This window comes from Diabrotica undecimpunctata, chromosome 2 (genome assembly GCF_040954645.1).
Source record: "Diabrotica undecimpunctata isolate CICGRU chromosome 2, icDiaUnde3, whole genome shotgun sequence".
In the NCBI taxonomy this organism is placed as follows: Eukaryota; Metazoa; Arthropoda; class Insecta; order Coleoptera; family Chrysomelidae; genus Diabrotica; species Diabrotica undecimpunctata.
The window spans coordinates 95156080-95228168 of NC_092804.1; the positions used below are offsets into that span (position 1 = coordinate 95156080).

Genomic DNA, 72089 nt, shown 5'->3' on the forward strand with positions numbered 1-72089 from the left:
ATATTAAAATGAATGTATTTTTCTAAGTGGGCATATGTAACTGTTTATATTTATACATTTGTTAAATATTTGTTTGTTTGTATATATATTTTTTAAGTCTCACGCACAAGGGGTGCTACTTTTATGGTAGCTATACTTCAGTGATTTTTCATGTTTATTTACTATTCAGTATGCTTATTTCTTGTAAATCTATATTATAATGTAAGCTTCCTAAATAAATTATTATTGTTAGTATTAATTACAATAAATTTCTATTATCATATATACATTTATGCTACCGGACAGAAAGAGAGAGAGGGAAGAAAGCTCCCATGGTTATTTGAGGTATTATTTTATAATAGTACGTTACTTGTCTTATTCGAAGAATTGAGCTCTGAATTTTTAGTTTGGTAGCAAATTAACAATCTTTAATAAATACTATTTTTATATGTTCCAATATTATTGTCTGCGGTAAATCTTTATATATATATATATATATATATATATATATATATATATATATATATATATATATATAGAAAAGAAATTTAATCTTTGCAGATTAGTTAAATAGTAAACTCTTAAATATTGGGGAAATCTGCAAGAAATACTCTAATGTGTATCAATTGTTTCGCCGAACGTTTTCGCCAAAGAGAATTAATTTGGCTTCTTCAGGGCTGAAAGAGAATAAATTATAATTAGCTACCATATATTATCTATTAAAACATTATTGATCTTACCGTAACTTAGAATTGTAGAGTTAGAATATTAAAAAACTTTGCTAGTAACATAGTGGTGTTTTTTGTTACTATGTGCAAAAAAAGTTTTTTATAAGGATTGAAATGTATGGTAGCTTCGAACTTGACACGTAAAGGCTTACCCAAGGTTAATCGAAAAACCCAATGCAACTACATTTAAAAGGAGGTAATTCTTTGAAATGTCGGCAATAACTAAATTTTTGATTTTTAGATAGTTAAAAGTGAGGTTCTGTTTAAGCCAGAACGCAAGCGCTGACAACTTCATTATTAATTCGTACAAAGAATATAGACGCTTATATATAAGCGTCTATATTCTTTGATTCGTATGAATCTTTATGTCGTTAAGGTTCATTGGTAAAAAACGAATGAATTTAAATCCCAGTAAAGGGAAATATTATTTTGATTTTCTTTATTTAATTATATTATATTGTTCATGTATTATTAAGTCTTATTGAGACGTATCTAAGAAAAGCAAGGGAATGTTATATATTTTTTGTTAATGAAAATTAATTATAAAGGTATGTTAGTTGTTAATGGATATATCAGTCAAGTTAGTAATCTGTGATATAGTATTGTTCTTGGTATCTGATTTAAGTAACAGGTGGTATATATCGCTTAGATTCTTGATGTCACTCTTAACATTAATGGAGAAATCGTTAAGGAAAATATAAGACATTTCAATGAACTCTCTTTTAGATTTATTGTTCTCACGGTGGAGAATTGTGGTGTTAGTATAGTCCATGAGATGACCAGTGGAATGGACATGTTTGGCTAATGCACAACGGTCAGGGTGAAGTCGAGAATCACTTTTGTGTAGTGTAATACGTGATTTCAATAATTGAGATGTTTGACTGATGTAGGAATTGTTGCAAGAGAGACATGGAATGTTGTAGACAATATTACTAAGCCTATCTATGGGAGTCTTATCTTTTATCTTAGAATAAAGATTATTAATTGTTAGGGCTGATCTACAAGCTACATTAAGTTTAATGTTGTTATTATTATTGCCAAAGCTATTTTCAACACTTTTCAGAATCCTTGTTAACCCCGGAGTGATATCTCTGAAATATGGTAATGAAAAATATTTGTTTATAGGAGTATCCGAGACTGGGTTCCCACTTAAGACATCAGGATCAGCATTGTTAGTCGCGAAGGAAGGTGAAATATCTTCGTCATGGATAGTATTAAACAAAATCTTATTAACTAATGGTGTTGGATAAGCGTTTGAAATAAAAAGTTTCTGTAGGATTTGTAGGTTTTTTGTATGAAATGAAGGATCTGATAGTTTTGTTACTCTATTTTTCATCTGTTTGATTAAGTTGACTTTGGTAGAATTATTATGGTATGAGTTGTAGTTAAGGTATCTACCAGAATGGGTCGGTTTTTGATACCAATCTATTTTGATGTTGTTGGTTTCCCTGATCATCCTTATGTCGAGAAAGGGGACGGACCAATTACCATCTTCCCTCTCTATAGTGAACTGGATGTAGGGGTCATAACCATTAAAAGTGTCTAATAGTTCATCTACCTTGTCATTGGGTATAGCCAAAATGATATCATCAACATATTTTTTAATAAATGGAATATTAAAGGATAGTAAAGGAATGACTGAGTCTAATACATAATCCATAACGTAAGTTGCAATGATAGGAGAAATCTTAGCTCCCATAGGGGTACCGAAAGTTTGTTGATAGAATTTATCATTAAATGAGAAGTAAGTGTTGTTAAAGAGAAATTCGACGATGCTGATGAATCTGTCGTAGGACATGGAACAACAACCTCTAATACGGTCCCAGTTGATCTCTATTGATGTCAAACATATTCCTAGATGAACATTGCTGAATAAGGATACAACGTCAAGGCTAACGAGGACATAATTTGATGGAAGTATGTAGCCATTATATTTATTTACCATCTCAAAAGAATCTTTAATGTAATATTGACTTTCATAATTATATGCATTAGTAAGTATGTCTGTAACAAAAGCTGAGATATTTTCAGTGGGTGTTCCAATGGAAGCTACTATGGGACGAACCAATAGTGTTGGTTTGTGGATTTTTGGCAAAGCATAAAACTTTGCAATGTTCCCATTATATGTTGTTAGTTTTTTCTTTGTGTTACGGTCAATCTCATTGGAAGAGGCTAAGGATGCGATTAATGTATTGCATTTCCTTTGCAGAGAAGAAGTGGGATTGGATGTAAGTGAAACATAAGATCTATCATTATCTATAAGAGAAGAACACAGTTGTAAGTAGTGAGTTCTTTCTAAGATGACTGTAACATTACCTTTGTCTGCTTTTGTCCCTAAGAGCTCAGGATTGTATTTAAGAAATTTTTTAGTTTTAGTATATAAGTTATGAAAAAAAGTATTAGATGATTTAGAAGTATTCAAAATGTGATTAGTGATAATGTTGGTGCTTCTTGATCGGATTAAGTTTTGTTCTAATTCAGATGGCAATGAAGAAATTATGTATTCTAAGTCTGCTAAAAGTGTTTTTACTTGAAAATCTTTTCCTAACTTTGGTTCGATGCTAAATTTATTTCCTAATGCCAAGAAACCTAGAATATCATCAGGAATAGTTGTGGTAGATAAATTTTTAATCCATTTTGGATCAGTTTTAAGAACAGATTTACAACAGGACTGATATAGTGAGTTAATTTTTTTGATATTGTCTGATTTAATTGAATAAAATATTTTATTATATCTAATAGATTGAATATGTGAAAATTGCACCCAATCATATTCCGAGGTTGATCTAAGGATTTCGGTTTTTTGTTCAGTGAGTGATTTTTCTAACTGTTTGAGAACTCTATGATTGGTTGCAATCTCAACATTTAAAAGTTTGCTATCTAACCTGATAATTTGTTGACATCCCTGCAATTGCCAGAAACCATTTCTGTGAATATAGTTTTGGACAGAGGAGGTGGCATGAACAATGTGTTTTGGTGTTATACCTTTAGAACGACATGACAATAAAAAAAGTCTCCGATTCCTTTCTTTTGCTAGTCTTACATTAGTTTTTTGGTAATCCTTGAGCAACCTCAACGCCTCAGCACCATAATTAACCCGTATGTTGTTATAGAACCCCATGTTCCTCTAAAAAGAAAAGAAATTTAATCTTTGCAGATTAGTTAAATAGTAAACTCTTAAATATTGGGGAAATCTGCAAGAAATACTCTAATGTGTATCAATTGTTTCGCCGAACGTTTTCGCCAAAGAGAATTAATTTGGCTTCTTCAGGGCTGAAAGAGAATAAATTATAATTAGCTACCATATATTATCTATTAAAACATTATTGATCTTACCGTAACTTAGAATTGTAGAGTTAGAATATTAAAAAACTTTGCTAGTAACATAGTGGTGTTTTTTGTTACTATGTGCAAAAAAAGTTTTTTATAAGGATTGAAATGTATGGTAGCTTCGAACTTGACACGTAAAGGCTTACCCAAGGTTAATCGAAAAACCCAATGCAACTACATTTAAAAGGAGGTAATTCTTTGAAATGTCGGCAATAACTATATTTTTGATTTTTAGATAGTTAAAAGTGAGGTTCTGTTTAAGCCAGAACGCAAGCGCTGACAACTTCATTATTAATTCGTATGAATCTATATGTCGTTAAGGTTCATTGGTAAAAAACGAATGAATTTAAATCCCAGTAAAGGGAAATATTATTTTGATTTTCTTTATTTAATTATATTATATTGTTCATGTATTATTAAGTCTTATTGAGACGTATCTAAGAAAAGCAAGGGAATGTTATATATTTTTTGTTAATGAAAATTAATTATAAAGGTATGTTAGTTGTTAATGGATATATCAGTCAAGTTAGTAATCTGTGATATAGTATTGTTCTTGGTATCTGATTTAAGTAACAGGTGGTATATATCGCTTAGATTCTTGATGTCACTCTTAACATTAATGGAGAAATCGTTAAGGAAAATATAAGACATTTCAATGAACTCTCTTTTAGATTTATTGTTCTCACGGTGGAGAATTGTGGTGTTAGTATAGTCCATGAGATGACCAGTGGAATGGACATGTTTGGCTAATGCACAACGGTCAGGGTGAAGTCGAGAATCAGTTTTGTGTAGTGTAATACGTGATTTCAATACTTGAGATGTTTGACCGATGTAGGAATTGTTGCAAGAGAGACATGGAATGTTGTAGACAATATTACTAAGCCTATCTATGGGAGTCTTATCTTTTATCTTAGAATAAAGATTATTAATTGTTAGGGCTGATCTACAAGCTACATTAAGTTTAATGTTGTTATTATTATTGCCAAAGCTATTTTCAACACTTTTCAGAATCCTTGTTAACCCCGGAGTGATATCTCTGAAATATGGTAATGAAAAATATTTGTTTATAGGAGTATCCGAGACTGGGTTCCCACTTAAGACATCAGGATCAGCATTGTTAGTCGCGAAGGAAGGTGAAATATCTTCGTCATGGATAGTATTAAACAAAATCTTATTAACTAATGGTGTTGGATAAGCGTTTGAAATAAAAAGTTTCTGTAGGATTTGTAGGTTTTTTGTATGAAATGAAGGATCTGATAGTTTTGTTACTCTATTTTTCATCTGTTTGATTAAGTTGACTTTGGTAGAATTATTATGGTATGAGTTGTAGTTAAGGTATCTACCAGAATGGGTCGGTTTTTGATACCAATCTATTTTGATGTTGTTGGTTTCCCTGATCATCCTTATGTCGAGAAGGGGGACGGACCAATTACCATCTTCCCTCTCTATAGTGAACTGGATGTAGGGGTCATAACCATTAAAAGTGTCTAATAGTTCATCTACCTTGTCATTGGGTATAGCCAAAATGATATCATCAACATATTTTTTAATAAATGGAATATTAAAGGATAGTAAAGGAATGACTGAGTCTAATACATAATCCATAACGTAAGTTGCAATGATAGGAGAAATCTTAGCTCCCATAGGGGTACCGAAAGTTTGTTGATAGAATTTATCATTAAATGAGAAGTAAGTGTTGTTAAAGAGAAATTCGACGATGCTGATGAATCTGTCGTAGGACATGGAACAACAACCTCTAATACGGTCCCAGTTGATCTCTATTGATGTCAAACATATTCCTAGATGAACATTGCTGAATAAGGATACAACGTCAAGGCTAATGAGGACATAATTTGATGGAAGTATGTAGCCATTATCTTTATTTACCATCTCAAAAGAATCTTTAATGTAATATTGACTTTCATAATTATATGCATTAGTAAGTATGTCTGTAACAAAAGCTGAGATATTTTCAGTGGGTGTTCCAATGGAAGCTACTATGGGACGAACCGATAGTGTTGGTTTGTGGATTTTTGGCAATGCATAAAACTTTGCAATGTTCCCATTATATGTTGCTGTATTGCATTTCCTTTGCAGAGAAGAAGTGGGATTGGATGTAAGTGAAACATAAGATCTATCATTATCTATAAGAGAAGAACACAGTTGTAAGTAGTGAGTTCTTTCTAAGATGACTGTAACATTACCTTTGTCTGCTTTTGTCACTAAGAGCTCAGGATTGTATTTAAGAAATTTTTTAGTTTTAGTATATAAGTTATGAAAAAAAGTATTAGATGATTTAGAAGTATTCAAAATGTGATTAGTGATAATGTTGGTGGTTCTTGATCGGATTAAGTTTTGTTCTAATTCAGATGGCAATGAAGAAATTATGTATTCTAAGTCTGCTAAAAGTGTTTTTACTTGAAAATCTTTTCCTAACTTTGGTTCGATGCTAAATTTCTTGGCATTAGGAAATAAATTTAGCACAGCAAAAGAACATGTGATAATCATACATGTATATAAAAAAGTTATTATAAAAACTTAAGTAAAAAACATTAAGGTTTATTTTATTGTGTAAAGAAGTAGAAAGATCATGAGAATGCACTTCCAACAAATTATTTATAATCAATTAGATTTTAATTTTGACTTTAGGTAACATTATTAAATTATTTAAGATTAATATAGTATAAAGATAAAAATGAAGTTACCAGTCTTAAGCTTACTGAATCTCGCAGGTAAATGAATTTACAGGTTAAACACCCACTCAAACAACGTGAAAAGATATGGCCTTGAGGTCAAAATGACAGAACAGCCAGGCAAAATACCAACCTCTTATATAATAGAGCCGTACATTCATAGAATGTGATAAATTTGGTTGACAACTTGTCGTTAAAAAGCCAAAAAATGAAAGGAAAAGGTGGTTAAGATCACCAGTTTCCCCCCAGTGATTGATTTGTTAACAAAGAACAAAGCATGCGAGGTCAATCCAAAATATCATATATTATAATATTTATGATGTCACTGGTTAGCCAGCCAACAGGTGAAGATTAATTTAACTTCCACAGTCCAAGGTTCATAGCATTTGGAACTGTAATGAAAAAGATTCTATGAATCAATTTCAGTTTAATTTTACCAAACAAGTTAATCAAAATTGTCAATCAAATAAAAGTGATATTGACCAAATAGTTAATAAAATCTAAGTTGATGAATCTAAGTTAATAAGGAAAGAATAATTTATTTTATTTTTATTTTTATTTGAATTTATTAAATATGAAAATGTGATAAAAACACCTTAAAGGACAGTTTAAAGTAAACAACATATTAAGTCTAATTCTGCAAAATTAATGCATGATAAATTTGGCTCATGTTACTAATGTCGGTTCTCTTATTAAGGGTATTTGGATGTTTTAATATTGAACACATTTCTAAAAACTGTCTTTTAACGAGATTGCGTTCAGTGCCAAGAATTTTAACTTCATTAAAGTTCACTTCATGCTTAGAGTTAATAGCATGCTGGGCAAGAGCACAAGTAAGATAAGTTAATATCACTGCGGTGTGTCGTAAGACGCCCTCTCAGTGATCTCCCTGTCTGACCGATGTAACATGAGTCACACTCAGCACAAGGTATATGATATATTACATTAACTTGTTCCAGAAGGGACAGAGGTGTTTTGGGACTCCAACTACCCATTACTCATCGTTACCTTATTTTCCTTAAGTTACTGAGAAACTCGTTAAACTGTACAAACATAATAACGTACCGGTTAAAATTGCAATTAAGAATGCTAAGACTGTCAGGAATTTGTTTTCTAAAACTAAAACTTATACTATAACTTTTACATGCTATAAATACTATAACTTTTTTATATACATGTATGATTATCACATGTTCTTTTGCTGTGTTAATTTTTTAATTTGTAAACTATACCTAGTTTCAATTAATTGTTTTTTACAACTTTAACTCTAAATGTCCAGTTTCGTAAGCTTTTTCATATTTTTAACATCATTGACTGCTACATGTCTTTGTAAGGTAACACACATTTTTTAATTTTTAACTTCTCTATGGATGTTTGGTTTCATATTGTTCTTTTTAGATGAACTGATGATGCTTTCTGAGCAGAAAGCGAAACGTCTTCAATAAATAGTTGAAGTAGCCACCTTCTTTGTCTTTTATTTCTCCACTTTGACCGAAAAACCGACCACTCTTCGAGTGTACCTTAGTTTATTTTGGATTGACGGTCGTACGTATATATATATATATATATATATATATATATATATATATATATATATATATATATATATATATATAATATATATATATACATACATATATATATATATATATATATATATATATATATATATATATATATATATATATAAATATATACATATATATATACACATATGTATATATATATATATATATATATATATATATATATATATATATATATATATATATTATATTATTATATATTATATTATTTTTTGACTATTTTTTTATATATAAACATTAATTTTCACGTTGGGTTAAAAAGTATTACCATTTTCATACATTTCAGCATATTTAATTTATGTTTAATACTTAGATATTTTTACATATTTTTTTATGATAGTACGTTTATATGGATTTAAATGGTCTGTTTTTTTTTTAACTTAACCAGTTTTTGTGGATAGCGTACTTCAATTACTTTCTTAATTTTTTAAAATTATTTCTTTAAAATGCTACCTAAACATCTAAAGACAGATGAATTATCATATGAAATTCTTATTAGAGTTGTCTCTGTTCCAAATACAATAGAGGAAAAACTAAAGATTCTTAGTTGACTTCTTTCTCATGAAGCCGGTAGGTAACCATAGTTTTTCAGATATTTCAGTAAATTTATCTTTCGATGTTGATTACCAGCAGGCTTTAGCTTCCTATTCTGATCTGTTAGGTCTTATACTTGATTATTCAGGGACAAAATCTGATAGCAGACTCAAAGCTTTTAGTTCTCGTTTAACTCATGTGTCTGGTAGAATTTTCCGTCTATAGCCAACTTCTGTAGATGAAGAGAAGTTGAAAAAAGCTATCCGTGTTGATTTGTTAAAATTAGAGGCTACTTTGTCTGGTATTGTAGACCAACCTAATATTGTAGACCACCCTGTTGCTTCTACTCCTGATAGAGTAAACCTTAATTATTCTCAATCTTCAACATCACCTGTTAAGTCTCTTTCTGTTTAGAAATGGGGTTTTAAAAAATTTTCTTGTAAAGAACCTCTAATTCCATTTCTGGAACAAATGCTGCTTTTACTTATTGTCATAATATTTCACAAAAAAATCTTTCAATTCATGGTCTGAATTAGTTGCTTCCTTAAAGGACATTTATTTACCATATAACTATGAAAGAAATTTGTGGAAACAAATACGTTCCACAAAACAGTCTTTTAGACAACCGGTCTCTGCATATATTTCTTATATGAAGTCTTTGATGCTCTAGTCTTCAAAATCAATTCCTGAATGTGAAAAAGTGGATGGAATAGTTAGGCTCTTGCTTTCCAGGATGTGGAATCAGTTGCAGACCTTACAAAGCATTGTAAGAAATTTGAATCTGCTCTTACTGTGTCGTCTCGCAGCAAATTTTCTGTTAAGTCTCTTTCTTCGTCTGCTACATGTTAGAACTGCAACATGAAATGCCATACTTTTCAAGTGTGCAATAAACCCAAGAAAAAATTTTGTCATGGTTGTGGATTTAAGAATATCACCACACATCAATGTAGGAGATGTTCAAAAACAAAGGCAAGAACATCCCAGGTAAAACTTTTCGGAAACGTTCAAACAACCAAAGTCAGTGAGTGTTTCTAAGCAACTTATACCTAAAACTGCTTCTCCTTTTATATCTAATGATAATTTATGCACTTTTTCTTCAGTACAATCTGAAACTTTACCTTCTTCTACTACTTCTGTTTTTTCTAGTGATCCTTTAAATTCTAAGGTACATTTCAATTCTGGTCCATTACTAGATGTTCATACTAATGATAAGAGACCATATATTTCTATTTCTGTAGGTAATGAGACAATCTCTGCACTTCTTGATAGTGGCAGTAATATTAGTATCATTGGTACTCCTTCTTTATTTTTACTTAAAAAGCTCAATTTAGCGCTTAATTATGATGTTTCGGTTTAACTCACTACTGCTGATGGAAACATTCAGAGTACTTTATGACTGTTACTGTTACTTTATTGAGTAAAACTCAATCACTTAAAATTGTAATAGTTCCTTCTATTTCACACAAAAAGATATTAGGTATGGGTTTTATTCAGTTGTTTCAACTTTCTTTGGATTTCTCAATTTTTTCATTTTGTAACGATGTTCTAATCGTTTAACAGTTCGAACCGTGGGAGTGTCAATATTTGCGCATATACTTCTACAACGAGACGACGAAATGGGATTCAGAGCGGCTATTTAAGGCGTGTGAGTAGCGGAATTAGACAGTCTTGTAGCTAGCGCTCTAGGCTCCCTGACTCGCCGGTGTAGTGAACCTGCGAGCCAACCCGGACAGAGAGATTTCCGTATTGAGGATCGTACTCTGTCCTTAACCAAGCGGAACCCATCCGTATTGTGTATTGAACATTGCCGTGAGTCTGCACAGCCGAATATTTTATTTGCGAGTGCGTTCGGAGCTCCCGCTGAATTGAAGCGGAAGCGAGCATAAGTCTGCGTAGGATCGATTTCACCTATTTCATTTCTTTATTAGTAATAATTAATTTCTTTTCTTTTATAGACGTTCGCCGGGGAGTTCATTCATCGCGGGACCCAGACGGAGACGTAGAATTCACTTCATTTTTATTTGTTGTATATACGGCGTAGAATTCATTTTATTTTATTTATTGCATATATGCTAAATTAATAGATTTATTTTTATTTCAACCTGTGTTTTACTGAGTCTGTCGCCCCAAAAGAGCTACCCATCGCAATTTAAGGCTACATTTATCTACTTGTGTAGTAAATAGTATTATCAGTTCTGAAAATCTTTCTGACATTCAGCAATCACAACTCAACTCTATTATTAAGTCGTTTAAAGAAATAGGTCCTACAGATTCCATTGGTAGAACTCCTCTATATACACATCATATAGATACTGCCAATGCTAAACCTATTAAACAGAGACAGTATCCATTATCTCCTGCTATGCAGAAGGTTTTAAATACTGGAGTGGATGAAATGCTTAAACTTAAAGTTATAGAACCCTTAACTACCAGTACACTGTGGTCTTCTCCTTTATGGCTTGTGCCAAAGAAAAATGGTTCACACCGAGTTTGTTTCGACGGTAAGAAACTTAATTCTGTTACAGTTCCTGATAGTTATCCTATGTCTTTAATTGATACAGTTATTTCTAAAGTAAGAGATGCTAAGTTCATATCTTCTATTGATCTTAAACAGGCTTTTTATCAAATTCTTTTAGATGAAGAATCTAAATTAAAAACTGTTTTTCTGTGCAAAATAGAGGTTTATTCTATTTTAATGTTTTACCTTTCGGTCTTAATAATAGTGCTCAAGCTATGTGTCATGGACTCAGTTATAGGTCCTTGATTAGAACGTTATGTTTTCTAAAAGAGGTCTAAAAGAACCTTATGTTTTCTATTATCTTGATGATATCATTGTAACCCCAGATTTTGATACTCATATCAAAACTCTGAAAATGCTATTAAGGTATTTGAAAGGTGCAAATCTCACTGTTAATTTTGAGAAATGCCAGTTTTGCAGATCTTCACTGCAATTCCTTGGATTTGTAGTGGGTGATCAAGGGTTAAGAACTGATCCTGGTAAAGTCCAGTCTATTTTGGAATACCCTGTACCCACAAATACAACCCAGATACGTCGTTTGATTGGTTTAATTGATTATTACCGTAGGTTCTTAAACAATTTTGCTACTATTTGCAGTCCCATTTCTAACTTGTTCAAAGGCAGAAAGAAAGGTCAACCTATTACGTGGACTCCTGAAGCTGATAAAGCTTTTCATAAAATTAAACACGTTATTACAACAGCTCCAGTTCTTGCAAGTCCTGATTTTTTAAAGCATTTCTATCTCGCTTGTGATACAAGTGACTCTGGTGTGGGTGGTGTTTTATTTTAAAAAGATGATGGATTAGAACATCCTATTGCTTAGAGCTCAGCAAAAGTATACAACTACTGAGAAACAATTGTTAGCAATTTTGTTATCAATTATATAGCATTATATAGCATGAATAATCCTTCTCCTAGAATTGCCAAATGGATAATGAAACTGTCTTGTCACAAATTTACTGTTGTTGGTCGCAGTGGTTCTTTAAATGTAGTAGCTGACTCTCTTTCAAGAATTCCTGAAGCATCTCAAGTTTCTCTCTTAAAGATCTATCTAATTTAAAAACAGATGCTTGGTATAGAAATATGATAGCAAAAGTTACAGATATTGGAGAAAATGGAGAATTTGTATTAGCGATTTTTTTATTAAAAAAATTTCTACGCTACTGGATTTAGAGTGGCTTCAAATAGCTATGACAAAAATTTCATTAAAATATATTTATTAATAACGAAGTTATGACAACTTAAAATTTTAAAACTCACTAAGCTACGAGTCAAAAAAGAACACCCTGTATCAACAGATAACCATAAAACTAATTATTTTTCAAATAATTTTAATAATAAACCACTACTAGACAAAAAAATGTTTAAAATAGCATAAAAATTTAATGCAAGTAACGCACTTACATTATTATTAACTTTACATGCTACAACTTAAATCTCAGTTGCCATGACAACGATATTACTGTTTGACATTATTTGTGTCATACAAATTTCAGTGCTAGCATAAATTTATCCATAATATCTGCAACAATATTTACTTCAAATTCTTTTAATAGATAATATTTTGTGTCATGGCTGCAAGATTAAGTTTGAGAGAAAAAATTGAAATTACCTATACGTCTTTTGGGAGATAACGATAGAAGTGCCAGGGAAGTTTGTACAATATTTAATGACAGACATGTGGATCGTCCTAATATTAGTTGCCGTACGGTAAACAAAATAAATAGAATATTTAATGAATATGGTGCAGTATCAAAACTAATTTTAAAAAATAACCCGTTACAAAGAAGAAGAGGAAATGATCAAATCATTTTAGATCATTTCAGAAATAACCCTAATGCCAGTTTAAGGAATGCCAGTTTATATTGCAAGCAAGCAAGCAATGTAATTAAACCCAGCCTGTGAGAAATGTTCACCCCTAAGAATTACGTTCGGGTGTAACAATTCATTCGAGCGAGGTGTATTAACTCGAGTAAAAACAGGAGTCACTCCACCGCGCTCGAATGCTCCAGACCATCCCTTTCCCCCCTATAGCACTCTGATGCGCGATAGGGGCACAACTATCAGCCAAATGCTCTTCATGTGGAGATCCTGGGTAATAGAACCCCAACATGGTTTCCTAACCGAATTCAAAACTCAGGACAGCGCATTGTCGCTATATTCCTGTTATCTTAATGTGGCTTATCCGCGAACTAAAATTGCTTACTTGGGCCTCAAGTCTCCGCTCTGAGCTAGGCTCAGTTCGGCGACTTGGTGCTCAAGGGGTTGGGCCCTACATGCCCGAGTTTTTAGTGGTTTTTGTTAATATTTTTTTGTGGCTTGCGCCGGTTTTTGTTAGTAGTTTTTTGATTTTTTTGGTGGCCGAAGCCGTTTTTTGTTGTTTTTTGGATTTTTTTTGTAGGATGCTTGAAACATAAAATCAGAATTAGTGCATATTTATATAATAAATTATCTACATAAAATTTACTGGGTCCACGCTGTACGTTGCGATTGTCCACAAGGGTTATGAGCTACGAACTATCTTCATTGTGCGTTGTTGTTGTTTTTTGAAGTGTTTTCTCTCTGGTGTGATTGTTGATTTTCTCTCTAGTATTATGATTTTATTCTACTATTTGTTGTTTGGGTCTTTTGTGCTTCCATCTGTGAAAAGCGTCGTACCTCAATATCTCTCGCAATATGTGGTTGGGGTGGTTCTCTATCTCCGCGAACTTTGTCCTAGCTTTTTCTTTCATTGTGTCGGTCACTCTGATTTGTTGTAGTTCTCTAAAGAGGAATCTTTCTGCTACGTATCTCGGTACGTTGACTGCTTCTCTTAGGCTGTTGTTATGTGCCGCTTGTATTTTCTTTTTTGATGTATTGCATATGTGTCCCCATGCGAGAGATGCATATGTTAGTATAGGAAGAATTATACAATTTATTAATCTTATTTTTGTTTTCAATCTAAGTTTGCTTTTTTTTTCTGCTATGCCTCTTATTGATGCTCTTGCCATGTTGGCTTTTTGTACTGTAGCTTCTACATGTTTGCTAAATGTTAAGCCTTTGTCCATGATTACTCCGAGGTATTTTGCTTCACTTTTCCACTCGATAGGATTGTCTTGCACAGTTACCTGTTCTTCTGGTTGTTGGTGCCTCTTTTTGAAAAGTACAGCCTGTGTCTTTTCGGAGTTTATAGCGATTTTCCATTTTAAACTCCATTCTTCTATGTCATCTAGCGCTGTTTGTAAGTTGTTTACCGCTATGTCTACATTTCTGTGTTTGGCCGCTATCGCTGTGTCGTCGGCATAGAGGCTTAGTAGGGTACCTGGTGTTCTAGGTATGTCTGCTGTGTATATCGTATACAGTAGAGGTGACAGTACCGCTCCCTGTGGCACTCCAGCCTCCGGGTTCCCGAGTTCGGATAGGACTTGTCCTATCCGGACTCTGAAACTACGATTGCTTAAGTACGAAGAGATTAGTCTTGTCATTGCTCCGCTGTAGCCGTATCGTCTCATTTTGTAGATAAGTCCTTTATGCCAGACTCTGTCGAAAGCTTTGCTTACATCTAGGAAGACAGCTCCTGTGAATTGTTTGTCATTAAATCCAGCTGCTATGTACTCTGTTAATCTGAGTACTTGTAGCTCACTGGAGTGTTCTGATCTAAAACCGAATTGGGCTTCGGGTATTATATCTAATCTGTCTGTTTCAGCTTGGAGTCGGACGAGTATTATTCTCTCTACAATCTTGCTGATTGCAGGTAGTAAGCTTATTGGCCTGTAGTTTTGCGGGAATGTGCTGTTTTTCCGGGCTTTGGTAACATTATGACATGAGCCTCTTTCCATCTGTTTGGGAATTTCTTGAATCTTAGCATCGCGTTGATAATATTTGTTAGATATACTATGGCTCTCGCTGGTAAGTATTTTAGAGCCCTGTTCGTTATTTGATCAGGACCAGGTGCTTTTTTCGGCGAGCTATTTTTAATTAGCTCGTTTATCTCCTCCGGTGATGTAGGAGGGATGATTTCGTTCGGGTTTTCGGGTCTTCCTCTTTGTCTTTCGACTTCTTCTATGAAGTCGATGTCCTCATCTGGGTGGTAATTTAATGTACACTCTCTTTCGAGAGTACTCCTCATTACTTCTGCTTTTTCCTCTGTGGTGTAGACTATTCCGTTTTCTCCATGTAATGGAGGGATTTGCTTTCTGTCGTTTCTCAGTATTCTCTGGAGCCTCCAAATATTTTGCATATTTGGTCCTTGCTCCTCCATGTCTCTTATGTGGTTTTCTCAGCTTTCACTACGGTGTTGTTGTAGTGCTGTTTTGACCTCTCTGTTTAGCCTATTTGCTCTATTTTTGTCTGCCTGGTTCCTTGTCCTTCTCGCTGTCTGCTTTGCTCTGTTCTTTTCCCTTATTAAGTCTTTTATCGCTTGTGGTATATCTTTAAATCTTCCCGTGTGCATTTCTACTTCCTCTTCTGTAGTGCTGTTTCTGAGTGCTTGTTGGATGATGTTTTCCAACTCTAGGACTCTGTCTTCTATTTCTCGTGGGTTGTCTATCACTGGAACTATGTTAATTCCAGTGCTCACGAGTCTTTTAAAGTTTGTCCACTTTGTTTTCTTTTTAACTCTTTTGATTGTACTTTCTTCTTCCCACGTTCCTAGTTCTAATAGGATGGGGTTGTGGTCCGTTGTGCCTTCGTTTAATGTTTGTATTTCTGTTTGTAGTCCTAGGTTTCTTGCTACTACTATGTCTATGTGTGTAGGAAGTCCGTTTCCTGGGTAATGCGTTGGGTCTGTGGGGCCCATTGCCATAACGTCGTCATTATTTTCTATGTATGTGTTTAGTAGTCTTCCGTTTCTGTTCGTAGCTCTGTCGTTCCAGTTTGGGGATCTTGCGTTTAGGTCTCCTATTATGATTGAGGGTTCGTTGTTTAGGAACATATTTAAGTCGTCTTCAATCAGTAGGTCTTGTGGTCTTACGTAGGCGGAGGTAATTCTGACTTCTCCTTGCCTCATTTGTACTCTTATTGTTGTTGCTTGCATAGTATTTAGTTGTGGTGTTAGAATTCTGATGTGACCTATGCCTTTTTTCACTAATATTGCTGTGCCACCTGATCTTGTGTTGTCGTTCCTGTACATGTCGTAGCCTGGAAACTTGATGTTGATGTTGTTCGTGAGCTTTGTTTCCTGTATTGCCACGACGTTCATTTCATATCTATTGACCAGTTCGTCCAGTATATTCTGGTTGGTCTTTATGCCTCCTGGGTTCCAGGAGCCTACCTCAAGTATCCCCTGTTTGCTTGCACTAGTTCAGTGCTAGCTTTATATCTGCAATCGCCTCGTGGACAATTCTAGTGACCAGTTCCTTAACTGAGTTCACTAGGCCGTCTTGCTGTTGTTTCGAGATCAAGATGGTGTTCTCGGTATTTTGCGCTTTTGCTGCCTGTGCGTAGGAAGGTCTGCTTGATGTTTGTTGCGGCCTTTTTTGCGGGGCTTGTTGTCTATGTGGTTGTTTTCTTCCCCAGGTTGGGCATCTGGGGCATCCTCTGAAGTTTGCCGGGTGTTGACCCTGGCAGTTGGCACATTTTGCCTTCTGTTCTCGGGGCATTTGGCAGTTTCTTGTGGAGTGATTTTCTCCGCATCGTACGCATCGAGGTGTCTTAAAACACGCTCTCTGCGCGTGGTGGTACCCCTGGCAGTTTAAACACTGCGTGGGCCCAGTTGCTTTTCTGAGGTCTTCGATGTGAACCTTCATATGCATCAGATTAGTAATGCGCCTGGCTTTTTCCACGTCTTCCTTCTCCAGTGTCAGCACAAACATTGGTAGATTTCTTTTATCACTCTTTCTGGAAATCATATTCTTTATTGATTCACATTCGATATCATACTCTTCTTTGAGAGTATTGAACATTTCTGTAACGTCTGTGTTTGGAGGTAGTCCTCTTAAAACCATTCTTGGTTTTATGTCTTCCTCTAGTGGGAAGGCAATCCACTCTATAGGTGTTTTTTGACCATACTCCTCTATGATTTTTACCATAGACCTATAATCTTCTGGATTTTTCGCTTGTATTAACGTTTCTCGTCCACTTCTCGATAGTCTATTCGACGTTATCACCTTCTTTTTCTGAGCAATGTCTAGTATTGCTCCTGTCTGGCTGACGCTCTGTAATTTAATTACAGGCGGCTTTGGTTTCCACGTTGGTTTATCTTGTTTCGTGGTTTGTTCTCCGTCGGTTTCCATTGCTTGTGCTTGGCATGGAGTCGGAGGGCGTGGTGTAGCGCGCGCATCTCTTTCCTGATGACTCTCTAGTTCTGTTGCACTAGGGGTCGCTAGTGGAGGGAAGTCTTCCTTCACGGCCTTCTTCTTGCTGTTTTTGGGTTCTTCTGCTTGTTTTCCCTTTTTTGTATTTTCTATGGTTGTTTTTGTCTTTGGGATTGTTCCCGTGGACTTTTCTGCGGTTGCTTTTGTCTTTGGGATTGTTCCCGTAGACTTTTCCGGTTTTGACGCCTTTTTGGCTTGGGTTTCCCAGGTATCTTCTTTGCTGCTCTCTTTTGAGACCGTTTCTGTTGTCTTCTTGGTTTTTTTATTTTCTTTTCCATTGCTAAGTTCTTGGAACTTTGAGTCTATGTGGCCAATTATTGTTTTTTGCGAGGTTACTATCGTATCCTGCAGTTCTTCAATTTTCTGTTTTAGTGCTGCTATTTCGGCGTCCTTTTCTTTCAATATCATCTTCATCTTTGCCAGTGGGGACTTTTCGTCCTCACTCCTCCTCTGTCTCATCCTTTTTGTAGTGGCTCGTTTTTCGAGTGGTACGTCGTCGTCAGTGGAGTACATTTCTTTTTCGCGGTTTCCCTCCGCGCGGTCTTTTGTTCGTTTTTTCTTGGTCTTGGGGCGTTTGAAGTCCCCTTCGTGTATGTCCTCGGTGGAGAGATCTTCAAAAATCTCGTAATTTGTGTCCTGGTCTTCTAGGAGGGCATCATAGATATTATAGTTGAGTTTATACCTCGAACCCCAATGGTTATATACTCGAGTTTATAACCATTGGGGCTTGGAGTGGCCTTTCGGCAGGGTGGGGATCGTGACCGATCCATAATCGCGTCGGGTGGAAGTCCTAATCTTTGGAGGAAAGCTTTTTTTTTTGACCGTCTGACCCGTTGTCAGCACAGCTTCTGGGTGCCACCCAGTACCTTTACTCGGAAGTTCACGCTCTAGGCAGAACTAGAGTGGGATCCGCTTGAATTTCTTACCTCCCTGACCTTGGGGCCGTGTCAGTGTCATCCCAATCGTAGTACAGGAAGTATCCCGACGGGCTAAGCCCGTTTACTTTTTCACTTGCTTATGCCTTGATTTTGGCCTCCGTGAAGATTCGATTAATACAAATCTCCCCGGTTCAGCTTTGTCTCGGCATAGGCTTTTGCCTCTAGTGGCCTCGGCCGCGGCTAACGCAAGTCTCCGCTCTGCCGTGCTTACATTCACGGCACAGACTGATAAGTCCGGCTTCGACTCAACGCTGCAGCTCCTCGGCGGTCTTCAGGTGTCGCTTTTACTCCACGTCCGTACTGTTCAGCGGCTGACGCTGAACTGGCCAGTTTATATTTGAATGTGCCTCGAGATTTAATAGGAATATAAATTTTCTAAAAAACGTGTTGTTTACCGACGAAGCCACTTCCACTACAAAAGGAGTAGTATCATCACAGAATTGTCGCTATTGGACAGTAGATAATCCCCCTTGGGTAATAAACAATAAAAGCCAGTATTCTCAAAAAATCAATGTCTGGTGTGGTATACTGAACGAGCGAGTTATTGCTCCTTTCTTTTTTGAAGAAAACTTGAACTCACAGAACTTTTTAGAAAGGAAAAGACAGTTAAGATTTGATTTCACGTACAGGGCGCTTGCTCATCCGCTTATACGTATTTCGGCCTAATAGGCCTCATCAGAGCGGCTTTCGCAATCGCTCTGAACGTGAAATAAATCTTTTCTGTTTTAGGAAGCAACTCTAACATGCCTTCGTATAGACGCAATGTAGCGACATCTGATAATAAAATCGTAAACTAATTTTCGAAACCAAATTCAGAATTTCGCTTTAATCTGTGCCTTCTAAGAATTGCAAGGCAAAACAGACGTTGATAAAGATGTTATGAGAGACATGGGGAATCTAAAAATTGCATTCCACAGCATATCTCCTCAACTAAGCAAGATTCTTAGCGAATTGGTTTCTAGTACTCGTACAGAGTATATTGAAATAAAAAGGAAAATACAGCTAAGATTTGATTTCACGTAAAGGGCGCTTGCGCATCCGCTTATACGTATTTCGGTCTAATAGGCCTCATCAGAGCGGCTTTCGCAATCGCTCTAAACGTGAAATAAATCTTTTCTGTCTTAGGAAGCAACTCTAACATGGCTTCGTATAGACGCAATGTAGCGACATCTGATAATAAAATCGTAAACTAATTTTCGAAACCAAATTCAGAATTTCGCTTTAATCTGTGCCTTTTAAGAATTGCAAGCCAAAACAGACGTTGATAAAGATGTTATGAGAGACATGGGGAATCCAAAAATTGCATTCCACAACATATCTCCTCAACTAAGCAAAATTCTTAGCGAATTGGTTTCTAGTACTCGTACAGAGTATATCGAAATAAAAAGGAAAAGACAGTTAAGATTTGATGTCACGTACAGGGCGCTTGAGCATCCGCTTATACGTATTTCGGCCTAATAGGCCTCATCAGAGCGGCTTTCGCAATCGCTCTGAACGTGAAATAAATCTTTTCTGTCTTAGGAAGCAACTCTAACATGGCTTCGTATAGACGCAATGTAGCGACATCTGATAATAAAATCGTAAACTAATTTTCGAAACCAAAAAAAAAAACTTTTTAGAATTTTTAAACACCGACTTGTGGGATGCTATTCGTGAGCTCCCAATTAATGAACGATTAAATTTGTATATCCAGTTAGATGGGTGTCCTGTTCATTACGCCAGAACCGTGAAGCAATGGCTAAATGAAAATTTTCCGAACCGTTGGAGAGGCCGGGGTAGTCCGTTGATAGATTGGCCACCCAGATCTCCAGATCTCACAATTTTAGACTTCTTTCTCTGGGGAGTTATCAAACAAAAAGTTTACCAAACCCGTGCAAGAGACGAAAACGAACTTCGTGCAAGAATTCGACAGGCATGTGCAGAAATTACTCCCCAACAACTAAGAAATGTAATTAGAAATATTCATAAACGCTACGACAAATGTATCCAATTAGATGGTGGATTGGTAAAGGCAACTAGATTTAAACTTAAATTATGTTTCCTTGTTTCTGTTAATATAGAGTGTTTTTTTAACGTTAATACAGAGTGTTTTTTTCTTAGTGAGTCATAGCTATTTGAAGCCACTCTAAATCCAGTGGCGTAGAAATTGTTTTAATACAAATTCTCCATTTTCGATGAAGAAAAAGTATCGTAGAATGCCCTGAAAATTTAACTAAATATTTCATATTTTGTCCCGCAATATACATGACATTACATGACATTAAAAAAAAATTTGGTTAAAATCGGTTAACAACTTAAAATTTTATAGAGGTGTTTCCAATCTAAATAAGTCACACATATTTGACGGATTATAACGGATATTTGATATATATACACATATTTGTATATATATCAAATAGCCGTTATTCTGGAGTCCCTCGGCGACGTGTGTTGATCTTCCTCGAACAGAAGGAAGCGCCAGACAGGTTTCTAGCGGGTCGAGAATCTACGAGAAAATTCTTGTTAGAATAATAACATGTTAAATATGAGTCATGTTTATCGTAACATTGCCCCCTCCCTTAAAAGATGGTTTCTCCTGGAACCTTGTCGGGACTGGAACTGGAATGGTATGCTGGTATCGGCAACTGGACCCTCTTTTACAACTTCCAGTTGTATAAAAATGACAAGGGACGGTTTTCTCTCCGCACCAGTAACTATGCGGATTGCAACAGACTAACACCTGGACTTAATCTCTAATTGGCGGCACTCTAACTTTGACATGGCTAAATTTTGCACGACGGACTCTAGTACGTGCTCTTTCAATTAAAGTATAGCTTCCCATACATCTTGGTAGGTAGGTTGGTCACGGACAGTGTCTTTTGTTACCAGGTAGAAAAGGTAACGTGATGCATCTTGGAGTTCCAAGGCTTTCCCGGGAGCTGGCACTTGGCATTGAAGTTCTGCAACTCGACCGAACTTCCTTCGAAAGACGGATGCCAACACTGGTGCCTTTTTAATACTGGCCGGGACGGTAAGGGCCAGTGAGTAGTCATCGGGAAGCGCGAGTAGATTTCGCTTTTCTTCAGTGGTAACACCATGTCTTGCTTTACCGGTACCTCCATAGGCACCCATGAATTCTTCAAACATGAGGTCAGACACATCTTGGACTTGGTTTACTTCCACTTCTTCATCTACGTCGTGGTCACCTTCGAAAGACGCCAGCCGGTTATGGTGTACTATCATCGGCTTTCCCCTCGGAATCTTGCTTATTCGGTAGATGACATGGTTGATCTTCTCCATAATCAGGTATGGACCTTCCCAAAACTGCTGCAACTTGGGAGAACAACCTTTTCGCTTCTTTGGAGCCAGACTTTGTCGTTCTTCTTAAAGCACCCCTTTTCGGCTTGCGTATCGTACCGTTTCTTCATTCGGTCGCTAGCGATCTAAAGATGGGAACGGACCAACTCGTGTACATCGTCCATTCTTCTTCGTAATTCGATCACATAATCTTCACCTGCTACATCGTCTTCAGGTCGGCACCCAAACTCTAGATCACAAGGTAGTCGCATCTCACGTCCGAATAGGACTCTGGCTGGTGTCTGGCCTGTTGATTCGTTAACAGCAGATCTGTAGGCCATTGTGAAGAACGGAAGATATTGGTCCCAGTCTCGCCGATGATCGGACACCATCTTTGCCACATACTTGCCAACTGTCCTATTTATCCGTTCTACCATACAATCCGATTGCGGATGATATGCTGTAGTTCTTGTTTTCTTCATGCCTAGTCTATCACATATTCCTTGGAACAGATCGCTTTCGAAGTTCCTTTCTTGGTCACTATGAATCTTCAAAGGTACTCCAAATCGGCTGATATATTCTTGGATCAACTTATCTGCAATGGTGCCGGCCTTCTGGTCTGGAAGTGCGTAAATCTGGACCCACTTAGTGAAGTAATCAATTACTACCAACATGTACTTGCCTCCATTTTCACTTTCTGGAAATGGATCAGCAATGTCCAAATTCTTTCAAACCGGCATCCAACATTATATTGTCTCATAGGAGCTCTCCTTTTTCGGTAAGGCCCGTTACTCGTAGCACAAATAGTACATTTCCTACACCAGTCTTTTACATCGTCGGAACTGTTCATCCAATAAAACCGTTCCCGAATTCGCTGAAGGGTCCTCTTTACACCAAAATGGCCTCCTGATGGACTGTCGTATAACTGACGAAGTACTTCGGCTATTCTGCTCTTTGGGATTACCAACTGTTTTCTCTTCTCTGAACCGTCACCATTTTTCAGTACATGTTTGAGCAAGCTATCTTCCATGATAAATGAGTCCCACTGGGTCCAATACGTCTTAACTACTGAGCATAGGTTTGATATTTGTTGCCAAGGTGGTCGACGGTTTTCCTCTTTCCATTTTCGAATTTTCTGTAAAACTGGATCTTTCTCTTGTTCTTCCCGTATCTTAGTAGTCCAGTTGTCGTTGATCATCGTTGTTCTTAGCACTGCTGCTTCCTCGGATTCCGTTTTGTTGCAGTGGGAACACTCTGCTGGGCATGGCCTTCTGGAAAGAGATCCGGATAGGGCTAACACATGCCTGGTGCTCATTTATGCTTGAAATCGTATGCTTGGAGTCGTTCGATCCATCTGGCTATCCGACCCTCTGGATTCTTAAACTGCATCAACCACTTAAGGGCGGCATGGTCGGTTCGGATTAAAAACATCCTTCCATAGAGGTATTGATAGAAGTGCTCTACTGATTTCACTACTGCTAGAAGTTCTCTCCTCGTGACGCAATAATTCCGCTCAGGTTTTGAAAGAACTTTACTAAAATATCCAAAGACTCTTTCTTGTCCTGTGCGCTTCAAAACGTAGTGAATGATATTTTTATTTATTTTGATGTAGTAAAGACTTTGTATATTATATTATTATATAAATTTTGTGGTGAAAACATTCAGTTTACTGTGTTAATATCACCTAATTTATTTATCGTACGCAACTTCCTCTCGACTACCTATAGCTACTTTATAAAGAAGACTAATTATTTGGTTGCCATAATGTATTGTGCAGTGGTGGGTTGTTTAAACAATTATAATAAAAAAAGTAAAACTTTTTCGAAGTGTCGTTTCTTTGTGTTTCCTAGATACAAACAAATACGGAAAGTATGGGTCTTCAAGTGTTTTCAGCGAAACAAATTTAATGTAGAAACCGCGAGAATATGATCAAAACATTTTTTAGCTGACTATTGTTTAAAAGAAAAACTATTGAGATTGCCTTACAAACAATGGCATGTTACTACTAATAGTATAATTAATTATGAAATTGTCACTGAAGAGATCTTTTCCTCGCTAAACCTTTCTAGTGGTGATACACAAATTAACCCTGAAAATTTAATTGACAGTCATCAAGATTTTATTAATTCGAATATAAAAGACCTAGCATGGGATGAATTGGAAAATTTAACCGGTTTCATTGCATTTAAGTTACAAAAAAAAGAAATACTTGGATATATTTTGGACGCTAACGATAAATCGTTTACTTGGGTAAACCACGTTTCTGTGGGTGGTTTACTCAAACCAACACTGGAATTTGTAACTAAATGTAGTGAACTGGAACATATTTTTCGTAGTTATAATGGCGACACATTAAAAATAACAAAAAATTATTTAAAAAACTTAATAGAAGCTGCAAAATATGTAAATGTTAGCGAAGATGTAAAATTACTTTTTTTAGATGTAAAATGTATTTTAAAATACGAATTCTAAATAAAAATATTAAAGATAATTACAATATCCGCAAGAGAAAAATCACAAAGATTGTAAAATAAATGTCTAAAATATATTCATAAATATCATATTCATGATAGTCTCAAGTATGACCCGCTTTTCCTTTATGGTTCAAATTCTTTACATTTTATCGGCCTTTTATATTTAATTTATGTTTTGTAGCAATATTTATTTTGTTTGTAATACACACAATCAAATCGTAGATCATATATTTCTTTAATTAATTTTACAAATTACTTATTAATTTTCAAACTACAGTTTCACAGAAAGTAACTAGTTATGACTTCTTAGTGCAAGATATGGCATCGAGGTATACTTACCGTTAACAGTTTAAGTTTCGAAGTTGTTCATTACAATAATGGAACAACGTTGCCATATGATGCATCGTTAAAATAAGATACACACAAGTCCCCTGGGTTTGTCTCGCTATGACGTCATGCGCAAAATCGATTAAAATTAGAACGGTAAGTGAGCATATCTTGTTTGTTATAGTATCATGCCCTAAAATTGGTGCTGTGATTAAATGCTTTTTCAAGATCTGAAAGGCATTTTGGCAGTCTGTATCCCAGTGGTAATCTCTTGCTTCCTCTGTAAGTCGCGTTAATGGCTTAGCGATATCTGCAAACTTCTTACTAAACTTCCGGTAGTAAGTACATAGTCCAAGAAAACTTCTCACTTGATGTTTGTCAGTTGGTTCTGGCCATTCCTTAATGGAATCGATTTTTCCCTTATCCACGGCCACTCCTTCTTTACTGACGATATTACCCTGGTAATTGACTTTACCTTGAAAAGCTGGCACTTCTTGGGGTTTAACATCAATTGGGTAGCTTTAGTCGATTAAAAACGTTTTCTAAATTCTTCAGTTGGTCTTCAAATGTCTCCCCCAAGACGATTATGTCATCTAGATAAACCAAGCATGTTTTCCAAGATAATCCTATCAACACATTTTCCACAAGACTCTCAAATGTCGCAGGACCATTACAGAGTCCAAATGGCATAACGTTGAATTGCCACAATCCAGATCCTGTGGTAAAGGCTGTCTTCTCTTTATCTACTGGGTCCATTTCTACCTGCCAGTATCCAGACTTCAAATAAAATACGAATTCTAAATAAAAATATTAAAGATAATTACAATATTCGCAAGAGAAAAATCACAAAGATTGTAAAATAAATGTCTAAATGATTGGGTTGCAGTCAGAAAATTGGCCGGGATGTTAATGAAACACTCTTTTGACTTTTTGTCTAGCTTTCCGAATGGTTTTATCCTTTTTTTAAGACAATGTAATAAGAAAAATATGTAAATATTTATAAAGTATCACAATTCTTTAGTGCAACTTACTAGTCGTTGAGATTATTTATAAAAGCATTGACACTCAACATTAATAACACACATATAAAATATAAAATAATGGACAAAATACATTCTAAAATTTTTAAAATTTAGGTACAGATAGTAAAACTTAGTTTATGGCATCTTTTACTAGTGTGTTTTAACTCTGACACATAGAGAACATAAAGAAAAAACCCTATGATTAAAAAGTAATTAGGTGTACTTAATATTTTATTTCTTTTTAAGAAATACTAGAGGCCCATCTTAGGTGATTTTAATTTTTAAACCTGTCTTAATGGTTTGCAACATGTTATGCATATAAGTGTAATTTATGTTTAGGTAGATATTAATTTTATTTTGGATGTTTTTCCAGTAAGTAACAATAAATGTTGCTCAGTTTTTTATTGTTATGTCAGACTTTTTATTGATGCACGATGTACCTACTAGATTTTATGGAACACATTTCCAAGAAAACACGTTTTGAATGGTTCTTTTCCTTTGCCAAAATACAGGAATCCTCGAAATTAAATTCATGTTTCAACGTTAATGCATGTTCTGTCAATGCACATGCATTTATTTTTTTGGTTTTTATATCACTACGATGTTCGCCCTTGACTACTTGGATGGTACGGTGCAACTAATGCTTGTCTAATAAGGTTTTTCTTTAAAAAATCTTGGAACTCAGTTGACGTAAAACAAGTTCCGTTATCTAATACGACGACATCTGGGATGCCATGAGTGGCAAATAAACCTCGTAATACATCTATAGTACAATACAGCAATCGTGATACTTGAAACGATTTTAACCTCCAACCACTTCGAGTACGAGTGTATGATAATCAGAAACATTTTTCCTTTAAATTAACCGGCAAAATCGAGGTGTATTCTTGTCCATGGAGCTCTGGCTCACTCCCACGGATGGATTGGGGCCTTTTTTGCCATGTTTCTAGACTCCTGGCACTCGCTGAATGTATTTACTAGGTGTTCGATTTGTTTGTCGAGATTTGGCCACCAAACATATGAGCGTGCCAGTGACTTTATTTTTACCATTCTGGGGTGTGCTGAGTGTAGCAAATTCAGTATTGTTTTCCTCCTTCCATGTGGAACTATTACCCTTGTTCCTTATAACAGTCAGTCTTGATAACAGCTAATTTCGTTTTTACTTAGTAGATAAGGAGTATATTCGTCTGAAAATTTTATTTTCTCATCAGGCCAACCTTTCCAAGCCCACTGCAAAGCTTTAGATAACACTGGGTCTTTCTTAGTCTCATTGGCAATGTCTTTGGCACAGATTAGTTTTTCTGCGATGTTTTCAAGCATCAAAACGTCATCTGAGTTTGGTGGTTCTAGCGCATGTACCTTTTGTGGCAATCTGCTAAGAGCATCTGCATTCTGAATTTTCGAATCTGGTACGTAACATGATAGCAGATAAGCAGATAACATAAGAGCCCATCTAAGCATTCTGGGTGACAGTATCTCTGGAACACCTTTTGTCGTATTAAAAATACCCAACAATGGTTTATGGTCCGTTCTTATGCCTATTTTTCTGCCATATACATATTCATGGAATTTTTTAATGCCCGATATTATGGCCAGTGCTTCTTTGTCGATTTGGGAGAAATTTCGTTCAATAGATGATAGAGTACGGCTATGGTACGCCACTGGATATTCACAATCCTGATCATCACGTTGATTAAACATACAACCTGCCACGTAAGGGCTGGCATCACACGTCAGAAATAAATATTTTTTTTCACTGTAATGTCCTAACACAGGTTCTTTCGCTAAAATTTCCACTAACAAATCGAAAGCTTTTAGTTCTATGAAACGCCACTGCTAGGGAACATCCTTTCGGAGCAGTGCATGTAACGGATTCACAATTGTTGCCTTGTCCTTTAGAAAAACATGATAAAAATTTAAGAGTCCAAGAAAAGCTTGCAACTCGGTTTTATTGGTTGAGGCAGGCGCATCAGTTATGGCCGCGATTTTGTCTTTAATGGGGCGTAAACCTCTTTACTAATTTGAAAACAAAGAAACTCTATAGTTTTTGTTCGAAAAACGCACTTTTCTTTGCGCAAATGCAGTTCGTCTTCATGGAAACGCGATAATACCGCGCACACTTTTGAATCCAAGTCTATTTCTGAGCTACCGACTATTAAAATGTCATCGTAGTACACCAGAAATACCCTTTAATCTAGTGTCTATGAATTTTTGAAAAATTTGTGGAGCCACTGATATACCGAACTGTAAACGATTACATTTAAAAGCCCCTTTATGCGTAATTATTGTTTGTGCTTCAGCAGCTTTGCGGTTGACACTGAACTGCAGATAAGCTTGCGCCATGTCCAGTTTTGCAAAAACTTTACCGCCCGCAAGTGTGGATGTACCGATGGCACTGAATAAGGTTCCGGATTTAACGATAAATTCAATGTAAATTTGTAGTCACCACAAATCCTAACCTCCCCGTTTTCTTTGCAAACAGTCACAATTGGGGTGCACCATTTTGGGTGCGTAATCGGCTTTAAAACCCCTTGCGCAATAATCCTGTCCAGTTCAACTTCGATTTTGTCTTTTAGCGCGAATGAAACTTTACGAGCTTCACGCATAACCGGCTTTACATTTTTGTCCAACAAAAAACTTACTGGGGGACCCGGGTAAGATCCCAAATCTGCATTATATACATCTGGGTATTCTGCTGAATAATTAATCATTGATAAAATTTGACTTACCGCAGCTATGGTTAAACCTAAAGTATCAAACCAGTTTCTGCCGAGTAGACTGGCGCGATTGCCTTCCGTGACTATGAGAGGAAGTGTCGCTGATCTTTGACCTCTCTTTACCTCCACTTGACACTTACCCAATGTGGGTATCACTGTGTTTTGATAGTCCCGTAAAATAACACTGGATTTATCTATTTTAGGTCGATTTTTACTAAAGATTTCATGGTAGGTTGATTTGCTAATTCTGTTTAATCACTGAATAACTCGCGCCCGAGTCAACCTTCATTTTAACTTTTTGGTCATTGAGTAGCACATCTACTAAATATTTACCGGTAATGCTATCAGACGTCACGTTATTTAACGAAAATTTATAGTCACTACTTTGATAAAAAACACTCTGAGTGTTCCCCGAAACCGGAACGGTATTGGACGTAGATTCCACGGTAGTCTGATGTACTTTGCGTTGGTTCTTATTTTTAGCAAAACAAGCTACATATTTCAATGTGTCCAACTTTCCTGCAATATGTACAGGTTGATTTAATGTGTTCACAAGTTTCAGGAGAATGTTCCCTTTCGCTCCGAAAACATTTCTTCCTTTCGCGATTAGCTAATTGTTGTTTGAACTGGCCCAGTTGATTTTTACGAAAACTTGCCGCGTTTATATCTGCGCTCGACTCACTTTCTCGTAGCACCGCCAAACTTTCCACGGCCACCTCGTGTGCAAGGCACATGTCTTGCGCGTCCTTAAGTTTTAACTTATCTGTGGCTAAACTCCATTCGCTTAGCTCGGGCATATTTTGACAGATTCATTGTCGGTGTCCTCCGGAGGCGTGTCAGCCGGGAGCTGACAGTCGTGCCGGATGCATCAAGGAATTTGGATATCGGTCAAAATACTTGGGAATTCCAAGTTTGGCCAAATCCAAATTTCTAATTGATTCGATGCAGGGAAATTCCACTTTTGCTACGTAAAACAAAGGATTTGTTTTACATAAAAGCAGGTAGATTTTCTCTCATCGATCAGTCGAGCTTGCCTCTTCTACTGTAGACCTAGTCGGTGCTATTATTGTTCCAACTAAGTTATTGTTTTATTTCTGGTTTCCTGTATACCTTTTTATTTTAGCATTATTGTATATTCAGACCTTTTCAGGTTAGAATATTACATTGATCTATATTTGTTCATGTACTGATTGTTTGATATTTTATTTGATTATTTTGGTTGTTTATTTTTCTTGTATTTTGTGTCTAAGTTGTTCTTCCGTAAGTTAAGAACACTTAGAAATATTTATCTTGCTTTTTCTATTTTATATTTTGATTTTTACTTTGTCTAAGTAGTTCTTTCCGGTAAGTCAAAGAACTCTTAGAAATATTTCTCTGAATATTTGACTTGTTATTTTAATTGTGCGTCTAGGCCGTTCTTTTCCGGTAAGTCAAAAGAATACTTAGAAATATTTTCATAATCATTGTTGCATTATTATTTCGGATATTTTATCTAAGATATTTTCTTCCTTAAGTTAAGAAAATACTTAATACATTTGTCTCTGTCATTTTCTATTTTATGCTAAGTTGTTTCTTCCGTAAGTCAAGAAACACTTAGCAATATTTCCACATCTTTTCTGTATTTGATTTTTCGTATTTATAAGTCGTTTCTTCCGTAAGTCAAGAAACACTTACAAATATTTGTGCATTTATTTTACTATATTTGATTCTCTTGTTTATTTTCTGTTCTAAGTTGTTTCTTCCGTAAGTCAAGAAATACTTAGACATATTTCTATAATCTGTTTCATTTTTGCATTTCTCGTGTTATATTTTGAGTATTTTATTTTTTTACTCTAAGTCGTTTCTTCCGTAAGTCAAGAAACACTTAGAAATATTTCCATATTTTACTCTCACATTTACATATTTCATTTATCTATATTTCTGTCCTAAGTTGTTTCTTCCGTAAGTCAAGAAACACTTAGAAACATTTTTCTTTGCATTATATTTTTATACCATTTAATTTACTTGTTTACTAAGTTATTCCTTCCGTAAGGCAAGGAATACTTAGATCATTTTTACCTATCTGTTTTCCATTTTTGCTCTGTTACTTTGTAACTGTTCCTTGGAACCGTTACCTATAACAGATATTTGTCACTGGAACTGTTATTTATAACAGCGGAGGTATTAACCTTTCTACCAGCGACAAACCAAAAATGGTGAATACCCGATCCAATTCCGGGGATAGGAAGAAGCCCGAAGAGCCGGCGATGGGTCCTACAGGCCCAAATGCCCCCTCTCGGCAACATCGGAAACCTACAACACAACAATTCCTACTTCTCAGTATTAATAGCTCAAGTATCCTACTATTGCAGACTTCTTTCTTTAAAAAAAGAAGAATTATTCTAAATAGTGGAAGTGTATACTAAACCCATCAAATTTTGGGTAGTATATATTTAAAAAATATATTTTAGTTGTTATAATTTAACATAACTATTTATTATATGGTGCAGATAAATAAATATTGATTGTCGGTAATTCGCAAAGTTCTATTTTATTTACTATTTAGTTTGTTTACTATTAATATTGGCTATGAGTACGTGTGCTTGGTTGTATAGTAATTTCCAGCCACTTTGAGTCTGTCAAAAAGTAACTAACTTCGCAAAAAAATAATTACTAAATTCACTAGACAGTTCGGACTGGGAATAGCGAACCGAGTATAGCAACTTTTGCTGTAGCGATTCGTCGGTAATACCACAAAGGAGTCGGTCACGTAGCATTATGTCAAGGCTAGTTCCGAAATCACAGGGTTCTGCAAATTTTCGTAATTCTTTTAGATACATAGATATTGTTTTACTAGTCTGTTGATTTCGACGATAGAACTTAAACCTGCACACAATTTCTGACGTTTTTGGAGAAAACTGCTTTTTTAACTCAAATATGATTTGGTCATAAGTTTTATCAGACACTTTGGACGGCGCGACCAAAGATCTAATAATCTCGTATGTATTTGGACCGCACAAACTTAAAAATGTAGCTTTTTTCTTATCAGGGTCCGTAATTTGCCGTGAAGAAAAAATCCATACGCTCAACGTATGATTCCCAACCTTTGGAGTCACCCACGTTAAACTGTTTGATGTTTCCGAATGCCGCCATCTTACACACAATTTGTTTTATTTATCACCGGGACGAATAATGCAGTTAAACTGTGTAAGATATTCATGTTTAAGAATAAGAAGAATTGCGTTTTGTTATTTTTGTATTTCTGTGTTTAGTTCATAACCTATGATTTCATTCACGACATAAGCTTTAGTTTGGTAGGCTGTGTTTTCATTCCTTTCCATCTAATTTTGTGTTAGTGTGTGTAAGCGTCTATATTCTTTGGTGTGTGTTTCTAAAAGGTGAGTTAAGCTTGATAACAGCTAAACAAGCTTTATTTTGTTGGTTTGCATAGTTTGTTTATTGGCTTAATTTTTTTGTTTTTCTCTGATTGCATGCTTATCTCTTCTGGTTGATTGTTTAAAGTAGTATGAGCGTCACAGGGGGGGCGGCCCCCCCAACACAGGGCTAGAATGCCAAGATCAGATGGATAATGGTGATAATTTTATTAATAATGCGACCAGTAATACCAATAACCTTAAAAAAGAGCCAGTTTTTTATTCACAAAACGATAATGGGCCTTTTTTGGTATATGTGGAATCCACTGAAAAAGTGGGTTTCAATATTGGTAAATTTAACAATATTAAAATTGCTAGAGATATTTGCATTCAAAACCTAACTGATATTAAAAAAATTAATAACAAAGGCTTAAATAGAATCTCAGTAGAATTTGTTAACTTTCAAGCTGCAAATAATTTTGTAAAAAATAAAACTCTTCTTAATAAAGGCTATAAAATATTTATACCATTCAATTTTGTAACTTGTAAGGGATTAGTTAGGCAAATTGATGTCGAATTAGGAGAGAAAGAACTGTTAGAGTGCTGTAAAACAGACAGCTCAGTAGAAATTCTTCAAGTTAAGAGACTTAATCGTAAAATAGTTAAAAATAATGAAACTACATATGAACCCACTGGATCGGTTCTCTTTACATTTAAAGGAGTTTGTCTCCCTAAATCCATAAATGTATATAGATTGGAAAGACCTGTTTCTGTATATATTTCACCAGTAACTCAGTGTTTTAGATGTTTAAGGTATGGCCATACACGTACAAATTGTAAAGGCAAGGACAGGTGCTTTACCTGTGCTGAAGAAAAAAAATCGGACGGGGAGGTTCACTCTTCTTGTGAAATTAAATGTTTTTATTGTAAAAACCCCCATAAATCAACCGATAAAACCTGTCCCGAGTATACCAGACAAAAAAATATCAAAGAGCTCATGTCTTTTGAAAATATAACCTTCTATGATGCTAGCGAAATAGTTAAAAAAAATTATTTGACACGTGATGAATTTGTATATCGCCCCTCCGAATTCCCTATCATTAAAAACTTTAATAGAACTGAAAAAACTCATGATAATAACGATAACCTCATTCAACCTTCACAAAGACGTACACATCATGTAAGAACCGACCCTATAAAAAGATCTTTTCAACAAGTTGTGGCTGAAAACAATAAAAAAAAAAGAATAATTCACAAAGGCTACGATAAAAAGGCTCATAATGAAAATTTACTATTTCCCAACTCAAGATCACAAAATGAAAACAACTCACCAAATTTCTCAAAAAAACTTGAAAATAATATAAATACACAGTTGCCTACTACTAGTGCAGTTCATACGTATAATTCACAAGAATCTCCTTCCTCATATCCAGATGAGGTTAGATGTATTATTAATGCAATCTGTAATACTTCAGAAAATAATAAAAGAGTAATTAAAAACATACTCTTGAGTCAAAATTTTAATATGAATATAGACCCCGGTTCCCAATCGGACTCAGAGTCCTAAATAACCTTCTTTTCTTTTCAACTAGGTCAGATACAATTAAGTTAAAGATAATTTTTTGGAATCTAAGAAGCATAAATTCAAACAGGGGTAATTTAATTAGCTTAATTTACAACGAAAACCCTGATATTTTTTTAATAAATGAGTCTTGGCTAAAGGCCAATGACAATTTTAGGCTCAATTCATATAACATAGTTAGGCAGGATAGAGATGATGGGTATGGTGGGATAGTAACATGCATTAGAAATAATATAATATTTAAGAAAATTAAATCTTTTTCTTCAGAACATATTCAATATATAATAATAGAAATAGGTAATCTACAAGTAATTAATTTTTATTGCAACTCACATATGCATATAAATAACAATATTTTAAATGATCTTATTTCCTTTAATCCTAAAAACATAATTATGGGAGATTTTAACTCTCATCATCCCTTATGGGATAAAGCTACACCCAACAAAGGAGGTAGAATAATTCATGATTTCCTATTTGATAATGATCTTGTGATTATGAACGATGGTTCACCAACAATATTTCAATTATCAACGGCAATACCAAGTGCAGTAGATTTGACTATGGTAAGTGGGAATCTAGCTATACAGGCTAATTGGGATACTATTAAAGATTGTGGTAACAGCGACCACTTTCCTATACGTCTTTTACTTAATGATAATGGCAATTGTGAGGTATTTAACAACATGACTAGTCCTTATAAAATTAGAAACTTTAAAAAAGCTGACTGGGAAGCGTACCATAATAAAGTTTTGATGTACCTTCAAGATTTAGATTATAACTTAAGTTATGATCAACTAATGTATATTATTAACACAGTAGCTGATCAAGTAATTCCGTTTAAACAGGCCGGTATACATATTAAAAGGGGTAATGCCTGGTGGGATAATGATTGTACATCCTGGGTTAAGGAAAGGAAAAAAGCCATAGCAAATTTTAATAATGTTCCATCTATGGAAAATTATATATTAGCAAAAAAAACCATTGCATTAACTAAGAAAAAATTAAATAATAAAAAAAAAGAAAAGTTTAGGCTTTTTTGTGAAACTTTAAATAGGAACTCTAGCATGACTTATGTTTGGAACAAGATTAAGAAATTCAATAATAATAACTTCAAAACATGAAGATTTAATCTTACTATTCCAGATAATCTTAAAATATCTATTTTAAATAAAATGTCAATCATAAATATAGATCCAAATTTTGTTCTTGACAATGTAGATGAAAATTTAAAGCCCTTTTCCATAAATGAATTAAACCTGGCCTTAAATAAAAAGAAATCATCTGCCCCTGGTATGGATGATATATCTTATGAAATGTTTCAATATTTACCTTTCAAAGCTAAACAAATTCTTATTAATAGTTATAATAAAATTTTAATGGGTGGAGAAATACCAGCCGTATGGAAAACATTTAATATTATTAGTTTTTTAAAACCAAATAGGGATCCGACAAATCCAGAAAATTATAGACCAATTGTCCTGTCTTCATGTGGAGCCAAAATTCTAGAAATAATCATCAAGAATCGATTAGACTGGCAATTGGAACATAATTTAAAATTTTGAAATAATCAGACTGGATTTCGTAAAGGAAGAGGTATATATGACAACATAACATTCATCACATCTTACATTAACCTTGCATTTCAATCCTCTGAGTCAGTCATCGTAATTTTTTTAGACATAAAAGCTGCATACGATAATGTTGACATATATAAACTATATAGTAAACTCAAAAACTTAGAAGTACCTATCCGAATGTGTAACGTAATTCTCAATCTTCTGACAGAACGATCACTATATTGTAGGGGTAATGACGGCTCCTTCCTGGGTCCTGTACCAACAACCTCGGGTATACCACAGGGCTCCCCCCTGAGTACTATTTTATTCAATATTTACTTAAGGGATATTTTTGATTTAAATTTGGGAGAAGCATCTATCATAGGGTATGCTGATGATTTGGCAGTTATGATCAGAGGAAAAAGTGTAGCAGCCATGGTAAATAATATCAATAATGCTTTAAAGCATATAAATGCACACCTTCGTGAACACAACCTGTCACTTTCCATGGATAAATGTGAGGCAGTATGGTTCACTAGAGGGAGGAAACATACCATCCCACCCCCCGTACATATTAATAATGCAATCATTGCCTTTAAAAAGAGGTTAAATATTTGGGTATTATACTGCAAGAAAACATGAAATGGTCACCACACATTACTAACATTACAAATAAAGCAAAAAAATCACTAAATGTATTAAGAGCACTGTGTAGGGTATGGTGGGGTGCAGATCCAAACACACTTTTGATCGCCTTCTCTGCTCTAGTCCAATCACATCTTGATTTTGGATCAATGTTTCTTAGATCATGTTCTAAGGCTGCTCTCAGTAAATTGGATGTGGTGTTTTATGAGGGATTGCGTATATGTATGGGATGTATGCGTTCCACACCCAGGGCTGCTCTTTTAGCCGAAGCATCTATATTAGATCTGGAACATAGAAGAAAACTACTGGCCCTTAAATTAATTTCAAAATTCTTAGTTGTAACAAATCATCCAACTATTCAATTTATCAACAACTTTCTATTAAAAATAATCCATAGACCGGAGTATTGGAATAAAGACAAAATACCATACCTAGTGGAAGCACTTCAACAGTATAGGCCCTATTTAAAGTTAATATATAGAGGTTCAAATTTTCCATGTTACGAAATTGATTTTCATATACTCAATAAACCTTTAAAGTCTTTTAACTGTAATTGTAAAAAAGGAGACATTATGTCAAGAATTAATTTTGAGGCCAAAACTAATAGTCTAAAATCCCAGTATACTTTCATTTTTTCTGATGCGTCAAAGAGGGACAACAGAGTTGGTTTTGGTATATTCATTCCATCCCTAAATTATAAATTTTCGTCACGTCTTCCCAACCATTTAACTATTTACAAAGCAGAAATAATTGCCATACATGATGCAGTAAAAACTGCCACTAATAAAAAAATTAAAAATGTGATAATTTTCTCAGATTCACAGGGGGCTATAACAAAACTCTGTAATCCTTCTTTTGCAACAAATTCTGAATATTGGGTTCTTACGACAAAAAGGCTAATTGCTGCATCTAACATGAATGGTTATAATATCCAATTATCCTGGATACCGGGTCACTCAGGTATACCTGGGAATTCAGAGGCAGATACTTTGGCCAAAATTGGAACAGATCTTAATATTCCCAGAAAAATGGTATATGACATAAAAGACATTTTAAATTTCTTAAAACAGGATATTTTAAACATTTTTAAAGATAAATGGAGAATCTTAGTCTCATCCAGACATCGTGGGTATGCTAGAGTTCAATCAACATTCACCGATAAGACATGGTATGGCAATTTAAATTATAAAGATAGGAGACACATCACAACTATAATTAGAATGCGTACAGGTCATTGCCTGACTAATGCCCATCTTTTCAAAATTAATATAAAAGATGACCCTGCCTGTGAATGCGGCATGATAGAAAACCTGAATCACATATTTTTCGAGTGCCCTATTAACTATATTCCTAATTTGGACTTATATAAGTACTTTGTATCAAAAAAGAAAATATCACCATTATCCATGACTGACATTCTATCCTCTCCGGAAGACGAAACTATAGAGATAATCATGCGTTTCATTAACATTAATAAAATCAAACTCTGAAGCTCAACTATCCAATTTCCCCGATATATCCTATAATCCTGCCTGTTTTAGTGCTTTGGTGTTGGCCTCTTATTCCATCAAACTCTGAAGCTCAACTATCCAATTTCCCCGATATATCCTATAATCCTGCCTGTTTTAGTGCTTTGGTGTTGGCCTCTTATTCCATTTGTTGTAATATTAATTTGTCCTCCAATATTATTGCCGTAGATCAGAAAGCCGATACAATAATAGCGAAGTTATAAGCTATACAGAAACAAGAAAAGCGCTACCACGAGAAAAGCTGTAGTTCAGTGAAGTTTTCAGAGATTCCTGCATGGCCCAGAGCCAGACAAAGTGGGGTCTCACACAAATCGGGCTGGCAATTGCCTTGCAGCAAAGCCATCAATACAACAAGACAAAACAAGTGTTTAGTTTAAAATAGGTACTGTCATTTGTCAAGTTACTATGTATTTGAGGACATAACCTCTATAATGTAGTTAATTAGAAAGTTTTGTAAAAGGCACATGTTTTGTAAAACGTTCTTTTGAAATATATGTTTATTTGAGCCATCTACATTTATTATTACCAGTTATTACTACATAACAATTATTTGGCGACGAGGAAAATAATTGAACAGATATTTTGAAGAAAAAACATTTTAATAGTTCAAAATGTCTAGGAATGAAGATAGTGCCAGGGGTTACCAACCAATTATTAACGTAGTAAATACGGGCGGTGTATCTTCATTAGCCATTTATAAACAGGGTGACGATTTTGAAGTTTTTGAGGAACGTTTAGAACAATATTTTGGTGCGAATTTGATTGAGGAATCTAGAAGGGTTGCTGTTTTAATCACATTACTAAGTGAGGAAGTTTATAAAGGTTTAAGAGACCTATGCAACCCAGAGAAGCCCAAGGAAAAAGATTTTGAAACTCTAATGAAACTTTTAAGTACTCATTTTAAGCCTAGATTGTCAGTGTATCGAAGGAGGATAATTTTTGACCTGTTAAGGCAAGGACAAGAGTCAGTTAACGATTGGTATCTGAAAATTAAAAACCAGGCAGCACAATGCGATTTTGGTGACAAATTGTTATATCGGGCCCAAGATAAGTTTGTGGTAGGCATGAGGCCAGGGCCAATACTAGATAGGCTTTGTGAAGAAAGTCCTTCAAAAAGTTTGCAAGATTTTTTGGAAATTGCTTTGAATAAGGAAGCAGCATTAAGGGAACAAGGTAACAAAGTGGAGGTTAATAGATTTCAACAAATAAAAAAAGTGGAATCCCGAGTGGAAAGGAAAGAAAATAGTGGAGAATCAGAAGAGAAGGCAGAGGTAAAGTGTAATTACTGTAATAAAACAAATCACACCTTTAGTAAGTGTAAATATAAACAATTCACTTGCAAAAAGTATGGTAAAAGAGGTCACATAATGGCAGCCTGCAAAGGTAAAGTGGAGAAAAATTATTTATTAGAGAATGTGGAAGACTCTTTAGAGTTGTTTAGTTTAGATTTATAAAGAGAAACTAGGTCATGTTCCATTGGAGAATACTTCTCGTAGATTAAAAACTTATTCAGGAGAAATAGTTATACCTGAAGGCAAGATTTCAGTTAATGTATCAATAAACAATTGTTCAAAAATGTGCGAATTGATTATAATTAAAAAAGTTACGAAAATTTTATTAGGCCGGGATATCATTAATAAATTTAATTTGTCTTTGAAAGATTCTGAAGTTATTATAAATGATATAACGATTTGCCCTGATAAGTTATCTGATTTGTTGTCAAAATTTTCAAATGTTTTTAAAAAAGAGTTGGGTTCCTATAAAGATGAAAAAGTCAGTTTAGAAATGAATGAAAAGGTTAAGCCCATTTTCCACAAACCTCACCCAGTTCCATTTGCTTTTCGCGAGAAGGTGAAAAATGAGCTTCACAAATTAGAAGCTGAAACGGTTATATAGAAAATTTCAAATTCGAATTGGGGAACACCACTAGTGCCCGTTATGAAAGCAAATGGCAATATTCGTATTTGTGGCAATTATAAAATAACAGTGAACAAGTATTTGAAAGATTTTAATCATCCCTTACCCAGAATAGATGATATCTTTGTTGCTTTACAGGGTGGTCAAAAATTTACTAAATTGGGTTTTTTAAATGCTTATAACCAGTTAGTTTTAGATGGTAATACCAGTCGTTTGTTATCGTGGAGTACCCCATATGGTATTTACAAGGTAAATCGTTTGCCTTATGGTACAAAACCTGCTTGTTCAATATTTCAAGCTGTTGTAGAAAAAGTTTTATAGGGTTGTGCAGGTACCGTAAATTTTTTAGATGATGTGGTCGTCACAGCTAAGAATTTTGATGAACATTTAAAAATTCTGGAGGAAGTCTTATGTAGATTAGACAAGGCTGGATTTAGGTTAAATTCAGGAAAATGTGAGTTTTTTAAAGATAGTATTTCTTACTTGGGTCATAAAATTACAAGCCAAGGATTAGAAAAAGATAAAGGAAAAGTAAGTGCTATAATTAATGCACCTCGATCCAAAAATTTAACAGAAAATCGTGCTTTTGCTGGGATGATAAACTATTATTCACGTTTTATTCAAAATTTGCAAGGAATTTTAAAGCCTCTATACAATTTAATTAGTAAAGGTACAGAATTTAAGTTGACAAAAGAATGTGAAATGGCAAAAAAAGAATTAGTTTCAGACAAATTGTTAGTTCACTATGATCCACAGAAACCTATTCGTTTAGCTTGTGATGCTAGTGATTATGGTATTGGAGCGGTTCTAATGCATGTAATGGCTGATGGTTCAGAGAGGTTATATTATATTTCTCGTGTGTTGACTAAGGCTGAGCAAGGTTACTCAATGATAATGAAAGAAGCATTAGCTGTATATTGGTCTGTTTCTAAACTCTACCAACATTTAGCTGGTCAGAAATTTGAAATTTCAAGTGACCATAAGCCTCTGCAAGCTATCTTTGGAGAGCATAAAAAATGGCTGCTGGGCGTATTCAACGTTGGTCATTGTTTTTAGCTGGTTTTAATTATACTTTTCGCTTTATTAAAAGCGTCGATAACTCTAAAGCTGATGCTCTATCAAGGTTAGCTTTACCTGTAGGTGAAGATGAAATTGAAACAGATTTAAATTTTGAATATATCAATTTAGTGGAAAACTTACTACCAGTTGATTCAAATTTATTACATTCTGAAACACGAAAAGATGTAGTTTTAGGTAGTGTGTATAATTTAATTAGATATGGGTTTCCTAAGCATACTGAAAATTTAATTTTTAAGCCTTTTAAGGGGATGTGTAGGTTGGGGTGTGATTCTCGAGAAAGAAGGGTTTATTTCGTAACAACTTCACTGCAAATAGGTAGCAACGCAGAGGTTGATGTAAATTATAGTAAAACACATTGCTTGATGTGGTGTATTCAGATGAATAAAATAAAACAGTTAAAACTACATTATACATATACACACATGTTGATTGCTATTTAGACAATATGACAATGACAAAAGAATATATGGCAGACAACCGTTGACAGCATCCTACGTCACAATGGTTGACAGGGTTACCAAGTATAATCTTGTTACATCCTCCCCCTTTGGATCAGACGTAGAAGATGACTGATACAAAACATGTATGGTTGTTGATTGTTGGCGAGGGCTTGGGACAAACCTCGGGCATCATTCATGGGCGTCTTGGTAACGCTTAGGACGGTGCTTGGAACGCCTGGGTCTCTGCACAGAACCATTACTCTTTGCAGGTAAAGAGCTACTTCTGAAGTCACGGGTTGTGGTTTCAGGTACACCAGAACTTGAGGATTTCTGCGTTGGCTTTAGGTGTCGTTTTGGGATAGCCCCTCTGGCTTCATCTGGAACACCTTTCTGCAACGTATTTGAAGGTCGTCCTCTACTACGTAACTCATGTAGAGGTGTTATAGGCGAATTGGAATCATCCTTCACAAAAGGATGGAGAGCAGATACATGGTACTTTCCAATTGCTATATCCGGGTGCGTTACAGTTGCTAACTCGTACGAAGTAGGAGAAAGTTGGTTGAGGATAAGGTATGGGCCATCGCGACGCGGCGCAAATTTGGAAGACAGTCCTGCATCACTCTTACTAAGGATGTGAGTCTTTACGAGAACTTTCTGTCCTTTGTTAAACACAACGGTTTCGCGAAAATGTTTATCTGCGTACAGTTTCGAAGCGTCTTGGCGTAACTCATTATTCTCACGCGCACTTAGTAAAATGTCTGTATGTCTGCGCAAGTACGGCGTTATCTCAGGAATAACAGTTTCACTCGCGATAATAGCTCGTAAGTCTTTATGCACATCTGTGGGCGAACGTAGCTCACGTGCAAAGTTCAAATATGCCGGGGAATAACCGGTAGCTAAATTTGGTACCGTATTCATGGAAAAACGAATACTTGGTAGCACTTCATCCCATTTAGTATGGTCCCTTTGCACTAATATAGAAATCTGAATCTTTAGATCGCGATTTTTACGTTCCTCCGGATTTGAGGCAGGGTGATAAACAGGAATGAGTGATTGCTGAATACCTAGGCAGTATGTAAACTGCTGCATTATTTTACTAACGAATTGGGGTCCGTTGTCACTTATTATTCTACGAGGGGTGCCGTATCGTAAACATATTTCGCTTATTAGTACCTTTGTGCACTCCTCCGCAGTAGCTTGTTTTAACGGGAATATTTCTATCCATTTCGTGGAAGTATCTTCCACTGCGAAAATCCATCTGTTTCCTTTTTCAGTTACAGGTAGTGGAGCCACTAAATCAATTGCGTATACTATAGCTAAAGCTTCTCGCTCTGTCGTGCTATAGTTACGTTCAGGGGCTGTGAGTAAGCGACTTGCATACTCTATCGGCTTTTCATTTTCTTCCTCCCCCTGGAGGAGACATGCGCCAAGTGCATATGAACTTGCGTCTGTTTTTATTATAAAAGAGTTTGTAAAAGTTGCTTGTTGCAGAATAGGAGCTTGCGTAAGCAATCTTTTAAGAGTTTCATAAGCCTGGTTTTGTGCCGGTCCCCAAACAAATGCTACATTCTTCTTAGTTAAGTCTGAAAGAGGTTTGGATATACCTGCGAAGTTTGGCACAAAACGTCGAAACCAACTACAAGTTTGTAAAAATGATAAAACATGTTTAACATTACGTGGTATAGGCATGTCAGCAATTGCTGATATCTTCCCAGGATCAGGAGCGATCCCATTGGGCGTCAGAAGGTGCCCTAAATACTTGACAGAAGAGCGCACAAAAGTACATTTCGCCCTATTTACACACAATTTAAATACTTGCAATCTTTGAAACACATTAGTTAGATCGTTGATATGATTTTCAAATGAACTAGATAGAATAATAATATCATCTAAATATGCCAAAATAGTGACACTTGGTAATCCGCTACGAAAACGATCAATAAGCCTTTGAAAAGTAGCAGGCGCGTTTCGGAGACCAAAAGGCATACGATTAAATCTAAAAATACCAAAAGGAGTAATAAAAGAAGTTTTATCTCGATCTGATGGACGAACACTTATTTGATGATAACCACTTTTCAAATCTAGTGTTGTCATAAATAGTGTCTGTGTTGTCGCATGCAATAGATCATCCATCCTCGGCAGAGGATACCTATCTGGTACAGTTATTTCGTTGAGGCGTCTATAATCGACGCACATGCGAAAAGTACCGTCTTTTTTAGGAACGAGCACAGTAGGTGCAGCATAAGCTGAGTCGGAGTCATCAATGATTTCCATTTCCAATAAATGATGGATTTCATTTTTGAGTATTTCAGCTTTCTGAGGAGTAGTCCTATAAGGAGGCACAGCGATTGGAATATCCCTGGTTAAATTAATACAATGTTCAGCAAATGGTGTAGGTTCATTATGTTCCATAAAAACACCACTGTACTGATTTATCAAGCATTGTAAGGTACTACGATCAGAAGTATTTAACTGTGAGGCTTCGTCCTGTCGTAAAGTGAGTTCAAGAAGGTTAATTGAAGCATTGCAGGAGTTAGGCTCCCGTAATAATTTATGTTGAACATTAGGAGAATCAGCAAATGAGAATTTCATTTGAGGGATATTAATAATAATATCAGCATTTTTTAAGAAGTCTATGCCAAGAAGAGTTTTAGCTGATGTGTGCTCAGGAAATGCAACAAAAGTTGTAGGTATGGATTTATCTAATAGGAGAACCAAACATTCAAAAATATGAGCTGTTACTGTGCGGCTTATGCCGTCAGCAAGCACTAAACTGATTTCCTTGGAAACATAGTGTAGACCTTTGTTTACAAAATGATTGTATAGCTTAATTCCAGCTATAGTACATTTTGCTCCAGTATCAACATATGCGCAACCACTCAAACCTAAGACACTTATTGGTAAGAGGGGGCGATTATTCAAATTGTTAGTTTCTGCTAAAAGAAGCTCTACAGAAGAGGCTGCTTCTGTAGTAATAGGATTTACAGAAATTTTACAGTTAGGACAATTAGTGCGAACATAACCAGGAGTATTGCAACCATAACAAACTACACTGGAAGAACGTTGAGGAGGTACATTTGAATTGCTAGGATTCGTATTTAGACGACTAGGAGGTACATACGTCCTAACTGAATCATTAGAATTAGATTTCTTAGTCTTTTGACTAATATTGTTAAATTTTCTGCATTCTGACTGAATATGGCCAAAATGTTTACAAAACGTACAGTTCGATTTGAATTTTATTTTGCAAGGGTCCTTTTCTGGATTTGGTTGAGGTTTTTGTCGACGATCAGAGTCGGTAGCAACTAAACCTTCCTTTAAGGATGCTTCGATTTCTCGAGATTCCATTAAAAGTTCCTTAAAGTTTTGAAATTTATTTCTTGGTAGCCTTTTTCGTAATTTGCGTACCAGTAAGCCATAAACCATATCCAACTGAACCTCTTCAGTTAGGGTATAAGGTAATTGTGCAAGCAAAGCTCGAATATGGGAAACAAATAATTCAGTAGGTTCACTAGAATTTTGTTCACGCGAGAATACTTCTCGAAATATTAAATGAGGCGGAAGTTTTTTCGAATAGGCATCTTTTAAGGCCTGTACAGCATCTTCCCATGTGAGAACTGTATTTTTAATACCTTGCCACCATGTAGCAGCAAAACCATTAAGCAGCATGGATAAACCACGAAGAGCATTCTCATCACTTATTTGGGAGCAGTCCTTAAAAGTGATTACATTGTCAAGAAAAGCTTCAACATCAGCGTTAATAGTACCATCAAAACGAGCAGTACATTTAACGAAATTTCCACCTGACATATGTGTAGGAGTTCTCGTAAGATCTCTGATTTGTACCAAAAGATCTTCAGATACTTGTTTATTAGAATTAGTAAGTACTGAAAGTAAAGATTGAAACTGATCTTGAGACATTGTCACCATAGCAGGAGCAGAACACTCTCCTGTAAGATTTTGTGAATTGGCTTTCGGCATTGTTCAAGATATAACAGACAACCAAATATCACTAAATATGCAATAAAATTATTTTATTGTAAAACTGAAATGGTTATATAAGCAATAAAAGTTATTTTATTGAAAAAAGATATATAATTATGAGCAATAAGTTATTTTATTGAGAATGGGATATAATTATATGCAATAAAAGATTTTATTGAAAGAGTTATATAATTATATACGCAATAAAAGTTATTTTATTGAGAAAAAATGTATAATTATACGCAATAAATGTTATTTTATTGAAAATATTGTATAATTATACGCAATAAAAACTATTTTATTGAAAAGGTTGTATAATTATAAGCAATAAATGTTATTTTATTGAAAAAGTTGTATAATTATACGCAATAAAAGTTATTTTTATTGAAAAAATTGTATAATTATACGCAATAAATATTATTTTATTGAAAAAGTTGTATAATTATATATTTTAATAGAAAATCTGAACAAATTGGATAAAATTTTACATTTGGCAACAAAATGTTGAAAAAATTTGAAGAACTACGAAATTATGTTAAACATAGGCAACACTGCGTAGAACGACAAACGAAAACGAGTATTCGCTAGAATAATCGAAATGAATCGAATTCCGTACGGTCATGATCACGTCGATGCAAAATAGATATGCCGGCATGGACAAGCGTAAAACGGCGCGAAATGGATGGTGCCATGCTATGAAAGTAGGGTTATTGATTCAAAAAAAAATACTTACAGCGAAATCTACGGTATCAAAAGCACTTTAACACTTACGAAATAATGTTCATTCTCGGCCCCACGTTGGGCGCCAGGTTTAAGGGGATGTGTAGGTTGGGGTGTGATTCTCGAGAAAGAAGGGTTTATTTCGTAACAACTTCACTGCAAATAGGTAGCAACGCAGAGGTTGATGTAAATTATAGTAAAACACATTGCTTGATGTGGTGTATTCAGATGAATAAAATAAAACAGTTAAAACTACATTATACATATACACACATGTTGATTGCTATTTAGACAATATGACAATGACAAAAGAATATATGGCAGACAACCGTTGACAGCATCCTACGTCACAATGGTTGACAGGGTTGCCAAGTATAATCTTGTTACAGCCTTTCTTAGTTAGAAAGAATGAACTCTCAATAGAAAGGGGTATTATTATGTGGAGTTATCGAGCAGTCATTCCCACTAGCCTCAGACAACAATTGCTTGAGGAACTTCATAGTAATCATGAAGGGATAATTAAAATGAAATCAAATGCGCGTTCATACTTCTGGTGGCCTAATCTAGAGTCTGATATAGAACAAATAGTAAATGGTTGTAAGGTCTGTGGACATCTAAAACCAGAGTCCACCAAAGCTAAATTAATTAAAACTCAATTATCGACTTATTTTTATGAAAGAATTCATGCTGATTTTATGGGACCTATTAAGGGGAAAATGATACTCATAATTATTGATACTTTTTCAAAGTGGCCTGAAGCTTTTATAATGAGTTCTGCTGATACAGAAGCTACTATAGATCGTTTTAGAGAATGTTTTTCCCGATTTGGTTTGCCGCGAATTGTTGAAACGGACAATGGAAGTCAGTTTACTTCTGAAAATTTTTGTAATTTTTTAACTAATAATTGTGTAAAATTTTTGACTTCACCACCTTTTCACCCAGCATCAAATGAATTTGCGGAAAATGCGGTAAAATCTGTTAAATCTAGTTTAAGGAAAGCACTTTTAGATGAAAAAAACAAAAATGTTTCATTAAATACATTATTGTGTCGATATCTTTTCTCTTACAGAAATTCAGTTCATGCTACAACAGGGTTGTCTCCCTCAAATGTTATTTTTAAGTCAAAGATAAGAACACGTTTAGATTTATTAGCACCAAAAGGTGTGCAAGTTAATGAAAAAGCAAATAAGCAAGAACAGAATTATAAAGGGAAAAGAGATGTACATTTTGAAGTAGGGGAGAGAGTCTGGTGTAGAGATTATAGGAACCCAAATAAAAAAGGTTGGGTGGAATGTGAGATTGATGAGATTTTAGGTGATAGAATTTATTTTTTTAAGTTAATAGATCAAACCATTGTTTGGAAAAGACATTTGAACCAGATATTAAAGAATATATCTAATCCCTTAGATGTAATTCTGCCAAATGAGAATGTGTCTCCATCTTTAGATGTAGTTGTGCAAAATCTGGTTATTATACAAAATGAATCAGAGCAAGAACTACCGATAACTCCTGAGACAGAGCTAGAGGCGATTCCAGAAATAAGTTCGAATGATTTAAATTTTGATAAAAATACTTCAGAGGTTGAAAATGAAATTTTGTTAAAAACTGTATCTGGTGCAAAAGATAATCTTAAGTTAGTTAGTAGTAGACCTAAGAGGTAAATTAAACCACCACAACGATTGAATTTGTAAAGGGAGGTATTTGTAAGATATTCATGTTTAAGAATAAGAAGAATTGCGTTTTGTTATTTTTGTATTTCTGTGTTTAGTTTAAAATAGGTACTGTCATTTGTCAAGTTACTATGTATTTGAGGACATAACCTCTATAATGTAATTAATTAGAGAGTTTTGTAAAAGGCACATGTTTTGTAAAACGTTCTTTTGAAATATATGTTTATTTGAGCCATCTACATTTATTATTACCAGTTATTACTACATAACAAACTGACACACACACGGATCCCATTCTCGTCGACAAATAATAAGTATCGGACCGGGTTGTAAATAATAATAACAGTATAGGAAATACTACCGACTTTAATTATCACTCCAAAACGTAATGCAAATAAATATACATTAATTAAACGATCCTCCCGTCTGTCTCGTCTCGTGTTTCTTCCCAGCTGAGTGTGAAGTAACCGCCCTGCATGGTTGCCAATACATCACAGTATCAATAAAGTGTTATGAATCATTTCGGCCTATCCCAGCCTTATCAGACACTTGGGATGATACAAATTCAAACTCGGAAAGTCCAACCAATGTCTCTTAAAGCTTCTCCACTGCAGTGGTTACCGTATATGTACACTCATGGACAAAAATATCGAATATTTTGGAATTTTCTAATATTTGTTTTTTCAAAATAAATTCTGGTCAATCGTGTAGTTTAATGTGAAATAGAATTTATTTTAACAATTTTTAATGACTAATTTTAAGTTTTTATGCGGAGAAAATTGCAAAAAAAATAAATGCTTAATATTAGGTAAATAAGATTATTTTACTCTAAATTTAAATTGCTTAAATAAGTCCTTTTAACCAAAAGAAGTGGATGATCAGTAACGAGTATTCACCCTCTAGCTCTTATGACTGCTTGCATCCTTCTCGGCATGCTTGCAAGTAAATTTTGGACATATCCTTGAGAAATAGCATTCCATTCATACTGTAGAGCAAGCCGAAGCTGCTCTATCGTATTTAAAACGGGATTGCTTTGTGGTATGTGCAGTGGCGGCGCCTGGTGTAAAGTATTGGGGGTGCACACATATTATATATACCATATAAAAATAGATAACACCATAGGCCTCCGCTTCAGCCCTATTTTTGTAAGCAAAAGTTTTTTGAGTGTCGTCAAATTGTAAAAATCAAAGGATCTTATTAAGAAACTACAATAAATAATGTGTTTTATTAAACTTAAAATTATAATTTAGTTTTTAAATGTTACAAGCAAGTTCTGTATTGAAAATCAAGTCGCCTGTCTTTTTTTGAGATAAATTTTTCAATAACCAATTCATTAAAATTTGGAATTTCTTGAATCATTTTTTTTTTCAATTGATAACATGGCGAGTGCAGTTAGTCGATCCTGGCCCATAGTACTTCTAAGGAAAGTTTTGATACATACGTTTCAATGTAGAGAAATATCGTTCTGCTTCTGCTGTTGTCATTGGCATCGTAACAAGTACTTGAAGAATTAAATTAATTTCAGAAAAAATCTTCTTGCAAATTATTTTCAATCAAAAATTTAAGTAAGTGAACTGCTCCGGAAAGTTCTTTAAAATCGGATCTTCTATAAACAATTTCCAATTCAGCCCTTAATTTGTTTTTATTTAAAAAGGGATAATTGTTAATTGCTGATTCCAATGTCAATGTAGGAAAATTTGAGCTGTATATTTCAAAATTGTCCACTGAAAATAATTTTGCTATTTCCAAATGTCCTGTAAACAAAAACCTTCTTTTAATTACAGATAGTAAAGTATCGCAAACTTCCTTAGCTTGAATAATTGTGGAGACATAAGAATTTCTGTCATCTTTCTTCCGTCTCTTCCCGGATTGACTATCGTCAATGTCTGTTAACTCGGTTTCTCTTATAGTGTGAATATTGTCTCTTTCTTTTTGTATATTTTCTTCAAATGTAGTCAGGCATCGTTTTACGATTACGGAATCAGTAGCAGTTTTTTGTATTTGTGAATATAGTATGTCAACGTGGGGCATAACACGATGAAAAACTTTCAACCAAAATACAAATTTATTATCATTCAATAACCTTAAAAGTGCACCTGCTTTGGTTATGGTACCAGATTGCCTGGATGTGGATTGTATTCTTTCCATGCACTCTTTTAGGGTTTTTCTATTTTCATACACCATGTTCACCGTTCTAATTTTGAAATTCCATCTTGTAGCAGATGCTGACGGAACCCTATTTCCCACAACTTCATCTAATATGGCAACTCTCTGAGGTGAATTTGAAAAAAAATTAGTAATGTCAGTCAAATCAGCAAAAAATATGCGTACATTAGTATTTATGCTTGTTGCCTGAGACATTAACAAATTTAACTGATGCGCATAACAATGTATATAATTGGCATATCTAAATTTATCCTGAATGAGTTTTTGCACACCCCCATGAACGCCACTCATAACACTTGCTCCGTCATAGCTTTGGGAAATTAACTTATCGGAACTTGATAAAACACAACTTAAACATTCTTCTATGCAGCCAGCTAAGGAAACAGCATCGTGGTTATTTGGTTTTAAAAAAGTCCAAAATCTTTCAACAGGGGTCCCGTTTTGTAAAGTGTAACGATAAACTATAACCATTTGAAAAATATTTGAAATCTCACTCGTTTCATCACTCACAATGGAAACAAATTTTGAAGCAGCAATTTCTTTTTTGATATGTGCCTGACACACTGAAAGCATACAATCGAGTAAATCATTTTGAATGTCTTTTGACGTTCCTTTAAACACAGTAGCTTGTTGCAAATGGTCTTTGAGAGCTAAATCCAATTCGGCGGAAAAATTTATGAGACCTCTAAATATACCAGGGTTTATTGAATCCTTTCTTTCATCATGGCCGCGGAGAGCAAGTTCAAAAGCACCACAAAATTTGACACAGTTTATAATTTTTGATAAGACGTACCTATTATTTTTTATTTGTTCATTATGTTTTGAAATATTTAATCGGTATGCACTATTTAGTTGTTGCCGAATATCTTGTTTACCTAATAAATTGAAACCTAATTTAGCAGATATGTGTGACTTTGAATGTTGATGCTTTTTAATTTTTTCGGATAAATGAACTAAGTCTTTAATGCCATATTTTGTCCATTCTGATTCCTCATCTCCAAATAGCAAACACGAAAAACAGTAAAGAGTATTGGTAGTAGCACACCCACAAAACCAGTCAGTTTTTTCATAAATCTCAATTTTAAATGATCGTTTATAATCCCGACTTTTGCATTTTGTTACCTTCGAAATTAACAAATTTGGTTTAGGACGACCGGCACTTTTAATTTTTCTTCTAAAGATAGTGAAGTATTCGCAGTAGCAAACCTGCGAATGTGAATAACAATTATAAACTGCTAAAATAAAATGATTTGTAATAATTTACCTTACGCCAATCATCAATAGACCAGTCTTTATGGATCTTGGCCCAAGCTAAGCGTTTTTTGAGCATTTGTGGTATTAGTTTTGGCTTCTTAACAGGCCTGCGACATTTAAAGCTCATGCCATACAAATTTCGGCGTACAGTGGTCACCGATACTGAGCATCTTACTTCTTCCAAATTATTTATTAAATCTCTATGGGTGGCCCTTCTATGTGCTACAGCTAATTTTTTTAAAATTTGTTGCGCCCTTGGGGTGACTGAAGGTTTTTTGACACACCGGCCCTTCCGAACTGATGCCACAGGTCGCTTCTCTTTGAATTTTTGACTCACTCACTGGCCACTGGGATACACCACATTTTCGTGCTATTTCTCTCTGACTAAGTACTGTATTCTCTAATAGAGCAGTAATGGACGAGATTTTCTCAACACAAAGATCTTTAGATTTACCCATCTAAAAATTCCAATACAGGAGAGAGAATTTCTCTCTCCTAATGCCGACCATAATGTAGCTTCGCCTATTTTTTTTTTAATTTTAAAGTGTTTGTCCTTGTGCAGTGTAGTGTGATGTACAATTTTATGTTTATGGCATTCTTTAATTGTTGGATAGGCCACAATTGACGAAATGCCCCTGAAGATCTTTAATTAATAAAACTGTGCTCGATATCTGCCTTTTATTTGATGAAAGTTCATTTATTCAAGCATTGAACCTTATATCAAATTCTTAAAATTAATTATAGGAGACTTCTGCTTTTTCATATTCTTTACTTTTTCCAATATCAAGTCAGACTTTGTTAGAGCACTCGATGCTCGATGAAGTGGTGACTTTCACAACTTAACTAAACTGATAGAAAATTAAGACTAATTAGGCGGTATTAAGCAAATTTTGCTCAAAGATTTCTAGACAAATTTGGCGACTTCAATAACTCTATGTCTCAATCTATACAAGACTCGAGTGGTTTACCAAGGGATAGTATCGAAAAATAAAACAGAATTTTTTGGAACCAAAAACCGGAATGAAAAATTTTAGTGTCTTCAAATCGTCATCCCATACGGTAAAATGTAAGCAGGCATCTCTAGCATCAACTTAGTTAAACAATAAATATTTCGCTTATATTACAAAATTTCTCAAACATAACTTCCTATACAAAATATCTATCTATTTTGAAGACTCGAGTGGTTTACCAAGGGATAGTATCGAAAAATAAAACAGAATTTTTTGGAACCAAAAACCGGAATGAAAAATTTTAGTGTCTTCAAATCGTCATCCCATACGGTAAAATGTAAGCAGGCATCTCTAGCATCAACTTAGTTAAACAATAAATATTTCGCTTATATTACAAAATTTCTCAAACATAACTTCCTATACAAAATATCTATCTATCTATATAAGAATTTTTACAGCTGTCACCGCCTTCCTTCTTTCAGCCAACGTCTCCAGTCCTTTCTGTTCTGCCATTCTCCATCTCTAAGGTCTCGTCTTTCCATGGCCTCGTCCACTTCATCCCTCCATGATCTTCGGGGTCTACCTCTTTTCCTCCTTCCTATTGGGCTCCAATCCGAAATCTTTGCTATCCACCTTGTATGATCTGTTCTTCTCACATGTCCATACCAAATTAAACGTTTTTCTTCGATGTAGCCGAGTATGTCTTGTTCTACTGCCATTATCTACTGATTTCTGATGCTATCCATTTTTGTCACTCTGCAGCTTCTTCTCATGAACTCCATTTCAGTTGCCGTGATTTTGGACCTGTTTCGTTTATTTATTACCCAATTCTCTGCTCCATAGGTCATTATACTGCGTACCAAGGTGTTATAAATTCTCTTCTTTGTATTTCTGGTAATCTGTCTATCCCACAGTACCCCGTTCATTTGTTTAATACATGTTCTTGTCTGTGCTAATCTGCTGGTTATCTCTTGCTCGGTGGTTCCATTTTTTGAGAGTATGAATCCTAAATATTTGAATTTGTGAGTGCCGTGTAATATTATTCCTAAAATATTAGAATTCATTTATATAAAATATAATAATTCATACTCGTGTAACATAGTTTCGCATTTTGTTTATATAAATATGTTTAGTAATTCGAATCGAGGACATTCATAAGGGAACAAACTTGACACGAATAAGTAAAGTGCTGACACAGGTAAGGCCAAGGCTATTAAAAGCAACAACAATCATTATCTAGAGATCAGAAATAATTTAACGTCAAGATGGCAAGTTAATGCATCACGCATTGTCAACGTCAACTAAGTACTATTATATCTAAGATACTTAACATTGTAAGAGTGTCCAGTAGTGTTTAAATAAATGGTTACATAAGTCAACAACACGTTATTTACTACGTACAACGTTATTTACCATATGGCGATCCTAAAGTGGTAGAAACCAGGAGTCTTCATCCAGAAAAGCTCATGATGAGAGAAAAATCACACTGGAAGTTTAAATGGATTTACAATGGATTTAAATTTACATACTAGATGTTATATGGAACCCATTGTAGCAATTTCGAAATGGGAAAATGCAACAACAGATAAGAAAATTCCGTTTAAATTCCGGATCAGACCCGCCGGGAGCCCCGCGACAGCATTCCGGCTCAAGACAATAAAAATAAATGGAAAAATGGATAAATGGACAATGGATAAAGGTGAATGGATAAGGACCATATCGTCGGCTTAGCATGAAAACCACATATCTACAAAAACAAGATTTTACAAGAGACAAAAAAAACTTTCTCGTTTATTTACATTTATAGTATTTTAACTTTTTTAGTGCTTAAGCTCGATAAATAATGGTTATAGTTTATACTATTACAGCAATATTTAAGTAAAATAAACCGTTTCGTTTAATTTGCAGTTACGAGCTTTTCATTTGTAAATTATCTATCATTAGTGGTACTTACGAGCTTCTCATTTTTGTCGACAGTATGTTCCAGGTAAAATAGTAAAAAATTTAGTACAAAAAAGATAAAGATTTATATTTTATTTCCTAAAAATAATAATACATATTAAAAAGATATTTAAAGAAATGCATTTGACTTCTAAAATACAAAAATAACTTAATTTATTTGCTGTTCTTCTTTTCACTCAAATATGGCAATTGGTCATAAAATGGATGAATATCCCTTGGCAAGACTGTTTTTAGTTCCTGTAAATGTTTATATTTTGTTTGCGTTATTGGAAGTGGTTTCGAATAAAGTTGTTCTATAGTATCTGTCTCAGAAGGCTTTTTTAAAATTGGCCGAGGTAGTTCTCTGTATTCCTCATTAAAATCTAACTTTACCTGAATTTCACCATCTGGAGTATATTTGATACATTTTATATCAGTAACCAAGGGGTCCCCTGCCTTAGACCCTGGCCTTAATGATGACAGGTAATTTAAACTGCTAAATTTAAAAAAAAAAGTAAAATCTAACGTTTCAACATAGTAGGGTTTAGGATTTCTTCTAGCTCTTTTGCAAGATTCCGTATATGCACAAGGTGAATAAATATCCCTATTTTTTAATGCACATTCAATTTTGGCGTGCATGGAGTCAACCTCCATTTAGGTATGACCTTTAGTCAGGTACTTTTGATAAATTGTTATTTCAGTTTTTACAGAAACTAACATTAGAGTATTAGCCATAACACAATTCCTATTTTGATATGTGCATCCATCCGAGTACAGAATTATTCTTCTGCAACTACTTGTGTCCACTTTGTTTATAATAAAATTATGAAGGATTGTGGCAAATTCGTCTGCTGTAACACCTCCTTGTGTTTCGTCCCAAAGAAAATTATAGCCGTCTGAAGATTTCAGGTCGTAAATACAAAAATTGTGTACTTTTAACTTGGTTTTATAATATAGCGCAGAAGCCTGCAAGACAGGACATAACAAGACAGCCTGAAGATCCATTGTCAATACCATGGTATTTTCAGATTTTTCTGTTTTATCCGTCTGTTTTTCTTGACGGGCTGTATCCTTATCTTTTAAATGTTTGGTGTAAACTTCCTCTGAAATATTTCCAACTTAAAAGAGCAGCATGTGTCACACTGGTCTCTTTTCGGAGAGAATAATGAAAGATTTTCTTCTTCAAACATAACTGAAAAAGTGCAAATGGAAGCAATAGATCGAATGTTATTTGATTCACAGTACCTTTTGTATTTCCTATGTAATGCAGCTTTAGATTGCCAGAAAGGTTCTAAATATAATTTGGTAGAAGATTTTCGGCAATAATGCGATTTTAGTTTGGGTAAACTTTTTAAAAACTCTTTAACTGATTCTCTTGTTGTGGAATTGTTTGCTTTCTTTCTAGATTCAGTTCGGTTATTTGTAGCTGTTGTTTGAAACTTTTTCCAATTAGTTACGGTCCACTCGCCCATGGAAGTAGTGTTTAGAAACATCTTCTTGCATACTTGCAGTCGTGCCGAATGTGTAGAAGAGTTTAGAAAATATTGCAGGCTATCCTTGCGACGAAATGAGATTTCAGGTTCAACTGTTCTTCTTTTCACCTGAGTGACTTCTACCATAGTCTGTACGAACACTTTTCTTTGGTCCCACGACAAACTCCAGAAATGTTTGAAAATTTCTCTTCTCGAAGTTTCATTAAACTTTCTACATTTTAGTTTAGCGGTCTCTTTTCTTGATTTACTGCAATTACATGGAGGTTTTAATTTTATTTCGGGCCTTTTCACATCAAACAAACTTCTACCATCAACTTGTCTCCTTCCCTGATATTCTTCACCACGCATTCGTTTTGATTTATTTGATTCTTGTGGCCAAAGATTTTTATTTTTTTTCTTACTTCTGGTTTTTGCTGAAACAGGTTCTACTTCACGTTCAGAATCAGGATTTTTGTTTACTTGTTGAACTTCCTCTTCATTGTTATTATTTTCAGATTTCCTATTGTGATCTAAGGGAAAACTATTCTTTTCTATCTCTGTCAAACTTTCTATCTGATTGGCGTTAAATGCGAGGTTTCGGTTGCACTGTACGACTCTTTCGCTGTCATGATTTGCTGCCAACTCGCATTTATTCAAAGTGGAATCTGGCAAACACGTGTCAGTAAAAATTACGTCCATATTTTCTATATCAAATTCCGTAGTTTCTTCACTTTTCTCTAAAAGTTTTCTACTACTACTACCACTCATTGATGGATTGTCAACACAATATTTTGGAGATGCAGACCATGGCGTCAGAAAAATTTTCATTATGTTGGAACAATTTCCACGAAAATATGAGTTCAGGAATAAATTCATTATGGAAGAGTCAAGATTTTGTAGACGTAACGCTTTCAGCACAAGGAAAATGCATAAAAGCGCATAAAATGGTTCTTTCGGTTTGTAGCCCATATTTTAAAGAAATTTTTATGTCAAATCCCTGTCAACATCCTATAGTAATTTTGACAAACGTGAGTTACGAAGCACTAAGAGACTTATTACAATTTATATACCATGTAGAAGTAAAAATTAGACGAGAAGATTTAAATACCTTCATTGAAACGGCCGAATCATTGCAAATACAAGGACTCACTGGAGATAGAAAAGTTTTAAATGATAATAACATTATGGAAATTTCGGATAAAGAATATACTCAAAATGTAAAAAATTTTAAACCAGTTTCTCTACCTGTGACAAAGAAACAACAACCTATAAAGAAGGAAGAACATAGCGACACAGAGCAAGAAATAAGTGTGGCTCTTACAATCAACGAATTTTTAAATATTCCTCGGACACGAGGAGACAGCGACAACATTAATAAAGACAAGATTAACCAATAAGGCCAGAAACGTTATAACTACAGAGGATACAATCGCAAGAATAGCAGAGGTACTGAAGAGAGAACTGAGAGGCGACAGTCCAAAGACGGTAATAGCTAAATTGGCGAAGAAAAGACAAGGACATAAAGATGCAGAGGTCTATGCATCTGAAGTTGAAGAATTAGCGGAACAGCTAAAAGTTGCATACGTAGAGGAAGGAATGTCATTGAAACTAGCGAAAAAATACACAACAGAGGCAGTAGTAGCTACAATGAAACGCAACGTCAACACAGAAAAAGCTAAATTCATTTTGGAAGCATGTAACTTTTCAACCACACAAGAGGTAATGTACAAATTTTTATCGATCGACGAGACAGAAGATAGCACACAAGGAAAAGTGTTAAATTACAGGAACAAATGTAATAATAATACTTGGTATTTATTAAATATTATATTTAATAAAAGTATAAGATTAACAATATACACGTTACATCTTTTTATGCTAACTTCCTAACCTCTATCTCTAACTTCATCGTGCCACGCCTCTTCTTCTTTTTCATGTGGCCTATTACTACATCTCCCCCTTTTACATATATATATATATATATATATATATATATATATATTTTAACAAACTTTAATTATACAAAAAAAACTATGCTAATACAAAATACAATCAGAGTAAACTGTACTAATATAAAATATAATCAGAATACTTGGAAGGCTGTATGATAGTACGTGATGGTCTCAAGCTCATGTCAGTATCACACTCTGAACTGCTAGAACTCTGATCTTTACTACAACTAGGTGTATTATCATTGTCATCACTTAAATTCTGAGTCTGCCTAATATCATGATCAATTTTTGACTTACGCAGGTGATAGCTGTTTCTACGTAAGACATTTTTACCATTATCAATTAAATAAGACCTTGGAGACTCATGTTTATTGACAATAACAGCCGGACTCCATTGATTATTATCTTTGTATACCACATTTTCACCTTGCTTATATTCGGGCCTATTTCTTGTCTGTCTATCATAATATTCCTTATAAGTATTATTTCTTTCTTCTAATTTTGACCTAACTTCTTTGATATTATCATTTTGCTTTTCAACAACTGGTAATTTAGTTTTTAGTTTTCTGCCAAATAAAAGTTGAGCTGGTGACCTCTTGAGATCAGTAACAGGAGTATTACGATAGTTCATTAGAGCAACCCACATGTCATCTGATTTTCTAATAATATTTTTAGATATCTGTACAAACCTCTCAACTAAAACATTCGATCGAGGGTAATGGGGGCTACTAGTTTGAAATTTAAACTCAAATTTATCTGCAAACTTTTTGCATTCATACGATCCAAAAAAAGGCATATTATCAGCTATAATTACATCTGGTATACCATGTGTTGCAAATATCTGCTTGAGTGCATTTATAACATCAGACGATTGTTTACCTCTTATAGGGATAATTTCTAGCCACTTTGTTAAACAATCAGCAACAACCAAATAAGCTTTGCCACCATGTTCCATAATATCAGCACCCAATTTTTGAAATGGCAACTCCGGGACATCATGAGATATTAATGGCTCTTTACTATTTGCATACCTATACTTTTCACAAATTTTGCAACTCTTTATCTCATTCGCAATATCCACACTCATCCCTGGCCAAAATAAGACATCTTTTGCTCGATCTCTTGAACGATTTATACCAAAATGACCATGTACAATTTGAAGCATCTCTTTTCGCAAAACTTTAGGTACAACAATTCTATCATTGAAAAATAAAAGATTATCATTAACAAACAACTCATTTCTTAACTCGTGAAAAACTTTCATCTCTCCTTCATACTTTGTATTCTTCCACCCTCTCAGACAACACTCAATGACTTTACTCAGTACATTATCTTTTACTGTTTCTGCTTTAAACTGAATCTTTCTAGTATCACTCATTCTTAAATGCTTTTCTAGTGAATGCACCATTTCATTCATATCAGCATCATTCTCTGCACTTTCATCACTTACATTTCTAGACAAATAATCAGCAATATGTAAATATTTACCAGGTACATACTGAATTTGTATATCATATTTCAGTAGCTTCAGTTTTAGCCTCTGCAACCTAGGAGAACTAATTTGACTTATTTGCTTACTCATGATACTTACATTAGGTTTGTGATCTGTTATGAATTTTACAGAGCGACCATAAATATAATTGTGGAATTTTTGACATGCAAACACTACGGCTAATAACTCTTTCTCTATAACAGCATAATTTTCCTCAGTACCTGTTAAACCTCTAGAAGCATAAGCAACAGGTCTTCCACCTTGCATTAGACAACATCCCAAACCAAACTGAGACGCATCTGTTTGAATTACAGTATCTTTACTAGAATCAAAATTCTTTAGAGATATATTTTAGCAAGTTCCTGTTTTATCAATTCCAGTGCTTTACTGTGAACTCGAAGCCACTGAAAAATAACATTCTTTTTCAGTAATTGATACAGTGGGCTTGCAATCTCACCCAATTTCGGGACAAATTTTCGTACATAATTTACCACACCCAGCAGTTCTTGAAGGTCTTTCTTGTTTGACGGGTTTTTTAGGTCATTTATAGCCCTCAATCTATCATTATCTATTTTCACACCATCTTCACTAAAAATGTGTCCCATGTAGGTATTTCACTGTCATCTGTCTAAACTGAAATTTTGATTTCTTAAACTTTACACCCATTTCCCTAGCTCTATTAAACATTTTTTTAAGTGTCTTGTCATGCTCCTCCATGGAATCAGATGCAATTAATAGATCATCAAAATATATAATAACATTTTCAATGTCACCAAAATTTTTACAATTTAATTTCTGAAAATATTTTGGGGCCAGATTTAGACCGAATGGTAATCTGAGAAATTTGTAACACCCAAATGGAGTTGCAAATGTTGTTAAGGAACTAGATTTTTCATCTAATTTAACTTGATAAAAGCCATCTTTGAAATCTAATACTGAAAAATATTTTTTTCCTGACAGTTTCGAACTTATTTCCTCTAAACTAGGAATTTCAAAATATTCCCTAACAATACATTTATTAAGCTCTTGAGGGTCTAGACACAGACGCAGTGAACCATCTGGCTTCTCAACTATAACTATATTATTAACCCATTCACATGCTTCTGTTACTTTGGATATAATATTTCTACTTTCTAATTTACCTAATTTCTCTTTTAGCTTATTTTTTATAGTAAATGGTACTCTTCTAGCTGGTCTAGCTACTGGAACACTATAATTTTTTAATTGTATTTTACAAAAACCTGTGAATGTGCCCATTCCCTCAAATACATCTTTATATTCTAGTAATAATTGTTCCTTGTTAGTAAGTTCCTCATCAACATTTACACTCTGTGTTTCTTTAATTAAGTCAAAAGAATAACATGTTTTTAAACCCAAAATTGGCTGGACTTTTAAATCTACAACTACAAATTCTAAATTATAATTCCTATCCAGCCTCTTACAATTTAAAGTAATTTTCCCTAAAGTTTTCAAACGTGTACCTCCATAAGCTTCTAATATAGTATTACACTTTTCAATTTTGTACTTACTGTTTCTGAATACGACTTTTAAAATATCACTGGGTAATATATTTACTTCTGATCCAGTGCCCATCTTGAACTCAATGTCTTGGTTGTTTATGTTGACTACCTCGATCCACTGATTACGACTTCTACTATTGATTGCCCCAACTCCTTTCACAGTATGCACATGCATGTCATCATCTGTTGAAGAGCCATCAATGTTCTCGTCATGTCTTCTAATTTCTTTAACTTTTTTAACATTTTGCCTTTTATATCTTTGCTGATTGGACATTTCAGCAAAACACGCATTACTAAAGTGATTTGCTGCACCACATTTAAAGCAATTTTTTCCAAACGCTGGGCACTGGGCAGCTACATGTTTACGTTTGCACTTTCTACACAAAAATTTTAACTCACTTTGTGTATTTCCTCTGTCTTGTCTATTTTTTACTGCACTTACTTCCAAACTTTCATTGTTTCTTACAGATTCTAACTGCTTTTTTGTTATGTTAGAGTTTCTGCATATCTCTATTGCTGTTTCGTTTGCTAACGTTAACTTTTGAGCATTTAATAATTTTTCTTGAACTGATGGACTATTTGTTCCTAAAACCAAAGAATATAGACGCTTATATTCTTTGCTAAAACTAACCTATCTGTCAATATGCTGTCTTCTTGTTTGTCATATTCACAACTTTGTATCAACTTTTTTAGATCACTAAGATAACTATCAAAAGGTTCATCTGCAGCTTGAATTCTTTTATTAAATACAAAACGTTCATATGTTTTATTTCTTCTGGGAGCACAATATTTCTTAAATTCTGATATGACACTATCAAATTTATTCGGTTCTGGTATTTAGAGAATGTTATATATATCAACTCCTTCTGGTCCAATCATATTTAAAAACAAAGCAATTTTTACTCCATCGGCTTTGTCATCTTTCTCAGTTGCAATAAGATACATTTCAAAATTTTGGTAAAACCGTCTAAAATTTTCATGAAGGTTCCCCTCGAATTTCATGGATTCTTTTCCTTCCATTCTGGATAACTGTACTTTTGGCTCTTGTACTGACTGCACCATGTAATAATAATACTCGGTATTTATTAAATATTATATTTAATAAAAGTATAAGATTAACAATATACACACAGAATACTAATCACAACGGGGATGGAGTATTCTGTGATATACACGTTACATCTTTTTATGCTAACTTCCAGAACTTCCTAACCTCTATCTCTAACTTCATCGTGCCACGCCCCTTCTTCTTTTTCATGTGGCCTATTACTACAACAAATACGTATTTGATATGAGAAAAGAAAGTAAGAATACAATATATGGATATTATAAAAATAAATTCGAAGAAAGAAAACAATATAGAAACAAAAATTATAGAAATATAAGTGAATATAAAAGACATAATACGAGGATATATCGTAATAGAAACAGAGGAGATTGGCAATCACAACGAAGAACAAAGAATAATCAATGGACAAAGGTGAGATGCCACAGAAATAGAGGCACAGCGAGAGCATATTTCGCACCGCATGCGAATACGAATACAGTGCGAGAAGTAGATTTTTTTGACAGGAATGTAGGCAAACTGCATATGGTTCGACCTTAAAGGTTGTAACCTACGTCGAGCAGGAGGCTGCTAAGAGGATAAGCTAGGGTGGTACTTGAATCCCAACCCGCTAAGAGTCCTGCGGCTCCAGCACGACAATACAAGCACAATACAGTAGGTAACTACAGAGTGGATTAAAATTGCGAAAACAATATGGAATTATGATTTTTTTTTAAATAAAGTAAATGAAAAATTATTGAAAAAGAAGTTTGTCACAATGAAAGACGATTCCCTACGATTATTGTATTTTATACGTTACCTATAGGAATTATAAATGTAAATAATAAAGAAATATAAATTAGATGTTTAATTCCGAAGATACAAAACCAGGAAAAAATCTTATATTTTTTATATGGAAGAAACACGGCAAAGAGTAAAAAAGAGTCGAACAACTATTAAGCACAGTAAAAACCATTAATATTTGAAGAAAAAGGCCCATAGAAAAAGTGCAAAATATGCAGATGTTTTTTATTTAGGAAAAGACCCAGATGTACAAGCAAAAGTTAGTTTGTAAAAGACGAGAAACCAAACAATAAAAAAAAACCATACCTTTAATATTTTATTACGATAGCAAACACAGTATTCGTTATAAAAACATTACATATGTTATTTGATACAGTTGGAATGTACGTAGTAAGCAAGTTCATAAACTTGAAATGAGTGTAATATAACTGACCAGGTTAATTAATTTATTATTAAGATCCGTATGTTTAAAATTTTATTCACGATGCAAGAAGAACTAACAAGTATGAAATTTTTTTTGACAGAGAAGAAAAATCGATGAACAGATATATGTTCATGTTTTCTAAAAGAGGAAATCTTAGGACATAAGTTTTCGAATAAAAAGTATCCTACACCTACGCAGAATACAAGAAAAATTTAATAAGCCCAAGATATATCTAATAAGCCCCGGTTATGGAATTCCCCGATTTATCGAAGAAAAACAAATTTATTTTAAGGATTTATGCTTCAGGAATAGCATTAGGAGACTTGTTGGGATTTTGGCTCACAAATGTGAGTGCAGAAGATTATAAAGAAAATGATAATAATGAAAAATGAGAATAAGAAGAGATGAAAAATAAGAATCAACCAATTACTAATGAAATACGAAGAGAAAAATAATAATTTTTTTAAAAATAAGCAGATTAAGAAGAGTTATAATTAATGACTTCCACATGTTAGAGGAAGGATATGAAAGAATAAATAGGATATATTAAATACAGAAATATAAGTTAATACTATTTGTGGAACGAATTACGAAGAAATGTTGAGAAATATGTGAAATGTGAAGAGATGCAACGACTGCCAAAGGCATAAGCACTAGATCATAAACAAGGAACCCATGAAAATGTACATGGATGAAAATGGAAACAGATATATTGACGTACAATGCGAATTAAGCAACTACGTAGAAGAATATGTAATAGAATGTAAAAGAAAATAAAATAAGCCAAAACAGTAGCCAAATCATTGGTAGAAAAATTTATCTTGAGGTATGGAGTACCCAGAAAAATAATAGCAGACCAAGGCACAGAGTTTATAGCTAGAATAATTAAGGAAACAATACTTTGCTACAATTAGAGTCAATGAATATACTCGTAATATATACATGTACTTTTGAATGCAAATAATATATAAAAATATATTTAAATGAATATAATGTGTAAATATAGTTTTAAGTTCGTACAATATATATTTAAAATGTGTAGGTATAACAAAAAGAAAAATGTTAGACTGTATAGTAGTAGTTAAACAAAAGAGATAGGGATAAATGAATAAATGAAGAAAACAACAAAACTTTATTGTAATATGTCAAAGTTATTAATAGTGTATATGAAAAGTGAAAACAGAACTATTACTTGGTACCAAGAATTAATGCAAGAATTAATACAAGAATTAATATAATATTTTATTATTATAAATTTTTATTTATTATTTAAAATATGTAAAGGTTATTGTAAATATTATGTGCACATAATAGGGGGTAAGATATAATATGTAATCAACCACATAATAGGGGGTAATTTAAGGTAATATAATCTAAATGATTTAGCGTAAGGTAAAAAAAACGTACGTAAAATATTAAATTAATATACGAGTAAGGCATAATGAAGTATACCAGATAGCATATTACAAGGGAACAATTAGGGTAACCTTATAATATGCTGAGGTTAGGTTAGGTTACTAAATTTTTACTAAATATAAGGAAATATATACCAACATTTGTATAAATATGTATACGGTAGCATAGGTAAACAGTACTTATTTGAGGTTGAAAAATTTCTCTTTTTCCGAAGGAAAAGAGAGAGAGAGGAATGAGACAGTTGCAAAAGAGAATTTTTTTTCCGTAAGGGGGATGGTGTAATATTATTCCTAAATATTAGAATTCATTTATATAAAATATTATAATTCATACTCGTGTAACATAGTTTCGCATTTTGTTTATATAAATATGTTTAGTAATTCGAATCGAGGACATTCATAAGGGAACAAACTTGACACGAATAAGTAAAGTGCTGACACAGGCAAGGCCAGGGCTATTAAAAGCAACAACAATTATTATCTAGAGATCAGAACTAATTTAACGTCAAGATGGCAAGTTAATGCATCACGCATTGTCAACGTCAACTAAGTACTATTATATCTAAGATACTTAACATTGTAAGAGTGTACAGTAGTGTTTAAATAAATGGTCACATAAGTCAACAACACGTTATTTACTACGTACATCGTTATTTACCATAGCCGTTAATTTCCCTATTATCGTCAATTTCCAAGTTTCTCACTGGTTCTTGCTCTGTTGTTAAATATTTGGTCTTTTCTAGATTTATTTCCAGTCCATTTTTTGTGTATTCCTTTTCTAATTTTCGGAGCATATAGCACAGATCTTCTTAATCTTGAGCTGTTACCACTTGGTCATCTGCAAAGCTTAATGTGTACAAGAAGTTGTCCCGGATTGGTATTCCCATCCCTTCACATTTCCTTTTCCATGGTTTTAATATTTGTTCGAGGAATATCTTGAACAGTGTCGGAGATATAGAGCATCCCTGCAATAAGCCTTTTGTGGTCTTAAATTCGTTGGAGTATTTATTGCCGGTTTTAACTCTTACCTTGTTGTTGTAAAGGTTTTTTACGGCTTCTATTAACCTCTGAGTTATTCCGTTTTCCTTCATCCTGTTCCATAGTTGTTTTCTGGGGACCGTGTCATATGCCTTTTTTAAATCTATGAATGCCATATGTACTGGTCTATTTTTTGCCACTTTTTTTTCAATTAATTGTTGAAGTATCTATACACAATATAAACACAGTATAAACAAACAAACACAAACATACAAAATAATACACAGTATAAACCTTGTCGCATTTATTTCATTTCTAGCTATTTAATGTATTTAACATTTGTAAGAAATTTTGATGATAAAAGGGAATGTAGTTTACTCTTAATGGCCAAAGAGTTAATACTCAGCGTTTTTAACGATGTTACAGCATTTTGCATCGTTATTTGGGAACGCAGTAGATGTTGGTCGATTACATTCAAATTTTTATTTGCCTCGTCGATTGTGTTTTGGCAATGGTTTTCAAAACTGTGACTTAACTGCTCATTATATTCTCCTAAAAAAAATTGAACTACATTTCAAAACAACATATATTATATATATATATATATATATATATATATATATATATATATATATATATATATATATAAACATATATAAGTAAAATGTAATGGCATGTCTGGCAAAACAGAAAACCAAAAAAGGTATATCGATGGAAGGCAACCGTATATACGTATTTCTGACTATTGGTCGTCTTCAGTACGGTGCAGCCAAGTTAGAGAGCATGGTAACTTGGGAAATGATAACTACAGGAGCAATGCAACCAATTTGTGACATTAGAGTTAGAAGACTATTCCATCCTTCCATCGATATACCTTTTTTGGTTTTCTGTTTTGCGAGACATCCCATTACATTTTACTTTTATTATTCACTCGCATAATCATTTTCTATTTATTTTAAACGTTTCAACGTTTGGCATTCCTTTCCATAGGTAGCTGTAGCTTCCTCCGTGGTTATTGTTAGTTGTTGCCCTGGAAACCCTCAGGGTCTTCTAACTCTAATGCCACAAGTTGCCACATTATATATATATATATATATATATATATATATATATATATATATATATATATATATATATAATTAGTATTTCTTGGATTTAGGTTCAATAATCAATATTAAATTTGGAACTAGATTTTATTGTCCATTGAAATCAACGTTTCGGCAGGAAACCCTTGCCTTTGTCAATATTCTAAAATGTACAAGATTAGGAACAAAAAGTTATTGTAAAATATATTTAACTTACCAAAACGTAAAACGGGACACTGAAATTATTGCATTGCAATTATTTGTTGTTCTTTAAATTATATAAGGCGTCTTTTTCTTAGTGAGTTAAATTTATTTTTTGTGGTTTGGCTGTTCGTAATATTTTTATACTTTTTTTCGTATGATCTCGGCTGTTTCTACTGGAAGATTAGTAACAGTAGTCTCAACCTCGGCAATGATTTTTTTTACAGGAATTCGTGTAGGTAAAACAGTAAAATTGAAACCTTTTGAGAGAACACTATTCGTGGCTTCATCCTATGTCAGATTTGAAAAGTTATAAACTAATTTGTTGGTTTCTGTTTGTGTTTATTTTGATTTGTTTTTTCCTAGCCAGAGTCTCTTTCCGACCTCACTAGGAAAAAACAAATCAAAACGTTTAAAAATTTGTTACTACTTAACTATAACTTTTTAAATCTAACATTGGATGAAGCCACGAAGTGTTCTCTCAAAAAGTTGCTATTGATCATTGATTTTGCTAAATATCATTACCGAGGTCGAGCCTATTGTTACTAATCTTCAAACAGAAACAACCCAGATCATACGCCAAGACGTATCAAACATATTAGAAACAGCTAAACCACCAAAAAGAAATTTAACTCACGAAGAAAAAGTCGCCTTATATAATTTGACGAACAACGAACAAATCAGCGTACTTCCAGCTGACAAAGGCAACGCCACTGTAGTAATGAATATTCAAGACTACGAAGCAAAAATAAATGACATCCTAAACGATACGACATATCAAAGAATCTCGTCGGACCCTAGAACATATCTAGAAAAAGTAACAACAGCCAAGATCAAAGCCTTAGACATCAAGAAAGAACATCAGTGATATCTCATATTTAGAGAGAAGATGTCAAGATGTCCAAAACTTTACGGCCTACCCAAGGTACATAAGGCAGGATTACCATTGCGGCCAAAAGTTAGTTCTAACGGATCTCCCCTAGAACCACTGGCAAAATTTCGGGCTGAACAACTACAACCATATGCAGAAGAAGCGGATTCTTACATCAAGAACTCAAGCCACTTCATCGAGCGTAAAAAAGATGTTACTCTTGAGCAGGGACATTTGTTAGTCAGCTTCGATGTGTTTATTTTCAACAATAAAAAAAATTCACTAGACCCTGGCTATGCATTCACTTATGTCAACATACGTTGATTTTTTCATAATTACGTTAAATCCAGATGTAGCTGTGGCAAATAGTAATCAAAACAATAATATTGGCAGTTAATGTCAATGTTTTTTGTGGTATCGTAAAGCTTTTTGCCGTTTGTGGATTGTACAATGGGTCGAGGTAAAGTTATCGATGAGAAAATTTGCTCATTCATTATTAGATTTTTTAATTCTGGAAAATCCAACTTGGAAATCGCGAATATGTTGCAATTGCCACGCTGTAGTATAAGAAATATAGTCAGAAGATACAAAACTACAGGTTCGGTCGTCAGAAAACCTAGAAATGTACGAAAAAGTAAAATAATCGACGAGCAAATTATATGGAGTTAAACGTTTTATGAAGTCACCTTATTGGAAGACACGTTTCTAGATCAACATGTCACCGAGAGGCCCACAAATTAGAATTTAGTACTTACAAAGTAAGTTTTATTGTTAAAAAAATTAGTACGAATTGTTTTTAATAAATTTCATTTTATTTTAGGATAAGGGAAAGCCAATTTTAACATTACAACAAAAGAACAATAGACTAAGATGGTCAAAAGAGCATAAAGATTGGACTCAGTCGCAATGGGATTCAATACAATGGAGTGATGAGTACAGATTTGAAGTGTGTGTTGGAGACAGTATGAGTCGCGTGATTCGCAGGAAAAATGAAGCTTTCCATCCCGACTGTCTGAAGAGAAAAATATTTGAATATTTTAGAAGAATCTCTTTTACCGATTATGGAACACCGTTTAACATCAGCGGAAGATTTTGTCTTCCAACAGGACGGCGCAGTTCCAACAGTTTAAAATGGATTAAAGATCATGGCATACCACTTCTGGAATGGGTTTCTAACAGTCCCGACTTGTCCCCGATATAGACTTTATGGCGCGAAATGAAAAAAGCTTTGAGAAAACATCCTGCCGGGTCCGTCAACGAATTGAAGGAAAAATTGTAAGAAATATGGGATTCGTTTACATTAGAACTTTGTCAGAACTTGGTGAAAACTATGCCTCGAAGAATTGTGGACGTCATTCAAAATAAAGGGGATGTAACTCAGTGGTAAACTTTCACATTTTTTTTGTTAATATTACATATTCTATGCGTTTTTTAAATTTATTATTCTTCTGTTCAATAGTTTTCATTGTGTTATAAAATATTTTCTATAATTAGGAAATTCAAAAATGTTGTTCGATACATTAAAACTTCAAAAAACGCTGCGCTTTTATTTTTGTTCTCTAAAATTTAATTTTCTTATCAATCTAACGTTGGGACATCTGATATGGGAAAGGGTTCGTATAAGCAGAAAGTATCCAATAACACAGATTACTCTAAATATAACAAAGAACTGCTTAAATAACACATATTTCATCTATAAGGAGCAAAGATCTAAACAAGTTGAAGTGTCACCGATAATAGCAAACCTGTTTATGCAAGAAATAGAACAACGAGCAATAGGAACAGCCAAACACAAACTCAAACTTTGCCTTAGGTACGGTGATGATACTTTTATAATCTTGACACATGGAGAGGAAAAACTAAAGGAATTTTTAGAACACATCAATAATATCCACCATAAAATCCAGTTTACTATGGAACTGGAAGAAAACGAACAACTACCATTTTTAGTCGTGTTAATAATAAAGAAGGAAGACGGGCATATAGGACACACAGTATACCGAAAACCCACACATACCGACATATATCTACATGGCGATTTACATCACCATCCTGCACAATTACATTCAGTCATTAAAACCCTGATGACACAATTCGAAAGACTGTCAGACAAAGAACATAAAAATAAAGAAATGCATAATGTGAAAACAGAGCTAAGAAAAAACGGCTTCTTAACATACGGTGTAGGTAAAAGTTTATGCTCGGTATGTACCTTACGTGAGATGGAGTGAGAAACACCTGTTTAAAAAGAGAGAGGTATATTAGGCCCGCCCTTTATATCGTCAAAAATGCATTAGTGGAAATAATAAAGTCAACAGAAGAGGGGAAGTTCAACGTTGCCAAATGTATTGGTTTTATTTGACCTGTTGGCTTTTTATCATTTTAACAATGTTCTAGATAATCAAATTTTGGCGAATTGATTTAAATGGCAGCTTACTGTTTTTTATTGGAAATATGCCACACAAAATAACATTTTGATTTCCACTTCGGAAATCGTTTTATATAACTAAAATTTTTTAATGTTTCGTATTTTAAGTACGATTTCCTAATTGGAAATCTAAACATCAAAATAAGCTTATTTTAAAGTCACATTGTGCCGTATTCAAAATAAAAATTATAAACTGCATTATGACGCAATAATAAAAAAGCTTCTTACAAAATTATTTGGCAACGTCGAGTCGTCAAAGTAAGGACACTGTAGTAACGAGAAAAACAGTAGAGGTGAGGTGAGTGAAAAAACTAATTAAATTATTCAACTAGTTGATTGTTTAACAGTAGTTTCAAATAAGCAAACATAAACAAAGCGAGTACATAGCGAGTACATAAACAAACATGCTTTCTTGAATCAAAGAAAAAAATACTGAAATACTTTAAATGGCTTTTCAAATTTGCTGTAGTTGATTTATAACTAAGTTTTTCTTTGAAAATATTCCATACAGCCTTCTCACTATTAAAGTCTTTCTCAAAGTGATGACATAAATTACTAACAGTTTTACGCGCAGACATGTTAAACACACAAACAGTTAATAAAGTAAATATTCAGTACTCACAGAATAACTTCACATTTACGTTAGACAAAACACAAACTCCAAATAAAAGTTATATTTGCTGAATAATACAAAACATGAATGGGGGACTCCCATGTGTTAATATTTCCAATTAAAAATATTCGATCATTGCAAAATTCAGAAAGTCAAGCATAAAAGCTGCATCTTCTACAAATGTGCATTTTTTGAAAATAAAATTATTACTCTTGTAATACGTAAATAATTTTAACTAAGAAAAAGACTTCTTAATTGAATATTTACAATAAATAAATCCTTTAACGAACTATCAATAAAGATTTGAAATCTAAAATACAGATCAATCGAAAATCGAAACTCATTCATTAATTAGAATACCTATATAGTTATTTTATTTTCAACGTCAACCGATCGCCGGACTGTCTACCGTCCCGAAAGAGTCGGGATGTTATTTTTAGTTTTGTAGTAGTAGTCTCAGTCTTCAGATCAACTAATTGTCCTCGTCGACGTGAAGTGTTCGTTGTTCCTCTGTTTACGTCTACACAAAACGTAGTTTTTTTTTAATCAACCATCAACTAGTTAGCTTCCCAGTGAGAAACCGTAGATTCGTTAACGACAAATAAACGGTTGAATAAACTTTACTTTACTTAATCAGTAGAACCCATTTGTACCTTTCGGTGTTGGGCCGTTTACAATACAATTCATTAAATTACAATATTTGACAGTCTTCTGAGGTGTCCTAGCTCTTAACGAACTTTCTCCATTCCTTCCTATTGGATGCCATCTGTGTTGCTTCCTGCCAAGTCTTACCCTTACTCTGCAGTATCTGCGAGATGTCACTGTTCCATTCTTTAATGGGTCTTCCTCTTCTGTTCTTCCCTATTGGTTTGGCGTCCCACACTCTTTTTACTTGTCTATTATTGTCCATCCGGGTTAGATGTCCGAACCATGCCAATTTTTTCTCTTTGATTGACTCGAGTATCAGTTTGATTTTGAGTCTTTCTCTTATTTCTTCATTTCGGATTCTATCAGTTCTTTTTACTCCTATCGTTCTTCTGAGGTATTTCATCTCTGCTGCCTGAATTCTGCTCTGATGTCTTTTGTTTAATATCCAATTTTCTGCTCCATATGTCACTGTAGGTCTATATATTGTTTTGTATATTGTCATCTTGGTCTTTGTTGATATTTCTTTGTTATTAAGGAATCCTCTATTTAGTGCTTGAAATAGTTTTCCTGTGTTTTCCATTCTGTTGTTAAGATCATCCTCGATGTCTCCTTTGTTGTTGATTACTGTTCCTAAGTATTTGTATGAATTTGTCTGTATTATTTTTTGTTGGTCTATCATTACTTCTATTTGATCTTCCGTCCCTTGTTTCCTTGATATTTTCATTATTTGAGTCTTCTCTTTGTTTACGTTTAAGTTGTATTTGCTTGCTTCTAGGTTCCATTTCTCTAAGTTGTATTTCAGTTTTTCTGCAGTTTCCGCAATTAATACTATGTCGTCTGCAAATATACACATCTCAGCATTTAACATTTGCATTTTGTTCCAACCGATGCAGTATTTCTTGAATGTTTTCTTACATTCTTTCACTATCTCATCTATTACATTTATGAATAGTACTGGGCTGAGACTTCCCCCTTGTCTACCTCCTTGGGTTGTTTCAAATGGTTCTGACTGTATATTTAACATTCTTACTGTATTTGTTGTTTTCATGTATATACTCTTTGTTGCTTCTATCAGTTCTTCACTTACTTGTTTCTTCTTTAGGCTTTCCCATATATCTTTTCTTTTGACTGAGACGAATGCTTTTTCCATGTCTATAAAGCTCAGATGTATTTCTTTATTTTTCTTTAAGGCTTTTTCTATTACTTGTTGCATGGTGAATATATGGTCTTGTGTGTTGTGTCCTTTCCTGAATCCACTTTGTACATCCTCTAATTTATGTTCTATTTCTTTTCTAATTTTCCTTTCTATTATGGTTTCGTATACTTTTGCTGCTACACATAGTAGTGATATACCTCTATAGTTCCTACAGTCTCTTGTGTTTATTTTCTTGTATACAGGTATAATTACTGCATTTGTCCATTCTCTGGGTATTACTTTTCCCTTCCATATTAGGTTATATATGTATAACAATTTTTCTTTTGCTTTTACTCCTATATATTTCATCATTTCTGGTGCTACTTCATCGCTTTCTGGTGCTTTTCCAATCTTTATCTTTCTTATTGCTTCTTCCAGTTCTTCTTTTTCTATAGTTTCTGGATTTTCCGTGTTTCTCATGGATACTCTCCTGTTGTCGCTTTCCCTGTCCATTGTATTCACTTGATTTCCATTCAGTATCAGCTGAAAATGTTCCCTCCATCTTACCATTATTGTCTTATCGTCGTTTATTATTGTTCCTTCCTTGTTCATTATTTGTTTCAGTTTCGTTTCTTTGTTGCTTCTTAGGTTTTTCAGTGTTCTGTAAAATAATTTTACGTTTTCTTTACTGTTTTCTTCCATTTTTTCCCCGAATTTTTCCCAACTTTTCTTTTTCTCTTTCTTAACTATCTCTTTAACTTTTGTTCTTTGTCTCTTATAATTTTCATATTTTTGTTGTGT

At 34.2% G+C, this 72089-nt stretch overlaps 2 protein-coding genes across 2 annotated transcripts in view; both read right to left on the reverse strand.

Moving 5' to 3' along the window:
- Positions 1-48415: 48415 nt before the first annotated feature.
- Positions 48416-50441, reverse strand: LOC140433805 (zinc finger MYM-type protein 1-like). Its single transcript, XM_072521781.1, has 2 exons — positions 50325-50441; positions 48416-50266 (listed from the first exon to the last, which is right to left on the reverse strand). The coding sequence occupies exons 1-2, from the start codon at positions 50439-50441 to the stop codon at positions 48416-48418; spliced, it is 1968 nt and encodes a 655-aa protein (XP_072377882.1).
- A 14155-nt stretch (positions 50442-64596) lies between these two features.
- Blos3 (Biogenesis of lysosome-related organelles complex 1, subunit 3) overlaps positions 64597-72089 on the reverse strand; it is a 385546-nt gene continuing 378053 nt past the window's right edge. Inside the window, exon 4 of the mRNA XM_072523223.1 lies at positions 64597-64859. Within this exon, the coding sequence (XP_072379324.1) occupies positions 64627-64859 (233 nt within the window). The 3' untranslated portion in view covers positions 64597-64626. The remainder of the gene's footprint in view (positions 64860-72089) is intronic.

What these genes read in the sequence shown, in the direction of transcription:
- LOC140433805 (XM_072521781.1), bottom strand. Translation starts at nt 50,441, where the DNA reads ATGAGCTTTAAATGTCGCAGGCCTGTTAAGAAGCCAAAACTAATACCA. An exon ending in CTATTGATGATTGGCGTAAG is followed by an intron (nt 50,267 to 50,324) that starts GTAAATTATTAC and finishes TCACATTCGCAG; the next exon opens with GTTTGCTACTGCGAATACTT.